At 37.6% G+C, this 72,089-nt stretch overlaps 2 protein-coding genes across 5 annotated transcripts; both read left to right on the top strand.

The window, feature by feature from the left end:
• The first annotated feature begins 19,430 nt into the window (after positions 1 to 19,430).
• Positions 19,431 to 39,117, top strand: rbm7 (RNA binding motif protein 7). Of its 4 annotated transcripts, none has more exons than XM_044118750.1 (6): positions 19,431 to 19,465; positions 20,895 to 21,130; positions 32,761 to 32,923; positions 33,988 to 34,060; positions 37,942 to 38,035; positions 38,123 to 39,117. In XM_044118750.1, the coding sequence occupies exons 2-6, from the start codon at positions 21,125 to 21,127 to the stop codon at positions 38,486 to 38,488; spliced, it is 702 nt and encodes a 233-aa protein (XP_043974685.1). In that variant the 5' UTR covers positions 19,431 to 19,465; positions 20,895 to 21,124; the 3' UTR covers positions 38,489 to 39,117. The 4 variants fall into 4 exon arrangements, with proteins under 4 accessions (XP_043974685.1, XP_043974686.1, XP_043974687.1 ...); XM_044118751.1 differs by having other exon boundaries at positions 19,443 to 19,465; positions 20,929 to 21,130; XM_044118752.1 differs by lacking the exon at positions 19,431 to 19,465 and adding an exon at positions 20,732 to 20,836 and having other exon boundaries at positions 20,929 to 21,130.
• A 2,286-nt stretch (positions 39,118 to 41,403) lies between these two features.
• On the top strand, positions 41,404 to 52,860 carry barx2 (BARX homeobox 2). The gene is made up of 4 exons (XM_044120281.1): positions 41,404 to 41,886; positions 47,558 to 47,873; positions 50,528 to 50,612; positions 51,365 to 52,860. The coding sequence occupies exons 1-4, from the start codon at positions 41,700 to 41,702 to the stop codon at positions 51,611 to 51,613; spliced, it is 837 nt and encodes a 278-aa protein (XP_043976216.1). The 5' UTR covers positions 41,404 to 41,699; the 3' UTR covers positions 51,614 to 52,860.
• The last annotated feature ends 19,229 nt before the right edge of the window (positions 52,861 to 72,089 follow it).

The raw sequence follows: 72,089 nt of genomic DNA, 5'->3' as shown, positions 1-72,089 counted from the left end.
TATCTTTCCCCAGAAATCCTCAGAATAAGCCAATTAAATAATTTTCATGACCAAATGGAAAGCTATGATAGTGTTATAAGTTAATGTGTACCAATCAATGACACTTAACATTTAACTGTTAATGTTTTTGCAATTTTGTGAATATATTTGAGAGGAAAGAAGCGGGATTGTAGATAACAATAAAGACTGAAATATTTAATATGAAATAGATTTTTTTTTTATGTTTTGTCATATTATAAATAAAAGTAATATGAAATAAAATCAGTTGGATTTATACTGACATTACATTTAAGCACAGGCAACCAAAAACTTTATTGGTTTCTTTCATGATGTGAACAAACAGCATCATGAGGACCAAGATACCCAGCATAGAGGTCAATGAGGACAATGCTGTGGAGAAGTTTAAAGCAGTTGATTAAGAAAAATTTCTGACTTTCAATTTACTTTGGCTGTAACTCCCAGCAGATTTAGGAAACTCAATTCACCCGTTAGACGGAGAGCTGGTAGCACATCTCCCCTCTCAGAAGAGGAAGAAGAGAGTGAGAGAGAGAGAGAAGGGGGTGGGAGGGTGTTGCAACAATGACAATATGCAAAGCTGATAGACATGCCCCAAAAGGGTTACAGTTCTTACTCCAGTGAAAGTTCAGCAATGTATTAACGTGTTGCATTACACAACCCTCACTGTTTTTAATTTTTAAAAATGAAAAGCCATGCAAAATCGTCCTTTCACTTCATAAATCTCAAGAAGTTTGAAGGGTGTGACTACTTTTGCATAGGTCAACAAAATACTAAAATCAACAGTCCCTCCTTTAGCATTTAAGCAGTGATCAAAATTTATCATCCTGCAAATGAAGCGATGTATCTGTGGAGATGCAGCATCCTCTCTCTGCAGCATCACCACTTTCTTCCATGTACATCAATCATGCTTATGTCCCATAATGCAATCACAGACCTAATGGCAAACACAGCACAGCAGCCTAATGCTGATGCAGAGCATTTTTCTTGCTGGCATAAGTGAACACGTAAATAAGTGAGTTAGGGTAATCAGTTAGTAGAGATGCTCCCGGCGTTGTGGAGGTGTGTGTGCTCTGTGTGTGTGTATCTGTCCACAATGTCAGCCTAATATTGATCACCTTCATAGATATGCAGCCATTTTGGAAATCCTGCTCGGTGGTTTGACAGGTGTCCTTGAATGTGTAGCTTTACTTCAACTCCTTGAACAAGAATAATAAGCCAAAATTCATATAGAAAGTAAAAGGCTTGACAGCTGTTGTTACCACTAAGGGTCCCCCAACCAGTTATTAGGGAGCACTTACTTTTTCACATGATCGCATGATAATTGGGATATGTTTTTCCCTTTTAATAAATAAATAATTAAAAAAATATATGTTTTTAATATAGTTACTCAAATTAACATAGTCTGATATTACAATTTGTTTGAAGCTCAAGTAGTGACAAAATAGTTTTTTGTAAGTTTAACAAAAAAGCAAATACTGAAGAACTTCATTATGAACTATTAATGTGATATTTATCAAAAAAATCTTTAGATGGAAAACTAAAGTAATTTAGTTCATCAGTAATTATAATTATGAGATTAAGTGAAGGTCAGGGTTTAAACATGTGTTGGGGTGTGTGTGGGAGTGTGGCGTGAGTGTGTGTGTATAATCCTTGAAGTGGCCATGTGACACAAGAAAGGAAAGGTAATCACTATTCACAAAGCAAACACTCTTTATTATAGGGATATCTGCAATGATGCAAGCCAGTCTTGCATGAAATTGAAGAAGCGACTACTGTGTTTCCCTCTCTTTTTTTTATTTGTCAGCTCTGCACACTTCAATAACAAGTTCAGTCCGTCACTCACTAAAGTTGACTGACAATGTGCTATTGTATTCTATTTTTGGTCAGCCTTAACTTTTTTTGTTTTTATTTATTTTATTTTTTTTGGGGGGGGGGGCATCCAATAAAAGCATACTTTGATGACACCTGAAAACCTGTGTCTGTATCTGGAGGGTTGAATCCTTGTGATTGAGCGAGAGAGACCTTGCTTTGACATGCGACAAAAATACATCCAGGAGAATGGGTGATAAAGGGGTTTTTTGGGAGAGAGGCTGTCAGCAAAAATGAATTTCTGCACGAGAGGAGACGACATTGGCGACGGTCCACTGGTTTGATGCATCCTGGTGGTTATTCACAGTGACAACTTTTCAAACATTGCTTTGCGTGACTTTATCTCCAAAATACTGTATTAATCTGAACCAATAAAGTCTACCAGTGATGGGGTAAGTGTAATTCTGACTTGAATTAAGTAAAAAAAATATATATATATATTATAGGTCTAGCATATAAATTATTGCAATGCACTTCACATTCTTCTGTTTTGTCTCTGCTTATTATAAAAACACTACATGTACTTCTCTTCAGACTCTGTCTTAACTCCTGATGTAAAAAAAAAAAATACTGTCTTGTTTTTAAATATTTTAACTGACACTCACTTTCAGCACTAGTGTAAGAAGTTTGAAGAGATTATATTTGGTTATATAAAAATGTTCTTTGGTCATGAATTTGACTTTTGTTCTCTGCTGCCAAAAGTTCTGACCAAGTTTATTGGCAGGGCTCTTAAGGATCAACTACTTTGTTCCTTAATACTTAAAGAAAAGTTTGTGGGGAAAAAAAAAAAGAAGATCTTTCTTGCTGTCACTAGCTGGCTTGGAAGAGATGAACATGGAGGTGTTATTGATTTGACAGACTCCATCCTGAAGTGTGTGCTTGAAGTCTCTGCATCCTTACTGACCTGCAGTGTTGCCTTCCAGGTTTTTGCTGTTAAAAGAAATTATTTTTATGGTGTAAAGAAAGAACTGCCCTTTGGCAATTTTTGGTGAAGCAGTTAATCAGATTAATTGTAATGAATAAATTATTGAAATAATTGTCATCTAATTTAATAATTGATTAATTATTAACTGGAACACAGACTCAAAAAAATGTGATTTGCTAAAATAACTAAATACTCTGAGCAATAGAGATGTTGATGTTGGTCTTCATTTCTGACCATTTAATAAGTAAAGCACAAAGAGTAGCAGGTGAACCAGAAACAGCATTGAACCAAACAGAAGAATAACAGAATACAGAAATAAACTAGACAAATAAAAGCCCCAAGCAGCACATTTCACAATTCCTTTCCTGTTTCAAAATAAATGTTATTTCTGCTAGTTTAAATGATATATTTCAATAAGTTCTAAATAAGTCAGTCTTGTAATTTGCATAAATTAGTAATTTAATTATTTCCTATGAAATGTACTGTTCTATCCCTAGATATTATAGAACAATGCTTCCTTCAATTGGAAAGTTCAAGCATGTTCTGTTATTTCAATTAAGGCAATTAAATGGTTTTCTTTTTGACTTACTTAAAGGATTTGAATTCTTTGCTTATTTATATTTTTAATAAATTTCTGACATACTGTGAAATAGGTTTACTGTAAGTGACTTAATGAAAAATCAGCAAAATGTACCAATGCTTAAGAAGTGTAAAACACTTTTATGGCCATACAAGTTTGAAAAATCTCAAACTTTAAAAGGATTACATTTATTACATGATGTGAGGGACATAAAGTAGTGAAACATAAAAGTTTTTTGGTGTAAAAATTCAACAGTTACTGGCACCCATAACAATTCAAAAATAAATAAATTAATTAATAAAAAAATAACAGATTTTTTTTTTATCTTCCACTTTTCCTTTTTCACTGTATTTATAAGATAGGACCAGAGAGGCCAATTAATTTCAAACAACCTTGAAAATTGAAAGGACAACCAAGCATGTTATTCAAGTAGGGCTTGCTGATTTTCATAACTCGGGAAAAGAAAAATGCTACTTGCCTTATTTTTTTCATACTTGCAGCAAGTGCAATAAAAAAAATATTTTAAACCAACTGGAACCTGGTAAGAGAGCTAGGCATAATGCATCTAAATTTCAGATAGACATAAATGTGTTTGGAGGAACACTCAAGGATCCCTTTCTCTGAACTTCCCAACTTTGTAAAATGGCATAGAAGATTAAGTATTGGAAGGTAATGTGTTCCAAAATACTAAAGGCAGAGATACCAACAACTGTGCCACATTTGTTTTGCTAAAAAAAACAATTCTACCAAGACCCCCTTGTAAATAACATGTTTTCCAAAGAATGTATATTGAGGTAATGCTACTACTGCGACAAAAGTTCACTGTATTCAAACCTTTTCAGATTTTTTTTTTTACTCATGGTGTAATCAAATGTCAAGGTTTCGAAAATATATCTCAATGCACCTCTTTACTTCAGGCTAGATATAATTCAACAAGCAGGGTTAAAAGTCTGAACGAACACAAACCATGATCATACAGAATTAACAGAACTCCAACATTCTCCTGAATGACAAATGAAGTAGAAAAACAGTTTTCTCATACAGATTTAATAATCCGATAGTTGTATAGTTTACTTAATTGATGCCTCCTCTGCCTTCTGATGTGTACTATTACTTTTTTGTTGATTGGCAGTTATTATACTGAGGGTTCTTTTTTTTTATTTTTATAAAACAGTGGATTTTTCTTCACCCAGTTTTATGGTATTTGTAAATAATATATGGGCTTCAAATCATTCTCTCACTTTTATAATTCTTTTGTTCTGTTTTCTGTCATACTCTCACTTGCTCTCCCTCATCCCACTAGAGCCCCTGTCCTCACACTACACTCTCTACAATGCATCTGACCAGCTTCCTGAAACACTTTCTTCCCTCTAGCTAAGCCCATTCTTCTGTTGTGTGCCCTACTTTCATAAAATTGCTGATCCCCAAGGTTTACCATTAGATGTTTTTGATGTTCTCACCCCTTTTTATATTTATGTCCTATTTTATAGCTAACAAGTACAAAATAGAACATTTTGTTTTCAAACAGTGAGACTATTGATCTTTGGAGTGTACAAAAGAATGATGGATTAGAGCAATGTTAGGTTTTCATTATATTCTAATCCTTTTCATCCCAAAGCAGGAACAAAGGACACAATATGGTGACAGCACAGGGAAAAGGATTCAATTCACTGACTCAGTAACAGTTAAAAGAAAACATGAATGTGAGGGGTTTATTCTACAAAAGAACTTGATAATTTGTCCTACTTTAAATATTCAATAAACATTAGAAACAGATCTGACCTACATATGTCACAGCTTTCAACAGAAAATGCTTTTTTGTTGGGATTGTACACTTCTGGTGATTGTTACCATGAGTGTCACACTGAGCAAGGAACTGTAAAATATCAACTGCGGTGCATTATTACAGACTACAGGGGGTCCATTTGGTGATGATGGATTATGATGACAATCTGTCTATATTTGTGTTCTTACAGCTCTGTAGAGCTAATTTTGCGTTCAATTCCAATGGTTTCTAACTATACAGGATCGTATACTTAAGTTTAAAGCTGACTTTTAAGAATTTTAAGAGATGTCAATATGATGTTAAAAAGCTGTTAATTTTTTAAAACTCATTTCTGTTTGAGTGATTATCAAATCAAAGTGGTTTGATTGTCACTTTCCAAGGCTCATACTGCTAAAATTATTTTCTGACTATTAATCTAAAAGGGTACTACTTCTCTATTAAACACATTGGCTATATTTGCCTTCGTCCTCTAAAGCATGAAGGCAAATACTTTAGAGCATGAATTAAGAATGATCCTTAAATGATCATTCTTTTACGATGATCATTTAAAGAGATTTCTTTAAGAGATTTCTGCAGAATTATTTATGTCTTTACAACCATAAAAAGTGGATAATAATGTTTATTTTAACATAAGGTGTCATACTTACCATTGATTCTATCAAAAAAACATTTTCTCATAATAAATCCACAATATTAACCAAAAAGCATAGAAACAGCTACCTAATGAGCAAACAGAACAAATGGCCCAGCATTACTTGTGGCTTATAGTGAGAGGTAGAAATTGGGTGTGTATGAAAAGCTCTAACAGCGTTACCATTGACTGTCTGTGTGTGCGAGATGCGATGTGACAGCTGAGCGAGGTTGTGAGGGCAGTGATGAATTCACAAATGCTAGCCCTAGGGATTGGTGGGTTAGGGGGGAAGGTGGTGGGAAGGAGTGGGTGGGTGACGGTGTACGGCTGGGGAGGCAGAGAGAGTGAGCTGGAAGGTTATCAAGGGCTGGAGAGGGCAAACTATCTGCAGTGCAGCCAGAATTTTTTCTCCTCTATTCACCCCTGTATTGGACAAAATCATTCTTTGCTTTCAACAAATCCCTTTTTATCCAATGACCGTAGTGAAAGTCATTGCAAATGCAAAAAGCATCTAGAATGCACAAGAACCTACTTAGGCTAACAAAAGCGTGTAAACAAAAAATGTCAGTCAGTCTTTCTCATCTCAGATTAATGGACCAATCAGCTAACCCTTCTAACAACTTCCCAGAAATGTGTAAGGTGGGACAGCTTAAATCAAACCACACTTTGTTAACTCCTAAAGAAATTCAAAGAATGAGGCAAAGTATTAGTTTTTTTATGATTAATCTTTTACAGATATGATGAACAACAAGCATAAGCAAGGAGGATTAAAACAATACATTGAAAAGATGTCTACCACACTTTAAATATCCAATCACGCTTAGAAATTATGACAGTCCATCATTAAGGAATCCATACATTTAAGGGTGATTTTTTTTAACCTAGTGGGTGTATTTGTGTAGACCCATATCCATTAAAAGCACTGATATATACAAAGTAATAATAACTTAAAAGACTAAACAAATATGAATATAAAACTATTTTTGATAGATATGCTGTGACAGCATAAATCACTGCTTTCACCTGACAATATTTTTAATGTTATGTCTGATTGCTGTATTATTTACTCCATAAGAATCATTTGACAGGCCATATGTTTCTCAGAAAGCCACATTAGCTTTTGCTCAATTCCGTCTTCAGCTCACACAAAAAGCATTAAGTGTCCATGGCCTCTTACAACTTACAAAGTGGTGTTTGCATGTATTGTGTTGAAATATGTGCTTGCTCCATGGCAACAGCAACAATGAAAGGTCACCACAACCTTTTTGATTTCCATGGCGCTGACACACAATTTCTATGTATTACATGTTTGCACCTTGTGTAACAATGTTACTAAGGGGTGTTCCTTTCATGAATTTCTATGAAACCACTTCCTCCTAGTCCATGGAATCAAGCATGTAGCATATATTTAGATGTGTCACTATTCCAGCACACATTCACTTCTCAGCATTTATCAGGTTAAGGAGAAGCCTGACAAAGACTCACTGGCAAATTTATAAATCTATTGATAGTATATAAATGCGTCAAAATTGTGTGTGGCACATTTTCTAATTGTTACATTAAATGCAAAGCCAAATCTGCTTCTAAAATACGCTTACCAAGAAACTGAGGATTCCTTACTAACCCAGTTCTTAATTGCTTTAGCACTGCATTATGTAAACGTAGTTGAAAGTCTCTGACTGTTTAAATTACACAGATTACAAAAAACTGTCAGCTGAAAGATTGATGTAATTTTGGTAGAGGAGATGAGAAGGGAATAAAGTGACCTGATGTGCTACTTCTGGGTTTACTAAAACTAGGCTGGGGAAGTCATAGACAGAATAATGTATCCTCTTTGCCTAATATTTTAGCAACAATTTCCATCTGTAATAAATTATTTTTTCATTCAGAATGTTAACCTAAAGATCCTGCATGATTTGTTTTTTTTTCACTTGAAAAAAAAATAGAATCTATTGCTTTTTTTCACAGATATTTTCATGCATGTCTACCATTTTTCTTCTCTAAATCAATCTATTTAGCTACAGATTACTTTTAAACTGAGTATATTATTTTAATATTGGCACAGTACTACTTTTATCTTGTAAATTCAGCTCTTGTGAACAACCTCTTAATCTTATTTATTTATGTTTTATTATTTTTTATTGTTGCCCAAATAAGCATTTTCCCACTGACCTCAACTTGCTGCTGTGAATTTCCAATTGTGGGATAGTAAAGGGTATTTTTATTGTATTTACATTATGGGAATAATAAATAAATTAACTCTGTCATAAAGAGATTAATCTGTCTTGTACAAAGTGGCTGAGGCTCACTGAGGCATCTCTGCCTGATCAGGCAGGCCACAAATGAAACCAAACACTCTTTATATTTATGAAATGAAATTAATTGGATGCAACAAATCAAGATTTTTGTGCCCTCATAGAATTTAATGTTAGTGAAGTGCATTATATGGGCCTTGCATACGTTTTACAAAATTGATACATTTTTACCTTCAAACATTTTCATATAAATTAATTAAATGGATGCGGCATTTACAATATGCAGAAACAGTTATTTAGAAATATTTTTGTCATCTTTCAGGGTAACTTCCTGACCCACATGCAGAAACATAAGCAGTACTCAGAATAAATAAGCAAAGCTGTTCACTCACAACAACAAATAATGTGCAAAATAGGAGACTTTGGTATCTGAGTTCAGCTGGCGAAAGAAAGAAGTTGTTGGAAAAAATGGAGATGAACTGAGATAAATTTGAACCAGAGAGAATGGTTCCTGAGTAATAAGCTAATGTTGGAGGAGAGAGGAGATCTTGACAGAGGGTGTAGGAAGGTTCTGGGTTGGTGTGAAAATCAACAAGGGAACTTTAATATGGGAGGCACAGCGAGCACCCAACATTGACTGGGCCCAAGTAACAGGAAGCGTATTAACTCTTTATAAAGAAAGAAAAGGAAAGATACTCAAGGAGCAAGAACACATATGCTTTACTCCATCCAGTAAGGCTGATCATCAGGCAAAAGAAAGGCAGCATCACAGCTCTTTAAATCCACAGCACACAATGAGATAATTGCAGAGTTGTAGAAAGTTTCATCAAGTAAAGATCTGAGACTTTCTGTTAATTAAAGTATTTATAAAGCAAAACATTTTTCTCTCTTTGATCGCTCCCAGCTACAGAGAACTGCAACTTGTCATAAAAGTAACAAATTACTTCTATCTACTGGACTTCATGTGCATTTTAGCATCTGAATATATTTAGTAAAACTGGCTTTGGGAATGTGGTTAAGAAATTATGTAAGCACTTGTCTCTTTTTAATTAAGAAAAATATAACAAATCTCTGAGCTTTAAGATGAGCGTAAATATTTCTCATTATAATGTCTCCTTTTCTATCCAGATAGAAAAACTGAACATTTGTTATCCAAGTGACAGCATTTGGCACTTTACAAATTGATGTTATACTTTTCTATGTTTTGTTGTAATCTCACATTTATGTATTTTAAGTTAACCAAAACCAAAGAACATGAATGATGAAGAGTTGGTTTCACATAGCATAAGAATAAACTCCAAGCATTGGGGAGCTAGTAGACTCCAGAAAGTTGTTCAAATATAAATTCTAATATCACAAATTCATAAGTAGATAAATAAATCAAACATTTAGCATTTTAAATGACCTCGCCATCTCCAGCTCAGCCAATCAACCCTACCAATTAAACCAACTTACTCCAGTGAAGCTAAAATAAAATGTTGTATTCCCTTGTTGGAGATGTCTGACTGATAAATCAGTAGATGGAAGCTATAGATACGGCCCCTGGCCTCTTGAGGCTGTACATGCTCCTTTTTCTTTTGTTAAGCAGGATCAGCTGTGACAACACTTATTCTGATTGGTTGCCTGGAAGCTGCAGGAGACACACACCCTTGGATCAGCAGATCGTGGCCAGCCAATCAGATGCTGATGAGCCTCACCTGTACCTTTAAAAGGCTCCTGGAACAGTCCTTCGTGGGGACAGCTAGTAGGAAGAGGTTCTGTAAAGCTGTTCCCCTACTTTTTGTTTGATGCTGCTTTGTAGAGCACTTGGAACTTTGTTTGCTACTGCTAAAGCAGTTTGTGTGTGCTGCTACTAGCTTGTGCTAGGGAGGTTTGGTGTTCCCTTTGTGTCTTTTGATTTGGATTGTTTGAGTTACCTTTGGACTGATTTGTTTGAACTTTTGTAATTTAATTTGCACTGCTCAGTCTTACATTTGTTAGTCATTTTCTTTTGTTTCAATTGGGTTATGTTGTACTTTGTTTTGGTTCTGTGAAACCCTTTTTTGTAATAAATCACCTCTTTTATTTAATTCTTTTTCTCTGGACATTTTTATGTTACCGCCCCTGGACCCCTAGACCTTGGGGGCGTAACATAAGTGGGGGCTCGTCCGGGATCCTCGTTAAGAGGATTTCTTTGTCCAGAAAAAAAAAAGAAAAAAAAAAAAAAGAAAAAAAGGGGGAGACATTTTGGGTTGTCTGTATCCAGCAACCATGTCAGTTTCATTTAGTTTGGAGCACTTTTTAGCCAACCCCTCCCTTGAGCTTATTGATAGCTACCGCAAGTGTGAATTGCTGCAAATTGTGGAGCATTTTAAGCTGCAGGTCCCAAAACAGGTCCGTAAAAGTGACCTAAAGGCTTTAATAGTGGAGAAGTTGGTGGAGATTGGGGTGATCAAAGAGCCTGATCTGCCTGAGGCTACTTTAGTGCCATGCCAAAAAGCCTTGTTTGTGGAGGACCTCAGAGATAGACCTAAGGTGGAGGAAGCGGTGAGTGACCGGGGGAGGACACCTCGCACACTCCCTCGCTATGACCCACTGTCTTCTGGGAGTTCAGAAGGACGAGATGGAGCTCGTTTGAAGGTGAGGATGGCACGTCTCCAGATGGAGGCTGAGGAAAAAGCCCAGGACAGAAAAGCTCAATTGGAGCTTGAGATCAGGAGGCTGGAAATAGAGGCTGATAAAGCTATAAAGCTGCGTAAACTTGAGCTGGAGGCCCAGATTCAAGCACCTTCTGCCTCTATCACACCTGGTTCCACCACCATGTCTGCTATGCCGTTTGACATTAGTAAATGTATTTCCCTAGTACCTGCTTTCAGAGAATCTGAAGTGGACTCATACTTTGCAGCATTTGAACGCATTTCTGGTGCTTTGCAATGGCCTAGGGAAACCTGGCCTCTGTTGCTACAATGTAAGTTTTCTGGTAAAGCTCAAGAGGTGTTGGCAGCGCTCCCTTTAAAAGATAGTCTAGACTATGATCTCGTTAAAGCGGCTGTCTTGCAAGCCTATGAGTTGGTCCCAGAAGCTTATAGACAGAAGTTTCGCCAGCAGAAGAAAACTGCTGGACAAACTCATGTTGAGTTTGCCAGAGAGAAAGGCATTCTCTTTGATAAGTGGTGTGCTGCATCTAAGGTGAACAATTATGACGCTTTACGGGAGCTAATATTGTTGGAAGACTTTAAGAAGTGCATACCTGATCGGGTGGTGTTGTATTTGAATGAACAGAAAGTGACCACTTTAGCATCTGCTGCTGTTCTTGCCGATGAGTATGTGCTTACCCACAAGTCCTCCTTTGTTGTTAATGAGAAGTCACATGTTAACTCTGTACCACAGTCCCACATTGTTAAAACAACCATTCCAAAAGAAAGCCGTGAATGCTTTTACTGTCACAAACCTGGACATGTCATCGCTGATTGTTTAGCTTTAAAACGTAAAACACAGCCAAATTACCAACAAACAAAAGGTGTTGGTTTTGTAAGAAAAGAACCCCGTACTAAGAGCACTGATTGTGGTGACAAATTACCTGATCCCTGTTTTGAACCATTCATTTTTGATGGCTTGATCTCACTGACGGCTGAGCCCTCTGATTTAAAGCCAGTACGCATCCTGAGAGACACTGGAGGTTCTCAGTCAATTATTCTCGCTAATGTCTTACCTTTCTCACCTGAGAGTGCCTGTGGTTACAACTCTGTTCTGAGGGGAATAGAGATGGGCTACGCTCCAAGACCAGTCCACCGGGTTTATATAAAATCAAAACTTGTCACAGGGTTTTTCTCCGTTGCCATCTGCCCAGATTTACCCATAGACGGTGTGGCTATGCTAATGGGCAATGACATAGCAGGAGGTTTAGTACTTCCCAGTCTGGAGGTTTTAGAAAATCCATTAAATCAGCCAACCCCAGACTTTTCAGATCCTGGGCTGTACCCAGCCTGTGTGGTCACCCGTGCACAAGCACGCAAAGGCGCTGATATTTCAATCTCTGATTCTGTGTTGATGTCTCCATTTTCCAGTGAGGGGGATGCTGAGAATAACGGTAACAGCATGATGTTACTTCCAGATTTGGTGGAGCTGGAGGAGCCTGGTTCACTTTGGGAGAAAGCATCCATCCCCATGACCAGACAACACTTGTCATCTGCTCAGCAAGCTGATGAAACAATACAAAGATGTTTCAAGAATGTGGTAAGTGCTGATCAAGCCAATAAAGAGAAACAAGCTTACATTGTGGAACAAGGTGTTTTAATGCGTCAATGGTCTTCATCAGGTGCGGGAAGCTCAGACTGGGGTACTGTTAAACAGATTGTTATACCAAACACATACCGACAGAAAGTGCTATCTCTGGCTCATGAAAGCCAGTGGTCGGGTCACTTAGGTGTTACCAAAACATACCAACTTCTGTTAAAGCACTTCTTCTGGCCTGGAATGAAACGTGATGTTTCAAAGTTCTGTCGTAGTTGCCATGTGTGTCAAATTGCTGGTAAACCAAATCAGGTGATACCACCTGCTCCATTGTGTCCTATTCCGGTGATAGATCAACCATTTGACCATGTCATAGTAGACTGTGTTGGACCTTTACCCAGAACAAAGAGTGGAAATCAATATTTGCTCACAATTATGTGTGCTGCAACGCGATTCCCTGAAGCAATCCCTTTGAACAAGATTACAGCCAAATCTGTGGTTAAAGCTCTGACAAAGTTCTTTTCTATGTTTGGTTTACCTAGAACTCTTCAAACAGATCAAGGAACAAATTTTCAATCAAAATTGTTCAACCAGGTAGCTAAGACATTAAACATTAAGCATGTTGTTTCCTCTGCTTACCACCCAGAGTCCCAAGGTGCTTTAGAACGATGGCATCAGACCTTAAAGTCAATGCTGCGCAAATATTGTCTGGAAACTGATAAAAGTTGGGATGAGGGGGTCCCATTTGTATTGTTTGCTGCTAGAGAAGCTGTTCAGGAATCCCTGGGTTTCAGTCCAGCGGAACTAGTATTTGGTCACACACCCCGTGGCCCTTTAAGAGCTTTAAAAGAAACCTTCTTGGTTCCGGCAAACGGTTCTAAGAAAAGTCTCACTAAGTATGTGCAAGCCTTTCGGGAGCGTCTGTGTCAAGCTAATGATCTAGCTAAAAAGCATTTATCTGACTCTCAAAGGAAAATGAAGCAGCATTATGATAAAGCCTCTGTCAAAAGAGTTTTTCAGGTAGGAGATCAGGTTATTGCCCTTCTACCTATTCCTGGCTCAGCTTTGTCTGCCAAATTTGATGGCCCTTATAAAATCCTAGAGAAAATTGGGGAGAATGATTATGTCATTGGTACCCCGAACCGGCGGCGTAAAACTCGTGTTTGCCATGTGAACATGCTAAAGTTGTACCACTCTCGTCCTGTTTCAGAACCTAGTGGAGGGTGTTCTCCGGTTGCAGTCACAACTCAACTAGAAGTAGATGAGCTAAGTAATGCTGATGGCCTAAGAATGAATTATCCCATCTGTTCTAGTCCTCGCCTTACAAACTCAGAGATGCTAAAATCTCTACCGAGACAGCTTGAACATTTACCTCCTGAACATCAAAAGGACATAATGGTCCTCATTAATGAATACACATGTTTGTTCAATGATGTACCAAAACCTACAACAGTTCTAAAACATGACATAGATGTTCAAAATGCAAAACCCATCAAACAGCATCCTTATCGTGCTAATCCCACAAAACGCTCTTTAATGAAACAGGAAACTGAATATCTGCTGGAACATGGTCTAGCCAAACCTAGTCAAAGCCCCTGGAGCTCACCTTGTTTATTAGAAACCAAGTCAGATGGTTCACCACGTTTTATCACTGACTTTCGTAAGGTAAATTCTGTCACTGTACCTGACGCCTATCCGCTCCCCAGAATTGAGGACTGTGTGGACAATATTGGAGCTGCAAAGTATGTCACAAAGTTGGACCTTCTCAAAGGATATTGGCAAGTCCCTTTGACTGAAAGGGCTTCCAACATTTCAGCTTTTGTGACCCCGGATAACTTTTTGCAGTACACTGTCATGGCATTTGGTATGTGTAACGCTCCAGCTACTTTTCAGAGGCTGATAAATACAGTACTGTGTGGCGTCTCCAATTGTAGTGCTTATTTAGATGACCTGGTGGTATATACTGAAACCTGGCAGGAACACTTGCAAATACTATACCAAGTATTTCACAATTTGGCTCAAGCTTCCTTGACCCTTAACCTGGCAAAGTGTGAATTCGGCAAAGCTACGGTAACATATTTAGGCAAAGAGGTGGGGCAGGGCCAAGTCCGTCCCCTCAACGCTAAAGTGGCGGCAATTAATGATTACCCTACACCCAAAACCCGCCGTGAGCTGCGTAGATTTCTGGGTATGGTTGGCTATTACCGGAATTTTTGCAGAAATTTCTCCTCAGTAGTGCAACCGTTAACAAATCTACTTAGCCCAAAAACTGACTTTGTTTGGTCAGATGAGTGCCAGAATGCTTTTGCAAGTGCTAAGTTTCTTCTTTGTCACACCCCAGTATTAGCTGCACCGGATCTCACCAGACCATTTAAACTAGAGGTGGATGCCAGCGCTGTTGGAGCTGGAGCTGTGCTAATACAGGAAGATTTGCAGGGTTTAGACCATCCTGTTTGTTATTTCTCTCGCAAGTTCAACAAACATCAACTGAACTATTCCACCATTGAAAAAGAAACCTTGGCTCTATTATTGGCTCTTCAGCACTTCCACGTATACCTTGGTTCCAGTAGTTTACCTGTTGATGTGTTCACTGATCATAACCCCTTAGTTTTCCTTTCTCGCATGTACAACCACAATCAGCGACTTATGCGGTGGGCATTACTTCTACAGGAATACAATCTAAACATTCAACATAAAAAAGGAACAGAAAACGTTCTTGCAGATGGCCTTTCCAGGTTGTGAGTATGGTTTTTGTGTATATATATGTATGTGACACTTAGTAGTTTACAAAACTGGGTTTTGTAATTTAAGGGGGGGAGTGTTACGGCCCCTGGCCTCTTGAGGCTGTACATGCTCCTTTTTCTTTTGTTAAGCAGGATCAGCTGTGACAACACTTATTCTGATTGGTTGCCTGGAAGCTGCAGGAGACACACACCCTTGGATCAGCAGATCGTGGCCAGCCAATCAGATGCTGATGAGCCTCACCTGTACCTTTAAAAGGCTCCTGGAACAGTCCTTCGTGGGGACAGCTAGTAGGAAGAGGTTCTGTAAAGCTGTTCCCCTACTTTTTGTTTGATGCTGCTTTGTAGAGCACTTGGAACTTTGTTTGCTACTGCTAAAGCAGTTTGTGTGTGCTGCTACTAGCTTGTGCTAGGGAGGTTTGGTGTTCCCTTTGTCTTTTGATTTGGATTGTTTGAGTTACCTTTGGACTGATTTGTTTGAACTTTTGTAATTTAATTTGCACTGCTCAGTCTTACATTTGTTAGTCATTTTCTTTTGTTTCAATTGGGTTATGTTGTACTTTGTTTTGGTTCTGTGAAACCCTTTTTTGTAATAAATCACCTCTTTTATTTAATTCTTTTTCTCTGGACATTTTTATGTTACCGCCCCTGGACCCCTAGACCTTGGGGGCGTAACAAACCAACTTACTCCAGTGAAGCTAAAATAAAATGTTGTATTCCCTTGTTGGAGATGTCTGACTGATAAATCAGTAGATGGAAGCTATAGATCAAAATTGGACAAGGATGAGTTATGACAGGTAATAAGAGAAGTTATTGTTTAGAGCTTCACAAGTGCATTTCAGTCCTCCCTTCCTCTCTACTTCCACCTGCCCTCACTCTGACTCTGGCACAATCCTCAGCTTAAGAGGAAGACCAATAATGGTACATTTAGAGCTTAGTGCTGCTGATAGACTGAGAGTGGGTTGTCTTTACTGCTTGGAGTGTCTGTGTATTGAGTGCTAACTTGACACTTTGTGTTTTGTCTGTTTATGTAGCCATTGGTGAATGTGAAACCCATTTTACTTGGATTAATATTCTTTCCATGTCTTTGGTAACATGTGCTTTGATTTAATGTTTCTAATTTGAGAGCACGAAAGGAAGTAAAAAATGTGTGATGCATAATTCCAGGTTAAATGATCTTGAAAGTAGAAGCTAACAGCAAGTCTTAGAGGGATGGCAAGTTGGCAACAATAACATTCCTGCTTGTCCTAAGAACAGAGCATGAAACACATTTCCGGTCAGAGTAAGAATCTCATACCAAAAGAGAAACTGTAAAGTTATGAAGGATTATAAAACAATGACAGAAAAGAGGGGAGGAGATGGAGGTAATGCTTTACCAACTCCACATTCAGGACAGACGTGCAGTGAAATAAACGACACAGCACACAAGATGCTAATACCGAGGTAATTATCAGCCGCTGCCACTCTGCTGCCTGAGCCTCATAGCCCAGAGCATGACTTAGGCAGTGCTCACAGCTACTCTTCCATCAAAACTCTTCTCCCTTCCTGTCAGTGCTTTTGTCAGTTTCTCCTTGTCTGTATCATTATTGCACATACTGAAGAGGTCTGTCTTCCTTTCCACAGGATTCCAGATTATAACCATTAATTGCTAAGTTGATGATGTAACACCGTAATGGGTTTCTGCACTTGATTAAGCATAAAACAAATGTACAATCAAACTGGTTATTACTTAAAAACATGTTTCTTCTGGAATTCTACAAAAAGCATCTCACAAATGTTAGAGATCATCTCTTATACACTTTTCATCCCTTTGCTTTAACAAATGTATTTCAAACAGCAAACATTGGGTTCAGCCAGTTCCTCAAAAATTGAAATGCTTCATAATGACAGATTTATTCTAAAGCCTTGCTTGTGCCCTGGCTGTGACCTGAGCTAACAAAAATCACTCATAAATGCAGAGTTGCAGGGCATGAAGGAAGCTTGCTAATACATATGTTAAATTTTATGTCAGTGTTCACAAGCTTTCAGACTAACTGATCGCTACCCCTTAAGGAAGAATACTTATTACAATGAAACATAGTTCATTCAATGCTCATAAAACTGCCATGCTCGCTTATGAAAACCAAATTAAATTTGCTGAGTCAGCACGCAGTGACCACTATGCAATCAGTCGGGACAACTTTTTCAAAGCAGAAGGTTTTGGACACGTTAAAAATGGCTCTGTTACACCCACACTATGGGACATAAAATGTATTAAATGTTCTTGGATAAACAAAAAGACAAACTTTAATAAACTGCCATCATTTGATTATCAACTAAGTCAAATCGCAGAAAAAGTGTGTGAAAATCGAATGAAAATTTATTTAGTGTGTAAACCTAGAGCATTCAGTAGATTGTAGAATTGTTTTTACTGTCATAAGCTTGAAACAACCAGCTTCTTCAAACTGAAAAGCTGATATCAGTGCTTTTTTCCATTTTAGCACCAAATATGCTGGTTCTTGGGGCTCCTTCCTACTTGGTTCTGTAAAAACACTGCAAAGACTGAAATTACAGCCATGTAACTATGTCACCAAAATGTTTCTTCAAGTAAATCATTCCTTCCTCTGGTATATACTGAATTTATATACTGTTTTACCTCTTTAATGTGTTGAAAGATACGTTTATGGAGAAAAAAATTGTGTTTTTGCGTGGGCGTGTGTGTGTGTGTAAAGATGCTAGAGGCACACATTACTTTGTTGTCAACATGTTCAGTGTTGGTAATTCAAGGTAATTTTTACTTCTTTATATTATTTTGCTCGGTAGCATAAATTACAAATAAAATAAATGTAATCTTATTGTTGTGTAGGTGTCTTTCGAGGGGCACATATACTTTCTAAGCCAGGTTTTGTCCTGTTATTTACAACAAAGTGCTTTTGTAATTTGACTTTTACTTTAAGCAACTATTATTATTTGTAAAATTGTTATTTGTAAAATTAGTTTGCTCTGTCACCTGCAACACATTCTTGCTGTTGTAATTAACATACACTAATGCATCAATAGGAAAATCAATATAGAGAAACTGAAGTACAGACAAAAAGAGTTTACAAAAGCGCAATCATTGATTAAATGTTACATGAAGGATCTAATGGAGCAAATGCTGAGCTCATGGACAGCTGAATGCAGTTACAATAATTACATGGGGGACAAACATTATGATCTGCTTGGACAACTTATGAGATTGAATTTCCATGATAATCAGTGGACCAGTCTCATACCTCCTTCCAAATCCAACAGACGGCTAATTACACGATGAAACATGGCTCAACAACAAGCACACACACACACGCACACACACACACACCCTCACACAATCCAATGCCTTGAATGGAGCTGTGACACCTGCAGAGACCCTTAAAGCTAATTTGAGGGAACTCTTTTGAGTGAGACATTAACACAGCACAAGTGATATGGAAAAAAAAGTCAATTAACATTTAACCAAGTGATGAAACCCAACAATACAAACAAGTGTGCCTCTGGGTCCTCATTAGACAGATGGAAATTATTAAAATAAGATAATAAGAAGACCGCTTATAGAGCGAGGCTTTGCAGGGTGACAAAGTAAAAGATGTTGCCTTTCTACCAATATTCAGCATGTACAAAGGATATTCAAAGGGTGGAAAATTGGTTCTAGTTTATTATCATAAATTATACACATTGATACTACATGGTTCTGGTTTTCTGAAAGGGTTTCGGTTCAGTGTTTAGAATCCTTTGTTCCTTCTATTGTATTCAACTTTGTGGCTATGTAGAAGACTGCAATATTGATTTCAATGCAGGCAGTCTTTGACCTATGCAGCTAATTTATCTTGTCTGTTCATCAAAGTAGAATTAAAACCTTTGGAGCAAAGGTTATCACAAAAGAGAGTATTACTTCCAGAATGGTGATTCTGTCAACCTCTTGTATCACCCATATCACCAATTAATGAAGTCGTATGTCATCATAAGTGCTGCATTCTCTGCAAGTGTTATTTTAAAAATGTGATTTAGTCACCGCAGACCCCCATTTTGTCACTTTACTGATCCAATTGATGAAGAAAAATCTGATTTTGGATTTGCTTTACATCTTTAAATGTTTTTGACCTTAACTATTTGACAGTGTTCAATTTCAGTTTTACTCAGTAATATGCATATCATCTTAATTCCTCAACTACGGTGGCCGACAGGTGCAAATGCGCAGCAAAAGAGAAAACATGCAAACAAAAAAGACACGCGCACAAATTAAATGCGGCAAACAAAAAGCAAATAAAATGCAGCAAACAAAAAAGAAAACACCCCCGAATGAAATGCAGCAAACAAAAGTGTTGAAAACGGAAGTGCTCCAGACCACTAGGGGGAGTCAAAGAAAATAGTATTCATTTCTATGGGACCAGATGCAAGATTCAGAGAAAGAAATTTGAAAGAAAGTAAAGGTACGTATTACTATATTTCTTTTCAGATACGCCGTCTTTTATAATATTGGCTATAATATAGCCAATATTATAATATTAGCCCAGAACGGTATGACTGACACAAAGTCTATCACGCTACCCATAAATTATTCTGTTATTCTATAATATTATAAAAGACAAATTCTCTAAGGCAGGGGTGCCCAAAGTCGGTCCTCAAGGGCCGGCATCCTGCATGTTTTAGTTCTCTCCCTGGTGGCAGTAAAAACCTTTTCAGCATGTAAATGTTCTTCTTAGGCCTTCTAACAAGCCATCATTTGATTCAGGTGCGTTAAACCAGGGAGAGAACTAAAACATGCAAGATGCCGGCCTTCGAGGACCGACTTTGGGCGACCCTGCTCTAAGGGATTTAAATCAGGGAAGTTTGCTGCCCAACGAAGCACAGTGATACCAAGGTCATGGCAGTGTGGGCAGGTGTCAGGTACTGCTGGAAAATGAAACCAGCATCTCTATTAAGCTTGTAGCAGAGGAAAACATGCAGTGCTTGATGAAACACAGTGGGCCAACACCAGCAGATGACATACCTCCCTAAATCATCATCAGCCACTTTCATAGAACATCTTCATTGTAAACCAACAGAAATGAGTTGCGCGGAGCGAGTCTTTTTATACGATTCTTTCCAAAACAATAATGCCAGAAAAACTGAGTTCTGTAATCCTCTTGGTAGTTGAGTAAATGGTTCTTTTTTTAAAAGTCTTACATTTTGATTCTTCTCCTTGGAAATTATTCCTGTGTAATTTTTTTTTTTTCGGTGCAGAGTAGCACTGCTGCATTGGTCCTGTCACAAAAACACATAGAGATAACAAAAAAGTGCCTTTACACCAGCTTGATGTGTTCTGAGAGAACGGGCAAACTATAACATTCAATCTGATTGTTTATTGCCTGACCTGTGTCATCATCAGCTAAGGCCTATGCAAGAAATTTGAATTGTTAAAGGCCTGTAAAAACAGCGTGTGACAGCCAAAACAACAAAAACATTTTAAAGTTAGAAAAATAAAACAATTTTAACTATGCTTAAGCTCCAGCAGGCACTCTCATCTGACCTCTCATATCTGGTGGATATACCCCAGAACTAGAGAAAGGACCACCAAACAACTCAGATTTTTTTACATTTGGTAATGCAGGGCTTTATTTTATCGCTCCACTTTTTAGCTCCATCTTTCAATTTTATAGCTTGCTTTTCCTACTCCATCTTCTACTGTTAATGCAAACCTATTTAATGTTGGTTATAGTGTCAGTGACTGCCAGGAGAAATTACATGATGAGCTGGAGTCACTCTGCATCTCTCAGCTGGATGCAAGAGACAAATGGGGCGATTTAATTTATGTTGCACTGGTAGGACTAGTTACTCAAGTTACTGTTGAGTTTTTAATGAGGCTATTTGTTTTCGTAGGCTGTCCTTTATGAGACGACTTCTTTATTGTCAGCCTTCAGGACCTGTAGTGCTCGTTCACGTGTGAACAGGTCCACTCTGTCCTGAGATCTGCCTGACTGGAAAGGAGGAGAGATGGAGAAGGCATTTGGCAGAACAGCTTAACTCACCAGCCCCTAATCCACCTGCGCACCTGGGAAACCTCTGGTAGGCCGGTTTGCCAGTCCACCCCACAAGTGTCGACTGCACCAATGAAGGTATGCTAAGAGTTAAATCAGCAGTTTTCCCTGAAATATACAGGCTATAAACTGCTGTTTTTATTGTAAAGATCTGTTTTATTCATCTTATAAAACAGAAATATTTTCTGAGAGACTAAGTTTTGGGCTTTCATTAGCTGTAAACAATTTAATCTCTGTGCAATGAAAATATGTAATAAATAACTTTCATCTTTTGAACCGAATTACTGAAATAAAGTAGAAGAAACTTTATTCTACTGGAATATTTGGATATTCTGAGATCTCCTTATTAATTGGCATACATCTATACTCACCTACAGTATTTTGTAAAGCCATGGTCACAGTATCACTGTTTTAGATTTTCCTAATGCATAGGATTCTCATCTATACTCACAGCTGTAGTAACACTTGATGGCATGATTTCTGCACTTGCTGCAGGGATATATGCTCATAATTCATATACTTTCCAGACAGATTCTTAATAGAATGCACCAAACCAGCAAGTGCTGCACCACATCTAAGAGTGTGTGCAAGGTTGTCAATTTGATGATTTATGCAAAGTATAAAAATTGATTCTTGGCAACATCTTTTAGCATTTCTTTTTTTTTTCATTTTCATCCATTTTAACGTGGCATCATAAGTTTTAACTCTGCAAATTAGATGACAGTTTCCTTGTTCAGTGAAATATAAATTTGAATTTGGATATTCACTTTTTTTGCTTCAGTGCAGAGGCATGGATGGACAGGATTTTTCAACCTTTTCACAGTTTCTCGTTTAAATATCACGATGAGTGAGCTGGTGGGGATTGGGTTTCTGAGACAAGGACATTTCAATAGTATGAATATAAATTTGCCTTTCTGAACACTGAATAAATGACTGAAAAATGTTCTCTCAGACAAATAGGTCGTTCTTTTGACCATCATTGCAAAGTGACTGTCTTGTAATTTGTCCCCACATTACACTGTACATACACGGGTTATTAGCCAGTGCCGTCAATATGTTTTCTGCTATTCAGCATGCCATTAACATTATCTGCTCGTAATTGTACAGAGTGAACCTTTGCCTTTTGTTGCCAGAGGGGAGAGGGACTTGTTCCCACATCTAGGAACACCAGACAGCAAATATAAAATTTATATTTTATCATGCCCCAATGCTTGTCAGACAAATGTATGTGGACATCCTGTCAATAAAGGGTTGAAAGGCTGATGAAATATGATTTCTCTGGGTGGAACATAGAGCAGATGGAAGTTTGAATACTATTTTTGGAAGAATTTGTTGATTCTTTTAAGATTTGGGTCATCCAACATTGGCACATTGATATAGGCAATGCTGGTTTTGAAGGGCATAATGTCAAAGAACTTTTTTCAGTTTACAATTTGTAATATTCACAAAGTAGTTTATATGTGACTGTATGGAAATCATACATGGACATTTGCTTGTCTGTCTTGTTCTCAAATTCCCCATAATCTACTTCTAAGAAATCTTTACCAGGCATATGACCTCTATACGTCATTGCAGTTTGTCCAAATAAATTAGATCTTATCTCTGTGTTTACGTGTATGTGTATATTTATGGAGTTGTCATGTAAAACACAACAAAAGCTGTTTGTGTTGTGCAGTAACCATAAAAACAAATAAATGATCATTTTAACAGAGGAGAAAAGAGTGAAAAAGCAACCTACAAAACTGCTAGCTTTAAAAAAAAAAAAAAAAGCAGAAATATTAAGAACTGGGATGGAGTGAGGAACATATGCAAAGCAAGAATGGCATAAAGATGGAATGAACAAGAAAGTACAAGTATTTCTTTTTTGTTCTCACAATACATCACAAAATACACTGTACATATTTATGTGTCTTAAGCAGATATAACTAAAGGCAGGGTGACCAAATGATCCATTTTATCCTGACATGTCCACTTTTCCTGTTCTGTTCAGGGCATCCAAAGTATTTTATTGAGTAATGAAAATATTTGAGTTTCCATTGTTTTTAAGGGGACCAACAGGCATGTTTCAATTGTCTGGCGCAATCCATAGAATATAACAGCCCTTTTGTCTTTTGATGTGTGTTGCATCACTGTCGCTGTGACATGGCCAAACACAAACCTCGCCGCCAACCCTACACTTCCTGAAACTCATACACAATCTGCAACATGATAGAAATAAACATTGGTAGTTTGTATCAACCCAGTTTCACTAATCCAACTGATGATTATGTTAAAAAATAACTATCATTGACCTACACCATTGTCAATACTGATATATTGTGCATCCCCAATAATAATTTCCATTATTTATTTACAAACATTTGTAAATAAATAAGACGGTCAAAATAGATAATTGGAGGAAAAATAGTTATTTAAAATATTTACTTTTCTCATTCATTTGTGTAGTCCACATGGATAATTATGAATGAAATGCATTCATTGGTAAAATGTAAAAGGCAAATAAATACATTTCTGCATAAAATGATTGTATGCATTTTTTTTATCACACCCTGCTTTCAAAATCCAAAATAAATTATCTGTCATGATAAGTAATAATCCACACTCATCCACAACATCGGCATTTAAGTGACTGTTAGATAGAGATATTATCTCACAGAGACCCACACAAAACCTGTCCTTCAAGATCTGCTGTTGCAGCTTCACAGTTCGTCTCCAATTCCCTGACATTCTAAATAAACAGACTGCATGTCAAGGCAAATGCTGCACATTTCTGTACAGAGAAACCCACAAGCCAAGGATAGAGCGACCACACGATATTAGTTGTGACAACAACAGACCCAAATGCCTGGAACAGCCTTCAGTGAATTTGACATGGTCCCATCTTGCCGGATGTGCCAAACTCCTCTTGAACTTTTCTTCCTCTTATTTTGTGCTGAGGAACACAGTGAGCCTCAAGCAGCTCCTGCATGAGTTTGAAGTAATATGCTTTGCCCTGACAGTGACGATAACGGGCCTAAGCTGGGGGCGAAGGAGGAAAAAAATAAACAACAACTCTAAGCTCTCAAAAGAGCCTACTGTGTGCATGAAGGTTGGCTGTGTGCCTTTTTCCCAATAGGACAGGCGATGGACTGAAATGGCTATTGTAAAAATTTAGACTGAGAAATTACTTTTTACAGCTCTCCTCAGACAACTTCTTCAATAAATGACCAATTTGAATAGAAATTACAGTTCTTTGCAGCGTATTCACAGACTTTGAAATTTTCAGTTTCTCAAGATTCAACAAAACACTTCATCCATCCATTTTCTATTTCTATATCCCTTTGTCCCTAATGGGGTCAGGAGGGTTGCTGGTGCCTATCCCCAGCTAACGTTCCGGGCGAGAGGCAGGGTACACCCTGGACAGGTCGCCAGTCTGTCGCAGGGCAACACAGAAAACAGACAGGACACACAACCATTCACACACACACTCACACCTAGGGATAATTTACAGAGACCAATTAACCTGACAGTCATGTTTTTGAACTGTGGGAGGAAGCCGGAGAACCCGGAGAGAACCCACACATGCACAGGGAGAACATGCAAACTCCATGCAGAAAGACCCCGGGCCGGGAATCAAACCCAGGACCTTCTTGCTGCAAGGCAACAGCTCTACCAACTGCGCCACTGTGCAGCCCCAACAAAACACTTTAATGAATTTAATTGGAATATTTTGTGATTTTGCAAAGTAGTGCATAATAAAAATGTAAATCTGGTTTTGATATTGCCGCAGGTCTTTGGGGCTATACCCTTACCAGCTTTATCCATTCAGAGAAGCAACATTTTTGCCCAGTCGGATGGAGAGTATTTGTGAGAATTAGTTCCAAGTCTTAAAACAAATTCTCCATTGGATTCAGAAGTGAAAGTATTCTATTGCCAAGCTGTGATTGTATGTTTAAAGCTCTCGTCATGCTGGAAAGGGAAGTTTTTTACTGCCCATAACATTTTCTCTCTTCATTTGGCTTGTACCACCCTTCCCTGTTCTGGCAAAAAATAACTCTCCTCATACCTGATGAGAGCACGTTTGCTTTAAAAATGTCCATACATTTAAAGACTTAAACTTCAAATCATTGTAGGACTATTTTTTTCCTAATGTGACTACTACATTTAGTGATCAGGCTATTCGAGTAAATCTTCATCTAACTGTAATTTCCTCTCTGCAATAAATGATCAATGGTAAATTTCCTCTCTGCAATAAGCTATTGATGGCAGTCAGACTCCAAGCAAAAACTCAAGAACAAATTAAACTTTTAATCCAGAGGTTTTGCATGTAAATCAAATATTTGCATAACAAGAAGTTGGCATAACACCCTCTGATCAGCTGATTACCATAGTGATGAGAATCTTCAAAGGGAAAACTTTTTCTTTCTGGGGTGGAGCTTAGAGTTATAGGTTATAAACTGCAATATTGACTGTCTCTGAGGGCATGTTCTGCTCAGTAGCAAAGAATATGGGACACTCTGCTGTTGATTATAATGAAGAGGAGAAGAAGGCAAAAGCTTACTTTTGGAGCTGGAGGTATGGGGGAGCAAAAAGGAGCAGTCTCTTTGTGCTTCTTGACAGAGCTCATTATCTTTTCCAAAAGGTGTTGGAGGCTTTAAAAAGCAGCAGGAGGTAAGGAAGAAAAAAAAAGACCTGCACAGAATATATTTAGAGAAGTTAGATATTTTTGCTGCAAAGAACTTTACAGTTAAAATCCATTTCTTAATTACTCCTCCAGGACAATTATTCCCTCTCGATTCCCAATGCAATAAAACACTCACCATATGGCACCTTTGGCAAAGGGCATTAGCCCTCACCTCAACAGGCAGGCATAAAGTGAGCCTATAGCTGTCTGAAATGTGCTGACACCTCACTTCTTGCAGCAGCCACAGGGGTAGGGGTAATGGGAGCAGTGGTAGAGTGGGGGTAGAGTGATTACTGGATAAAAAACAAGCATAGCCTATTTTCATTTGCTGCAACAGATGCTCATTTTATGCACTTATTAATAACTTCAAATATTTCAGCTAATGCTCTTATTATGGTCTGTTGAGTAATAAGATGGTTGATTTTTAAGTTTTTGGCCTCCTGCGGTCCATTTTTTGCGGTTTGGGGTCCTTGCCAGATATCTCTCTCTCTTTCCCTCTCCCTTTTTCTTATAGTGCTACTCAGCACTGCAGCACTACAGCAGCAGGGTAGTTTGTTCTCCTAATATGTGATTGTGTGTGTTTGATACATTGCAAGGACCATTTTCCTAACACATACTATATTGTGGGGACCAACTACTACTTATCACAGCCAAAACCTGTGCCCCATAGGAATAAGTGCTGTTTTTGAGTTAGGTTAGGTTTAGGGTTAGGCATGCACTGATAATTGGTTAGGATCAAGAATAGACTACAGTAATGAATGAAAAATAAATGGAAGTGAATACAAAATCATTGTGAAGATAGAAAAGCCTACTGTACGTGCGTGTGTGTGTGGGGGGGGCGTGTGCGTGCGTGTGCGTGTGTGTGTTTGTGTGAGAGGGACGCAGTCACAGCATATTAGGGCAGCACTAACATGCAATGACGATACTTGGATAAAAGGCGTGTTGCGAGAAGAAAATGGAAAGTGGTGCAGAAAAGAAGTGCATGGGCACCTTTCATTAGATTATTGAATCTATTTGCCTTGAGTGGGTGGTGAAACGGTGTGGCATCATGCCAGTGATGAGCTGTTCTCTGCATACAGTGCTGTGAAAAATTAGCTGCCCTTTTTACTCATGTCGTGACCAGTGATGGCATAGTTAGCTTTAAAAAGCAACATGATTTTTGATTGCTGACTACTCCTTCCACTAACAATGACATTCATTAGATATAACTGTAATACTGGGTCATTGTTAATTTTGAAAAGCATTTTTTTTTTCCATTAATAAATAAAGTTAGCATTTGAAAACTACTCATATTATCTATGACACAAAATTAATTTGATCATGCAAAAATTTAAGAGTGACAGTGAAGCAAAACTAGAAGAAATCTGTAAGATGCTGAATACTTTTTAGAAATACCTGTTTGTGTGTCCTCCAAACCCCAACTGGGATATTTTCTCCAAATCCCAATTTAAGTTTGATTGCAAAGTGAAAACTAACTGTAATTTATTGCTTTTCTCTGTAGAATAGGATGGGCAACACTTGTTTGTGTTTGTAAATGTAAGCAGTAACTTTTCTTCTGCAGCAATATACAAAGTGTTATTTCATTTTCTTTCAAAGAAAACTGAAATGCACCTGGTAAAGCCTAACACTTCTGTGGCAATCTGATCCATATGCCAGCAGCCATCTAAACCACAGCCTATAGGCTATATATAAGGCCATAGTCCTAAATAATAAATGACATCCATCACAAAAGTGGCTCTCCTGCTGCACTAAATTAAGCATGATTGATCCCCATATTGGAACTGGAACAATATAAGCCACTCAAATGCCATCCGTGTCAATTGGTTCTATCAAATATCAACTCAAGAGGTGTAAAATAAGATTGTGCATGTAGGTGGGGCAGTGACTGCCTGGTGAGCCCAGAGTAGCACTTTAGAAGGCACAGACCATTAAGCTGTGCTGGATGCAGTGAATGGGAAGCTGCTATGATGACATCACGCTGCCAAAGAGGGATGGCTTAATTAAACTTTCATCCGACAAATATTCATGCGCATTTAATGATCCCAATTCACTTCATTCCACATGAATTATGAATATTAATGAAAAGGAGGAGAAGGCAGTGGGGTTTTTATGTATATGATGGAGCCAGAAGGAAAGATTGGGGTTAACGAAGAGCCACCAGTGGGTTGGCTTTGCAGTTCGACCAAACACCCGTAGGCTGGAGGTCATAATTGGAAGTGTGTACATGCAAAGTATATGTACAAATGTGTGTGTGTTGAGCCTGACTATTCTCGTCTTGTGTGGCTAAGTAACCATAAAATGTCACCCATATTATACCAGCCAATAGGAAACTGGTTTGGCCTAATTTGGGGGTTCGTCACTGTTTTCCCCATGGCAAGTTCAACAGTTTAATCTTGCAAACTCAAGCTGGCACACTTATTTCTGTGTCACTAAATCTATGTGCCTGAAAATTTAAGTGCAGCAGGTATGTTAAATGTAAATTAGAACAATGGTTTTGTTCATATACAATAGTCAATAGATTCAAATGGATTCAAAGGTGTAAGAGTGCTTGTCAGTGCTTTGGCTCTTAAGATAGAGCTAGGCAATTCCCTGCATTTCTATAACACATTGAGCTTCAAAGGCTGGATGTATCTGCTGTATGAAATAATGAGATTTAAAATAATTTTAATGACATACATAATGTGACTCATTGATCAACCGCAGCTTAGGTGCTGTTATATCGCCCCTTCTATTCCGCATAAAAAGTAGCAATGAGAATAAGGAATTAAATCTTGTAGATATTTCCACCGAGGCACAACAGTTGTGTGGTGTAAAAAAAAATTTCTTAGCCCTGCTTCTTTTCATTAGATGTTGCTAGAAAAATTCAGGTCTATTCTGGATACAAACAGTTATTTAAATAATGGGAGTGATGCTATTTCTAAAACTGTTTGTTTACAACATCTAAGACATGACAGTGGGTGATACGCAGAGGGAGAAAATTCATAAGCATTTCAGTTTCTATTCATAAGCGGATGGATGGATGGATGGATGGATGGATGGATGGATGGATGGATGAATGAATGAATGAATGAATGAATGAATGAATGAATGAATGAATGGATGGATGGATGGATGGATGGATGGATGGATGGATGGATGGATGGATGGATGGATGGATGGATGGATCTCACAGAAAAAGAATCTCACAGAAAAAGCCTGTGCTGCCTGAACTGTTCAATTTTTCAGCGGATCAATGCTACCCCCTACTGGTAATCCTTTGAACTACACGCTGCTCTCACAGTATGAGAGAACAATTACATGTTTGCATGCTTAATGTCGCTGCCTGCTTCGTCCTCCATTTTACTCTCTCTTTCAGCTCCCATGAAACCTGCCTTGTAGTTGTAAATCGAGGATAATAATGACCTAAGGGAATTGTTTGGAGTAATAACCATATAGGAACTAAAAATAGATTCAAGGGTGTTCATTGCAGAACTACACAGGTGTGAATTTTATGGTTGAGTTTTACTGCTTCCCTTTGATAATATTAAATTAAAAGAATCTTGTTGCTTTGGAGCTTTACATGCAGAGCATGTGTTAACAACTAAGCCCACCATTTACACTGCGGAGTTTACTGCCATATGAAAAATGCAATCAAAACTCTGCCTTGCATGTAAAACACATGTCATAAGCCAGATTCTTAGTGTGTATGTCTGTTGCATCCCCCTCACTTTGATGTTTCATATTAAATTAAACCAGAAAATATGGAAATGAGCCACAGTTCTGACTGTGGCCTAATTTGCATCAACTATTACCTTACGCACCGCTACTCCAATACCACCTAACCATGGCAGAATCCGTGAAGATGTTTCTCAGGCATGAAGGAGAAATTCATTACCAGACAAATTGATCTAATTAACATGGAGTACCGAGCACGAGAATCCATCTGATAACAATGAGAGCAAAGCCTCTAAAATTGCTCGCTCGACCTCCACAGTCAGACACATCACGGACATTAGAGGCACTTGGTTCCGGACAATTTAAGGCACTGACCCAATCAGAATAAACTAAAAAGTAAGAAAAAAATAATAATGTGACAGCTAGATGGACGGATAGGAAAGTGGTTAAAACAGGGTTAAAAAATGCATTCAACATGTAAAGAGAGTACATTAAAAATTATTAAAACAGCACAAAACAATTAGCAATTTAAAGTCTCAGTGTGAATCCGTATTCATCTATAACCTTTGTCAGTCTTGTAACAATTTCTGGAAATTAAAATGTCCTTTTCAATTAGAGAAGAGGGATAAGCAGCGTGAATAGGGCAAATTAATGTTGCAAACCTCTTTGGAATGATTGAATGATATAAATCATCATGTAGTGTGAAAAGCTCCTTTAATTCACCTTTTACTCTCATTATACATGTCTACAGTGACAAACAATACATACTAATCCTGAATAATTGCTTTTTTTTTTATCAGCCAAATGGCAATCTACCTTACACAATAAACTTTTCATTTACAGTTTAAATGTACAGTTCACACTATGTTGTTCCTAATTTCACGAAACATATGAATTTAGGTGTCTAATGCAAAGTCTTACATCTTAATTCAAAACTCAAAAGCTGTCAAGAAAATACAGTTAGTCACAGTTGACATGGATGAATGAATGGACAGATAAAGAAACACTAAAATCCTTCAGTGAAAAACACCAAATCAAAGTCATTAAAAATAGTTGGGCAACCATGTCAGAAGGGTTAAACAGAGAAATTGCTTTCTTGAAATAATGCTTACTTAAAAATAAAATTTTGCTTTAATATGAAAGCTTTAGATACATGTGATATTTATATTCTTTTTACAGGTGATGGCTGAAAAAGAGAGAATAACCACTTGACTCAGTCAAGTTAGACTCAGTTGTCATAGCATATCTACTTCTAAAGCCCATTTCCTCTTTTTTAGTTGCCACCTTTAAGCCACCACGGTTCCTTGATTTCATTCAGACAGCAGAAGACAACCTCTAAATTTCATGGTCCAATTTCTGGGAATCCCCCGCTCAGCTCATTCAGACAAGCAGCAGCAGCAAACACATTGTGGAACTGCTATTACGCTGAGCTCATCACACAAGCAACTTCTTGGTGAAATGCTGGTAAAAATATTGTGAAAGGATTATTGGAGAAAAGTTGCTGTGATGACATGTTAAAGGCAGAGAATCGGAAAGAGCAAGAGCTTCTTTAGTTGATAGAAGTCCAATTTCAGGGCGTAAAATTGTGAAGTCAAACTTCGTTTAAGTCATGTTTGATATATAGAGCTTTTTTTAATAGCAACTGAAAGCAACATTACTTTTGCTATAAACCTGACACTATGTCTGTGGAAAATACATAATACTGCCCCTTTAAAACATTGTGTGTTGACACACAGGTTTTAGATTACACACTCCAGTGCACTAAGCAGTGTTATGCATGTTGGTTTGCTTTAGGCTCAAGGGGTAGTATAGGGAAGGATTATGCTGCTTTCTAGTTGTATTCAGACTGGGAAATTCCAACTTCCTAGTCAGAAAAAATATTAAAACAGTTCAGAATACCCACATTTATTAAGTGGAAGGCTGATTTTGCTTTCAAAATCAGCCTTCCACTTAATAAATAATAAATTTAATAATAACTGATTTGTTTTGGTTTTAAATAGGTGTGGCAGTCTCTCATATATCTAATTGTATTGAGTACAATTAGAAGGTGTGTCCAAAGTTTTGGTCTGTGCTGTATGCCTGCATCTGTGGAGTAAGTAAAGTCTATGGGAGCCATGGATTTAAGATTTGTTCTGAATATCTGGGAGAGTCCTCCCTCAGATGCTGATTATGGATTATGCTGCTTTCTATTTGTACTCAGAACTGGGGAATTTCAACTTCCCAGACAGAAAAATGAAGTTGGATTTCCCACTGAAAAAATTAAAACAGTTCAGAATACCCACATTTATTAAGTGGAAGGCTGATTTTTGTTTTCAAATTGGCAACTTCTCACATCAACATCTTTCCATGTTGATGTGGAAAGATGTTGATGGAAAGATGTGGTGGAAACATGTTTATTTTAAACTACATGTAAGAGTGCGTCTAAAATCAGTTTTAACAACACTTGAAACTCGAAACTGAACAAAAAAAAAAAAAGCAATGCTTAAAATATGAATAATACATAAATGACATTATAATATATTTTATTTTATTTTTGTCATGTTGTCCACAAGGATGCACAGTGGCACAGTTGGTAGAGCTGTTGCCTTGCAACAAGAAGGTCCTGGGTTCGATTCCCGGCCCGGGGTCTTTCTGCATGGAGTTTGCATGTTCTCCCTGTGCATGCGTGGGTTCTGTCCGGGTTCTCCGGCTTCCTCCCACCACTGTCGGGTTAATTGGTCTCTCTAAATTCTCCCTAGGTGTGAGTGTGTGTGTGAATGGTTGTTTGTCCTGTATGTCTCTGTGTTGCCCTGCGACAGACTGGCGAGCTGTCCAGGGTGAACTCCGCCTCCCGCCCGGAACGTAGCTGGAGATCGGCACCAGCAACCCTCCCGGACAAGGGTGAACAGAAAATGGATGGATGTTGTCCACACTCCTTACCAGTTGGTGGCAGTAATGCTTCCGTAATGAAGAAGACTCAGAAAGAAGAAAACAGAGGTGCTTACTTTTGAATGCCTCGGTGTTTTTCATGCTAGTGTCGGTGTTTGTTTGTTTTACTAAAAAGTTTCACTTGCACCTCTAATACGATGGGTATAGAAGACGAAGCGGATCGCACTCTCTTCATAAGAAATTTAGATACCCGAGTTACGGAGGAACTCCTGTTCGAGCTGTTTTTACAGGTGCTGTTGTTGTTAGCCACAAGCTAGCAGATGTCCTGTTTGTTTGTAACGGCAGGCTAATGCTAATCCCGAGAAAATGGTTGACAGACATGCCAGAGTTGTAATTTACGAACATGATATTATCTTAAGCTTTCTTTAAATTTTCTTCTTTATTAACATTTTTGTTTTGTACACTAAAGTTATTCTGTTAGCGTGTAATTTCTAAGGTTTCGTAACGTTGTTTGTGTTTGCAGGCTGGACCGCTTATCCGAACTAAAATCCCTAAAGATTCGGATGGGAAACAGAAAACATTTGGCTTTGCAGTTTATAAACATGAGGTGTCGGTGCCTTATGCCATGCAACTTCTAAATGGGACATCGCTGTATGGAAAAACCATCCAAGTCCAGTTCAGAACGGGTGAGAAATCAGTTGTTTTTAAGCGATTCGTTTAACATCTCAGTCATTGTAAATAATGTGACCACAAATTAGAGTTAATCTATCGATATTTGCATTAAATTATCAATAGATGGAGTTCAAACAATTTACTTAGTAAATAATATTACATTTTAAATTAGTTCATAAAAATTGCAAATAGTTACATTTCAATATCAGATATGTAAGGATACATGGAATGTTACAAAATTACCAGAACATATGTCTGTCTGTATGAATAAAAATATGTACATTCATGTAAATTCACACAGTAACAATGCTTTTATTCTCGCTGTCTGAAATAAACTTGTCCTGTTTTAGATCAATTAGTATTATTTCTATTTGCTAAATTGGAGAAGAAACATCAGTTTAATTTATTGTAGAAATAAAAATACTTAATTCAATGTAACATTTTTAATTATTCAATATATCATACACTCATGGAGAAAATTGCTGCTACCCATTTATTAGTTAATAAATGAAAACCCACAAAGGTCCATGAAATGAATAGAAACTAGCAGGCAGAAGTGCTAATATTTTGTCATATATAGATATATTTTAGGCTTGTCAATCTGAGTGCGTTTATACATATGATTAATCTGAAATTTTTAGTGTGTTAATATTCCATAACACAGATTAATCTCTTAATTTTGGCCTAAAAGCCTCTCTCCTGAGGAGACTTTTATGCCTCCTAACATGTGGGAAATTAAAGTTTGGCTAGGAATGCTTGAAACGATGTTCACAAATTGCATCAATGCTACTACTGAATAAGCAGTAGTAATATGCAGATTTTCACTGCATGGTAAGAAGTAATGCTCTGTAAATAAAACTTTTTTCTCAAATTAATAATCAAAGTTTAGCAAAATTTAATATTTTGTTGGTACTGGCAAGCTTAAACATATTTAAAAATATATATATAGACAGAAGGTTGTACAGATTATTTTCTCTGTTACTTAAGTATAAAGCAGCACAAAACACTTTGGAATAAATCTAAAATATAAACCTAGAATGTAACATTTCATTTTTTTTAAAATCACTTTTTTTCATAGGTAGCAGTCATAGCAGTCCAGGAAACTCCCAGAATTCTAGTCCTGCAAATACTCCAAATCCTCATGGCCAAAGGTAAGAATACATAAGTGCCCTATATATTATGCCCCCAACCTCTTATTAAAATAAAACTAATACAGGGAATTAATACATTGGTTGTTAAATTATCAGCAAGTACTCCTGATTTAAAAATGGAGGCGAGAATGTTTAAGAGGATCACTGGGGACTGTGGTGTCTCCTCCTGCAGAGTAAAGTTTAGACTGGGCCTAAAGAATCTGACCAGGCCCACGCTCATAGATATTGTGTCCGAGCTTCATCCAACCCTACTAATTGACTTCAGTTAGAGGTTCCATCCCAAAGTAAACCTGACATAGGAGAGAAAAGCAACACACTTGTTGCAGTCAGAGAGGCCAGTGCATGTCTTGTAGAGATCAACAACCAGTTTAAAATACTTCCAGGCCTCTGACTTTGCATTTTTTTGGTTTAGTCGTGTAACTTCTCTCATTTTTAGCTTTTGTTTGACATTTTCCAGCTCCATTTTGTCACATGTTGTAACTACAGGGCGTGTCAGTAGCAAAACTTCTGGGATGAGTGATTGATGGGAGCAGTGCTGGGCAGGGCCAGTGCGCTGTGCTTGTTTCAGTCTAATTAACTTCTGCACCTTACATTCTTCCTTTCTTCATCAAGGTAAACTACCTTCTCATCTAGGCCTGTCGCAATAAGCAAAAAATAAATTAATCGCACAATAAATTAAAACTATTGACCTCATTTTAATTATCGGCTCTATTGTTTCTTCCGGCCTTTTTTTTTCTGTTGATGACACTTAATGAAAAAAGTCTTAACTCCGGTGCTCTCTACTCACCCTCCCTTCCTTATTTTCTTATTGTAATGTCCAGCGCACACTACACGATCTTAGAGCTGTCTGCCGATTGTCGGCCCATTTTTAAAACCTGAGAGATCAAACATTAGCCAACAGAAATCCTAGGTATGACAGTTTGATCGCGTTTGATTGTGCCGTGTGGTGTCCAACAATGGGCACAAAATAATGGCTACAAGTTCAGTTAACTAATTTTAAAACCAGGCATTAATCAGTGCTTTACTGCAACCTACCTGCAACGCATGTGGCTCTAGTGTCAGTTCTGACTGAATGAAAATCATTACAACCTATTTATGTCATGTTAATGAAGAACAGCTAAAAAGTTACTGGGTTTATCAACTGCGGTAGCAATTTTGCTCCAACTCCTCCCCTTGTCATTTCTGTATTTCTGCATAAAATGTTGAATAAACATTAATGTTGTTTCCATATATCATCTCCAATTTTCCCGCCATAATTTTCCCTCAGAAAGCACAGAGGGAAATGTGCTCTTTCTGATTGTCTACTTGTCACATTCAGCAGGCTGCGTTAATGCTCCCAGTCGGGGGAAACCCCTGATTTAGATTGGAGCGGATTTACCGTAACACACCACACACTACAGGATCATCGGTTACAAAATCGTTAGCGACAATCTTAGGACAATCTAGGATTGTCATAAAGGGAAAATTGGGGCAAAAAATTGTGTAGTGTTAACTATTACATCAGGTAGTTGGATGTGCCCATCTTCTCTATTTAAACCTAATGATTACTGAAGGGCAATATAGTATGCAGACTTCATAATCTGCACTCTTTTGGTTGAAGCAGCATTTATTTCCACTTTGGCTTTATGTTGTTTAGATTTTATTCAAGTATATTTTTTGTTAATGGAGACAGAGAATCCATTTTATTTTAATTTTTGTTTATCAGTTCCAATGTTAAGTGTTCTTTTGAAAATAAAGTGTATCTATCTTTGGCAGGAAATCGCATGCGTTATTACGCCATTCCAATTAAATCAGTGTAAAAAGGTCTTCAAACAACATTATCGTTTATTGCAATAATTTTTGAGACAATTAATTGCTCAACAAAATTTGTTATGGTGACAGGCCTATACTCATCTATTTAGACTTTAATAAATAGATTAATAGAATAATGAGGACTACATGCATTCTTATTTTAAGTATACACTGTGCTTTATGTATTGTAGGCTTATTAAAAATGCACCCGAACATCAAGGATACGGTTTTGACAAGTTTCAGCCCGAATATTTGGTTGACCTCAGGCTGTAAATCTAAACTCTACTGCAGTCGTTTGAATAAAACAAAATGTAGTTATGAAAACAGTTTGCTCTTCACATGAACATCAAATTATCAGTTTGATCTGGTGAAACTTGTAGAAACTCTGCTTTTAATTTTTTTTTTTTTTTTTATTAATTGACTGCATAGATGCTTTGAGTTTTGATATCTACTGAGAAACATCCTAAAATGTTTTGTAAGAAATTTATGGTGGACTAAAGAAACAGTAACTTTCTGCACTCACTTTCGCCTTTTATTTCTGGTGGTTATGCTGTGCAATGTGTGATATCTTTCTGGATTAAGTCCAGTGACTCGATATAATAGCCAAAAAAGAACATATCCAGGGCCATTGATCATACTTGCTCTTTTTGCGCTCTTAAGAGTGGAACAGTAACTGAGCCAACCCTGCTGATGTGTCATAAGTACATGAGTACATAGACAAGTATGCATGTTGAGCAGTTTCTTCCTTCCTCTTTGTGTTCAGTCGCTTGCATCTATTACCTGTGTTGTACCTTTGATAAAGACTGGCTAGAATTTTACTTTATTTTTTTTATAGCTCATTTATGTGCTTACAGTAAAAAAAAGACCACTCTTATCTATTTATTACCAAGGAAGAAATCACTGGTAATAATTTACCAGGTTGTTGGTCTGCAACAGCTGATTAACATCAATACTCGTAATCAATACTTAACACTGCCATGTTATTTGCAGTTTTATGTAATAATATGTAGGTAAAACCAGACATTCACATTCACTGTTAACCATATTATTAACTTTGCTGTCAATTTGAATGGTAAGTCATGAAATTGACCTTTTTTAAATATGTTGTACTGCAAAAATGCATGTAAATTTAGTGGCTGTGCTTCTAACTGAAAAATACCAATGTAACCAGTACCCTGTACTTGGCAGTGTGTACAGTTAGTTTAAGTAACTAAATAGCTTTAGTTACTCCAGTTAGTCCAGTTACAAGTTTATTTGTTCCAACTTATTCTGTTTTTCAGCAATAATTCTGGAAGTATTTGCAATAAAAAAAATAAAAAACACAGCAGGCTAAAATAATAAATGTCCTCTTTTTCTGCTATTTATACCATTTACTTTCTTTTATTGGGGAAAATATGTGCACGGGTTTTAAATTTTTCTCAGTAAATATCAACAGACATTATACATCAAGTATGGATTCATTAGGAAGTTTTCCCTTGATTTTTTTTATTTTATTTTGTATTTTTTCCTGATCACTTGTCGATGTGTTTCTTTCCCCCGTTAACCAAATTCTTAGAAACAGCATGGTCATTGGTGGATTTCTTAAAAGTTAGGCACATGTTCTGTGATTCATAAATGGTAATATTTGAATTTTTTAATTTTCACTTTCATTCAAAACCACTATCTCTAGCACAGAACTTGCAGGAAATAAGTTTGTTGTTTGCTACAAAAGTCCAATGACAACAGAATCAGTGTACAGACATAACTTGGCATGTTGTGTAAATTGTGAAGCTTTCATCCTTTGTATTGATTAGTTTAAAGGAATAACGCATTGAAGATGTAAGTGTGGACCAAACTGAACTTCAGCCATACAAATGTGCAAACACTCACCAAGATCTTGCTCTTAAGAGAAAATTTTGTTCTTTTCTGTATAAAGAAGCTAAAGTTTGTTTGAAATATCTTTCATGTAAATCTTGGATGTGTGCTCTACTGAAATCTTTTTTTGTTTAAGAGTGGTGGTGTTGTAAATGAAAATATGAGAAGCAAGGGTTTTGGTACAAACTTTTTAATAAATGTAACATTTTCCAATTTATGTTTTTATTCCCCTACAGGATGCCAATCCAGTTTAGTTCTCCTCCATACACGCCTCCACACCAAATGCAGAGGTCATTTTCATCGCCTGACAATCTCCCGAAGCATGTCATGGTAACACTATTTCTCGGCCTACAAAGTAAAAACTCAAAAAACAAAAAAACTCACGCCTCTCTTACCAGTCTTTTTCTACATCCACAGAGGAACAACCTATGGCAGCTCCATATGCAGCAGCTCGAGCAGCTTAACGGCACTTTTGCCAAGTCTTTCCACCGGCAGTCGCCCGCTCCTGGAAATTCTGGCAGAGGGGAGTTGAGGCACCAGGACGGCGATCACTACAGGCATGATCGAACCCAAATGAACAGCGGCGGCAGAAGCCAGCGCCACGGGGATGAGTATGGCTCTGGTCGTCATCAGCAGCACAGCCACAGCCGGGAGAACTACCACCACCAGAATGACAGGAGTGGTGGTAATCGACACCACGACAGCCGAGGTGGAAACAGTCGTGATGAACGGGCTGCCAATCGTGGCCTCAAAGAGTACGCTCACAGATGGCGACGTTACTGAGTTACATATTTGTTGGGAAAAAAAATAAGTTCTTCACATTTTTTGTGGACATTTCTTTTAAGAAAATCTGAATTAGGTTAAAAATCATTGTGTATATACTCAGGTCGTTTGTAAATGATCTCACCAATTTGAGGATTTAATAACTCATGCCTTTAAGGCCTCTTTTTAAAGGTCTTTTTAAATTTGAACATTTTTCTTTGATGTCACAGTTTTGTCCTCAGCTGTTCTGGATATTCTGAAAGTGATTGTAATGTTGCAGAAGCAGATACAACATGACTGGCAGTGAATCTTGAATGGCAAAAAAGATAAAAAAAAAAAAAAAAGACTTCAAAAATGTATGATACTTACCAGATTTATGTTATGCAATTGTGCTTAAATGGTGCTCCTAACAATGTAAACAAATTTTCAGGTATGTATGCTGAAAAGAACATCAACTTATAAAACTATAAATTCCACCAGCAACATTGAAACAAACACAGGGCACCAACTTTTTTAATTTTTAGACCAACCTTGCTCTTTCCAGCAAAAGGGGCTTTATTTTACTTTTCTGTGGGTTTTATTTTTTAAACTCTAATCTGTAAAACATGTTTTAAAGTGAACATTTTCTCTATAAAGCTCTTTTCACTTGACTGCTGTATTGTTATTCATCTGGCTTCAACACATGCCTTTGAGTCTTTGTTGTTGTTCATAAAAGCTATTTACAGCTCATGGTGTATAAAGAGGATATTGTATGTTGACGCTTACACGCTGTAATGCACGCACACATGGCTTTATCTGCACCTATAAATGGACCAAGTGTAACTAATATGCTTGTACAGCGGGTTCTGAAGTAATCTACAGGTGGCGCCACACACATCCATTTATTGAATCAATTAAGAAGTTAAATATAACCAAGCTACATGATCAGCTCCAACGTTTGACCTTTCTATTTATGATGCTTTCAAGTCTTAACGTGAATCAGACTCCCATTCTTTCAACTTGACAACACGGAGTTAGTGCCAGGTTTATTTCTTTCTAAGCAGTGTCCCATCCACTTTTCTCAACACGCTTTAAAAAATGGCGCAGGTTTTGGGCGTTTACGGATGGGGTAAATGTTTGGCTTCACTCCCATCCCAAATTTAGCAACACTTGGAAACATGGGGCTTCATGTTGCAATCTGCCTTTTGCCTCAGATCTGTTGCTTAAAACTAACAATCAAACCTGGACCAAGTCTGCCCGACAGTTTTCATTTTACCCTCTCAATATTAAAACCTTTTTTTTTTAATACGCTTTCAACACTCCAAAGGGGTGTGTATTTTTTTCACCCTTTGAACCAAGCTCTCTACCTTCCTTCTAATCTGCTCTAGTATCCGATTGCATCCTGATACTCCCAAATCGCTCCAATAGAGAGTATCCTCTCTCCGGTGTCGGTAGGCCTACCAGGAAGATCCATATTACGCTTCTGACTGTGGCATAACTCTTCTAATTGGTTGATCTAGATGGCGTCTCCAGCCCTGGAAAGGCTGAATAAGATTAGGGGGCCACTCGGCAGCCGCTGCTGTTCGGACCTGAATAGAAGCGTGGCTCCTGAAATGATCCCACTTCTAAACACCCCGGGAAAGCTATCCGCTCACTGCCTTTGCAGGAGCCCCGCAACGCAGATAACAAGTGACAGGATTCCTTCAAACAGTGCTTCCTGTTCCAAGGGGTTAATGCATTGTCACAGATAATTTAGCTTGAATTACTGACCAAAATACTCGAGGAAAAAACCCACAAAAACTGCCGTATTTTTTAATTCCACTTTTTTCCCAGCATGCTTTTAAATTTGCATTGTTTTTTATTTCTCTTTATCTTAAGTACTCGTGCTATTAATTATGTATTAAGTTGTTTATATCAAGTAATATTTTGTCCTCTCAAGACTATTTCGCGAAGTCTACAAGCAACTTTACCGGTAATTTGAGGGAGAAATGTTTCTCCTTTCGGACAGCCTCTTTCAAGTCTAGACACATTTTTAGGCTTAGGCATAAAATGATTACGATGACGAAATTATTATTATTATTATTATTATTATTATTATTATTATTATTATTATTATTATTATTATTATTATTATTATTATTATTATTATTATTATATTTCTACCATTGTTATAGTTATTGTTGTTGTTAATATAAGAAGAGTAATAGATATTTCACTTCGGGTTATTTTGTATAGTCTACTTCAAAAGAAAAAAAAGGAAATGGAAAATATTTTAAAGATTTAACAAAGATAAGTTCGGGTTCGTTCAGATGCGCGCGCAATTACTGATTGGTAATAAATTACACTTGCCGCAATTTCCGTGGTGAGATCATTGGGAAGAAGGTTTAAAGTGGTAGTAAATCAAGTGGCAATTATAAAAACAACACGAACAGTAATAATAACAATAATGTAATTCTTATTTTATCTTTATTATTGGCTAACATTATTTTTCAACAAATTATTTTAATAATTGCACAATTACAGGGAACGAAAGAAAGAAAGAATTAGTTAAATTAAATAAACACAGGTAAACAGTCAAAAAGAAATAATATTTTATCACATGTGGATACTTGAAAACTGGCCTGATTTATAAATTATATATTCCATTATTAAAAAAATAGACTCATTAATTATTTCTGTTATATATTCAGACTTGGAATAAGACAAACAACGCTTTTATTAGAAGTGGCAGATTTCTGGAAACTCACGTTTATTGAAAATACCTTACAGTTCCTTCACCTTTGAATGTTTTATTTTCGATCACGTTGTCAAAAATATTAGTTTATAGGACATATTATTTGTGCTTAAGTTATAATGCACTCGATATTGTTTAGTGTATGTGTATAGAGGGAGGTGGAAGTGTTTGGGATGTGTCCTTGTATATGCATGTGTAAGAGAGAGAGAGAGAAAAAAAGAGAGAGAGAGAATAAGAGCATTGAGATGAGTACACGGATGGTTTATATAGCAGAGGGTGTGAGCGCAGCGCATTACCACTGAGGCGCCCTGCGCAGCTCAAATTGAAAGCTGCGGATCTTCGCCGCCACACATTCAGGGAAGAAGAGCAAAAGCCGCATTTTCAGACATAGATAATGACTTCTCTAAACGCATGAACTTCTGTACTCGTATTTGTTCCTGACGTTTAAACCTACAGGCTCAAACATACTTAGACAGATTAAGTTGCGTACCAGCAAATAGAGCGCACAGGGGACACACCATGCACTGTCAAGCCGAGTTGAGGCTCTCCTCCCCCGGGCAGCTGAAGGCGGCCAGGAGGCGCTACAAGACTTTCATGATTGACGAGATCCTCTCCAGAGAAACTTGTGATTACTTTGAGAAACTTTCTCTGTACTCCATGTGTCCTTCTCTCATCGTTCGACCAAAGCCTCTTCATTCATGTTCAGGTAAACCTACTTAAATGCAATAATTGCTCGACTGCAAATGTTTTCTTTAAGCATGGAAACTCATATCTTGAATTTTTATAGTTGCAGTTTATTGCAAACTAAAGTTATACAATTTGTACCTTGGGTGGATTGTCTCGTTCAATTTTGTCCGAATGAGACAGGTGAAACAGGATCAAAATGCAATAAAGTAGGTGTTGGTGATTGTACCGCTGGCCTATTTAAATTAATTGAGGTGTTTTGATTTCATAATTATTTTTTTCACTAATCTTTGTGCGCGTACGGCTGTGTCTACAAATTCAATTTTAATTTCAATTAACAGATTATATGCATCATTTACTAAATTCATTATTTCACCATTATGCGCTTGCATAATTGTTTTATTGCAGAACTAACAATTTTCACGGATAATTTATTGTTTTTTCTTAAACTCTTCCCCAGAGATTTCCTCACTCCCCGCTTATCTCCACAAAGCGTTCAACGCAGTAAATCAAAGACAAACGGTAGAGTCAGACAGCGTCAGTGATGCTTGAGGGCTTTTGTTGAGAGCAAATGATAGATGGCCCAACTGATAAGCGGCGCAGCTGAAAAAAAAGTCACCTAAGAAGGCAATGAGACAGAAACGCAGAGCGCAGGTCAAGTAAAAAAAAAAAAATCTTAACCACAACGCTGTAACCTTTGATCTACCGGATTGTGTTTGCTTTGGTTAGTATGACTGTTGTGTCAAGCTCAAAGGCCTTCCGTAATGAGTTTTGGACATTTTACGCATAGATGGGTGGTCTGCTGTTGGACGCTGATATGTTGCGTACGTGACTCGGTGCAAAGATGTTCGCAGGAAACGTGCAAGTCAGTGTGAGAAGCACCTGCAGGACACTGACACTTGAATGAAATCAGATAAAATTCTTTGTTACTCTTATGTTGTTGTTCTTGTTTTTCGTCTGATAATGTATCCTTTAAAAATAAATTCAGATAGATAGATAGATAGATAGATAGATAGATAGATAGATAGATAGATAGATAGATAGATAGATAGATAGATAGATAGATAGATAGATAGATAGATAGAATTTTATTGGTTGGACATTGTTTAGAAAATGCAAACAAACTCAGCCTTTTTTCTACTATTCATTAACATAATTGCTCTAAAGTCTGAAATAATAGCCCCAGCAATCTGATGATGACAGCGCTGTCGCTGTATATAAATAGGGAGCAGTAATTCCTTCATCCGTCTGATATAGCTTGGTAATGCTTGAGGGCACTGTGACTGACTGGGCTTCGGCACCCCCTCTCTTCAGATGTATAAAGTAACCCGCCGCCACATATCAGAACACTCTGCGCACCGCTTATTTGTAGCTGCAGGGGCGTGTGAGGCACAGTATAGTCCCTAGCATCAATGGCTTCTAATGCTCGATATAGAAGCTCGTAACCTTTTTAGAACCCTTTGGGACTAAAGAGAGGTGAATGGCCTCTGCATGTCAGGAAAAGTTGACTTCTTCATTAAAAAAAAAAAAAAGATGTTATTTCATCCTACTGCCAGGGGAGGCCGCTGAAAGACAGTCATGCCAGTAACGCTGTCCACAGAAGTTGATAACAAGATAAGTTTTGCGTCGTCCATAATGTGTTTCTCACCTATCAATCTAGCGATCTTTTGTGAGGTACAGTATCTTTCTTTCATCGTCCTTGTCTCTTAACACACACAGGCCTACTTTATAAGCAAAAACATTTGCTTACAAAGTCACCCATGGGCTTCACTTGTGTTGCCTACTGTTACACCTGAATTTCCCTCCTGTGTGACAATGAATGTTATTTTGGTTCTTCTATTCTGTTCTATTCATAAAACCTGACTGCGATCTACTCAAAGCTAAAATGCCTCTAAGCCCACTTTTGTATTCTCCGTGCCAAACCCACTTTGAAATAAATCGACTATTTAAAAGCAATATATTTTGCCTGATCGCATTACTTCATCACTTCATAACATAAAAACTCATTGGACTGACTAGCACAGGACTAAAATAATCAGGCAAGAAACTCTTTATTTTCCTCTCAATTTTTTCTGCATAAGCTTATAATGAATTCAAGAAAAGTTATTTATTTTTATTTGTTTTCAAGCTATTGACACAGCAGCAGAAATGCTTAAATTATCTTGAAACACATGTGGCAGACTTGCTTTCAAAATCTGTGCAAATCATGTTACGTGCGGTTTGTCCTAAATGAAACAACCTAGCAGTTTTTAAATTTGTTTTTCTCTTCATTTTTAATTATTTAACTGAAAATACACTCCCATTTAAATCAAACTCAAAAACTATAGGTGGCATTAGTTAGCCTATTGTGCTTGTTCTCTATTTGTTTCATTCTTAATTATTCATCAGAGGGTTTTATTTGTAATTTACACTGCCACAAAAATCTCTGATATGTATGTTGAGAACACCACATATATTTGCAGATTATATATGTAATGCAAACTTTGACTGCTTGTGAAAGGTAATTCAAAGTAAGTTATAAATTACCACATAAAGAACGATGTGTATTGTAGAAAGAGGACGAAAGAGTGAACACTTGGAACTTGACAACTTTGAGTGCTTACCGCGCATTACACTGGATGTGAAGAGATCCAGCAGAACACAGAGTGAAATCAATCAAATACAGAACCTCTTAAAGGAATGTAAACAAATTGGTACCAAAATTGTTAAAGCTGATTATTATTCCTTTTACAATTTGCATCCACATTAACATTCATAATGGCTGAGTACATTTTTGGATCACAGATAAGATACAAAGCTTGTAGCTGGAATGTTTCCCCTGACTGATGTTCATCATATCTTATCTAAATTGTATTGCTAAGAAAAAAGGTCAGTGAGACAGGATGAAAATGCTTCAGAATCTGTTCCGGAATCTCGCATACTATTTACTTAAGTCAATGAACTCAGGTTTTTTTTGTGTGTGGATACCAGGTTTTTACTTCTATTTTTGCCATCTGGTGACAGTAGTTTTGATTTGTTTTTGCACTATTCTTTAAATTATTGTATTTTTGTGAAAAAAAAATTCTCTGGCTCTTTTGATGGCAATTGTATTTGCTCATACTACTTCAAGTTAGATCTCTGTCAATGTAATTTTCTCCTTCTATGTGTACATTTGTCAACCTGTTGCATGGTTCCAAGTTCTCTTGGAGACCCCAGTGCCCTAAGCCCCAAAGTTCTCCTCTAGCTGCCTATGAATCAGAGACAGTAAGGCCTGACCTGGAGCCTTAACAGCAAACAATCTATTGGCACTTTATGATATTTCATTTAGAGGCCCATCTATCAGCACGACCCAGGGCAGAGAGTGCTTAGTGGTGTTTTCTGGCAGAGGTGAGAGAGCTTAAGATCAACTGTGTGTAATCTCACCTGACAGCATAATGACAAATATACATAAAGAGCAGGAGTGCACAGAGCACAGTGCATAGCTGGCTTGGACAGAGCTTACACGGAGCCCAAAAGAGCAGAAAAGAAGTTTCATCCCATCTTAAGGCTTAATCCGCCACAGACAATAAACCCACCCATTAGGGATAAAGTTGACTCGAGGAGGCCGATAACGCCCATGTCAACATGTAGGCGAGTATGCGCTCACACACACAAAGACACACTCTTCCATCTTCAGTTGAGGATAATGTTTGACAGGTTGTCAGCTCCCTGCCATTAAACCATTTATTGTTGCCATCAACTCTTTCCCTGCCTAAAAGAAATTGAGCAATTAATCAGATCTGAAAGTGGTTTATGCTACAGGCTGATTTCTGTTTGACCTGTGTGCACAACGTGTTGAAGAAAGAACCATCTTTAGTTGAGCAACCTATCCTTTTCATATCATTGCTAACCACTAGATCTTCTGAATAACAACATTGCAAGCAATTTTTTAAATGAAGAAACACCTGGCTTTCATAGTAATGCTTAACTAGCTGCTCTTCTTAAGCTATTATTAGCAGCATTCTGTAATGGTTACTATAAGCACTTGTTCCATTTCTTGCATTCCAACTGTGATTATCAGAAGGATCCATGTGCCTTTGCAGGGGGCTGAGTTGCGTTCCTGCAGCTCCTCAAACAGTTTATTTGTAGACTATTGACAGGACACCAACGCTTGTCAGCAGCATGTCACTGAGCTGGCCTTGCCGCCAGTGGAAAGTCACCACGAGGACTGACATTTCTTCCTGTGTTCTCAGTGTTCTTGTGATGGGGTGGGTGGGAACAGGGTGGGGTGGGGTAGTCCAGAGGCATCCTCGAGCTCTTTACTGACAGGAGATTTCTTCCAAAGTGTGAGGACAAAAAAAAGAAAAAAAAAAGAAAAAGAACACGAAGCGCAGCTCTTCCTCCAGGTAGACATGAGTCAACGTGGAGCCTTCCATTCTATGAATTACAGTTCGCTAAATGTCAATGTAAAAATTTTCTCCTTTACAAATGAGTGCAAACGTTTTAGTCAGATGATTTATTAGTAACATAAACATGGATTTGACTTATGGAGAGAGAAAGAGTGACAACATAAATGGGAAGGCAGAAACGCAATGCAAGAACAGACAAGGCGTGAAAAGGCAGCTTCTTGTTCAGGCTTGTTGCAAACCAGCAATCTAACATTGAAGGGTTAGTGGTGACCTCAGCGCTTTACCATGATGTCATGATGAGCCGAAGGCAGTGTCTGATGTGTGTGTGCGTGTGTGTGTGTGTGTGTGTTTCTCTGTAAGCAGGGTAACTGTGGCTACCTGCATGCAGTCATTTTCTTTCTCATTACTGATAAGTACCTTAAGTAGAATTAAGTCTGAATTTCCGAAACAAATGATGGGGACAAACCTCTGCGCTCACTGATCACTGCTTAAGAAATGTTTTTTATTTTGTTTTTCTTAAAAGAGTTTTGTTTCTCTGAGTTGAGAGATAATACTTTTTAGAAGCACTGCAAGTGAGAAAAACCAACGATAGAACACAAAGTCCAGGTCTTCAACAGACACTGGGTGTCAAGCGAAATCAAACATCCAACTTTTATGTTTTATGTAGTACTCTATATTTTTTTTAGATTTCCTAGTTTGTCCTATGTGAGTTCATGCCACAAAAATATGAAAAGCCTAAAGCGAATTTTACCCTGCAACCTTCAGGTCTCCATCTCTTCTGCCTTGGCTGCAGACAAATGTTACTATTATTGATTCTAATGTCTGCAGTTCATATGGTCTCATTTATAGAGCTATAGGTTAATTGTATGGAACTTTGTACAGAGCTGGAAATAATGCAAAACAGAGGAAAATGTAAATACATGAAAGCTTTTATTTAAAATCATATTTTAGATCTTACAACAAACGTATAGTATTCTGTAAATGTGTTCATTTTGTGCTTAGGAAACTATTTCATTTTTAACAGCCTTTGAAAAACTATCCTTACGGTTCAAAGGTTCATTGAGTGAGTGTAAAACAGCGCCTGCGTCATGGGATCGCGGCCCTCTACATACAAGAGGTCAATTCCAAAGTACTTTTTGCAGTGACACAATGAAGCTGTCTGAAAAATTACAGCCAGTCAATATTGCCGCTATCAAAAGGTGACTGGGGGTGGGGGGGGTCTGAAAATTTACAATTATCCACAAGGATGTTTCATGTAATTGCTGAACTTGAAATTCACGTTTTCCCACGTGTTTTTGAACTCCCTCAATGTCTGTGCCATTCCAGGTTCGTCGACACTGCGTTCCTACCCGCTGCTCTCGGTGATCACGCGGCAGCCGCCCAATGTGCAGCCCCACCTGCCACAACCGTCCTCCCCGGGCACAGTATCCTCGCACCTGCCCCTGATGTCCCCGCAGCTCCCACGAGCGTCTGAACCCTCACCCAGCCAGACGCCCCTCAGCATCAGCAGCGAATCAGAGACAGAGAGCTGCACGCCCCGCCTGAAGAAGCCCCGTCGCAGCCGCACCATCTTCACTGAGCTGCAGTTGATGGGACTCGAGAAGAAGTTCCAGAAGCAGAAATACTTGTCCACACCTGATAGGTTTGCAAAGTTTCTCACATAAATTGTCAGATTAGTGTTGATGTATAGTACCATTTTTTTTTATAATTATCTAACAGCCTGGAAATTATTTATTAGACTACACCTCATAGCTACCAAAAAGATTGTTTGCCCAAAGATGGGAAGAAAGGACTCAGCTAAAAGGGCAATTTGAAAGTGATCTACAGGTATTAAACAAGCCTAATGTGCTTGATACCAAAGCTATATAAATATCACTCAGTGCAAAGATTTTGACAACCTGTGTACTTTATTTGATCGAGAGCGCATTTTCAAAAGTTCTCAACAGGCACGCTTGCTCAAAACATTCACAAAGCCGTAAATGCACTTATCAAGCTGTAGTTAACTTAACAACATAATTTGTGATTTGTCCTGTGGGGGTTGTCTCATTTAATATGAATCCACTGGAGCCAGAGCATTACCTCAGTATTCTAGTTGAGACAAGAGTTAACGTTTTAACCCTGAGCACCTTAACAGCAAGAAAGCTCCACTTCCTTGTTCGCAAAAAGGAGGAACAGCGGCCAACACAAGCAAACAATGATGTTTTACACAGATTTACTGCCAATCATTTAACTTGTGCAGGTGTACATTAAGGGTATTTAGTTTTGCACATAGAGGTGAAGTAATCTATATGTTAATATGTATGTCTTTTGTTCCATACTGTGGAACATAAGACTGACATTAGGTTAGAGCATATTTTCCAGTCACATTATGCACTTAACATTTATATTTAGCCTGCAGGCTGCTTTTCCATTTTAATCACGAATGGGATTAAGCCATAAATGTTGTAAAAAGCTTTCCTGCACCTGCACAGAAAGAATTTCAAGCCATTTTAGTGCACCCCAGATCCAACAATTTTATTTATTTCACATACATGGTTCTAATCAGTGGTTCATAAAAGCAAATAAAAATGTAAAAAGCTGATGTGACACTAAATAGTCATGTGCATTAATATGCAAAGAGAATGTTAACAGCAATGTAGCTCTGTTCAGGCAGGGATCGCAAGTTATTTTCAATGATGTGGCGGACCACATCCTTTTCAAAAACAGATTTACATATTTTGGAAATAGCAAGTATACTATTTGTTTTTCCGCACACATCCTCTCCTGCAATGTATTATTGAATATATCACACTGACTTGCCTGTAGCTGCTGGAAGGACGCCATCTTAAAGCAGAAACCCCGAGGCAGAGCACAGCTCAGTGATCAAACCAACCATCCGTATGAATGGCCATGCCAAACTTTAAAGTTCTGTCAAGATATCTGACTCTAACACAGTGTTAGGAGTTAATTAAATACCCAGATGAAGCAAAAACATCATCAGAGAAAATCCCCCTTTTAAAATGCCGCATCAAAGGTGTGGCATGCTCCATGCTTGGGTTTATTGTGATCTAAAGATACATTCGCTTTTTTCCTGTTTTCTTGGCATGGAGCCTCTGCGGTCGTAAGCTCAAGCTATGTGTGAGGGCAAGTGTAACCAAAATCCAAAATATTCCTTAAAAGACTTAATCACTTGTCATTGCACCCTTCATGATTTTACGAATCATTAGATTATATTAATTAGGGTTTTGCTCATCAACCCTGTCATCATTTCCAATGTCAATATTTTTATTAATATATTTTGCAAAGCACTTTGTGAAAATTGTGCAAATGGAACAAAACCAAATCCTTGAAGTTGCCTGAAAGGAGTAACTAACATCATTTCTGAGTGCATGGTTTCAGTCCTTCTATAACTAACTCTGAAGAAATATTTTCCTTCATCTTCTATTGCTTGTACTTTACCTCCAATTATTGACATGCTGTACATTGGTTTATGTTTGAAAACCATGTTTGATAGACATTCTTTATGTATGGTTTAATCCAAATAGTTTAATGAATTTAAAAAGTTTTCTTTTCTTCCTTTGGTGCTGTTTTTTAAATTATGCTAGCTCTTTATTTCATGACTTGGTTTCCACTTTCACCATCAAGTGAAAGTTGGGTGGCTTCCCTGAGAGTATCGAAAAACCTTTCATCTGACTGTCAGATGTCTTTTTGAGGAACAGGAAAGAGGAAATCCCACTTAAAAATTGATAACCTTTCTTCTCCTGTAACACAGGGTCTCCTTGTTAACTATATCTGTCCCTTCCTGAGGTTTTGCGTTACACATTGCAATTTGTCATGCATCACCACATGTGGTGGATGAATTTTGAACAGCCCTAATCATACGTATGAATGGAATTCTACTCTCAGTACAAGCATTAAGACATATGTTTTGTTTGTAGTGTGTACTGTGTTGGATAACTGAAGATTTTTATACTCAAGACAAAAAAAAAAAAAAGTGTTAGTGTGAGCTTTTATACTCTACAGTCTATATGGAGTAATCCAACAAAACAGGAGGTTAAATTTGGGCCAAGGAAAAAAAACCCAGCAATATTTCTTTGGCTTACAAAAAATGCAACTTTTATATATACTGAAATATTTAACCATACCAATATGATGTAAAGCAGTTTTTTCCGAAATCTACCTTTTTATTTGCCCAGCTTATCAGAATTTGTTTTAGCTTATTTTTTTCTGCCTAAGAAGTCCAAAAAGTACAACAAATATCAGCCTGATGTGCATTTCATTTTGTTTTAATTGTTTTTTTGTTTTTTTTTTTTTCAGATTGGATCTGGCTCAGTCCCTGGGGCTCACACAGCTTCAAGTGAAAACATGGTACCAAAACAGACGTATGAAATGGAAGAAAATGGTAAGACTTGCATATCCAAGCACAATCATTGAACATTTAGAATTTTTTCCCAGTAGACTGCTAAAATAATTGTGATTCAACAAATATTTATTTTCAAATTGGATCTAATGTCATTATACTGCTATTCTGAATATACCTAACAATGCTGAAAGTAATTTTGATTGTGCATCAGGATGATTAATGTATAAGTTTTCTCAGCCATTGCATAAGGACAGCATATGTTTCTTTTGACATGTTGTCACTGTCTGATATTATTTTATTTTGATATTTATTAATCTTAAAAAAAATCAGATGTGCTGGAAACAACTTTGGAGCGTTATTGACCTAAGCTACAACAGAAACACAGCTCAAATTTTCAATAATGTGATATGAAATCCAATTAGACATAAATATAGATATTAATAAAGTGGATCATTTGCTCTTAGGAATTGCATCTATTTTTAGTATAACTATGGCCATTTTAATAATGTGAGCAACATGTCATGGGTAGCCATATGGCAGGAAAAGAAGGTGTGGAAAGGCTAAGCCTTGACTGATGATGATTGTGGTAAGAGCAAACACTTTTGTAGAAGGGTCAACAACACAGGGAACAAAAAAAGACCTGAAATCGTTAAAGATGAATGAGTGCACAAGGCCAAGCAAGCGGCAATATGTCTTCTCTTAATTACTATAATAGCAAGCATTGCCTTTGACTCCTGCTGCCATTTATTACCGGAGCCCTCCACTAATGTTGTCTGTGTGTTTTTTTCTAGGTGCTCAAAGGAGGTCACGAGGCCCCGACCAAGCCCAAGGGAAGACCAAAGAAGAACTCCATTCCTACCACGGAGGAAATAGAGGCTGAAGAGCGAAGACTGAAGATGGAGGAAGAGGAACAGATGAGGAGGGCATCTGACGAACCTCAGGATCTCAGTTCAGAAACTCACAGTCCGAGCAGAGCAATCGAGGGATTGGAGAAGGAGCAGCAGCCGCTCCTAATGTCAGAAACTCACTTAGCCAGCTAAGCGAGAATAAACCAACCAAAGACTAATGCCAACCTGAAAACAAATAGTGCCTCAGGATCAGTGTACAAAGCTTGTTTGGTGTATAGAGTCGTTTGCTTTAGCAGGATGACTGGATGCACTTTGATCATGCCCAGTCAGTACCAATGCACCCATGTATGTTTTAGTGTACTGGAAAAAGTATTTGAGAACATCATAACACTAATACACACTGATTGGACTGATAATCTTACAGATGTTTTGGTCCATATTATAAAGGAGGGTCATTTTGTCAAACCCAAAACAGGTCAGTCAAGCTTTTATCGCAACATGATTACTATATCAAATGCTCAACTAGCTTGCACACACCTCTCAGCTTACAAAGCTGTCAGACATCCAACACTGCCTTACCATACTAAGTCTATGTGTCTTTGTATTAATAACCAACTGCCAAAATCTGTTAACATGTGCCTTGTTGGTTTCAGATGAAAGCTTTTATTTGTTGGTAATATAGCCATCAAAGACAGTATATTTTTTGAATCAAGTGCCAAAACTTGGAAACAGATTTTTACAGGTAAGCAAGTGAAACCTCAGCCTGCAGGTTTAAGTTATACTGTACAGCTTTGAGCCTCAAATGTTTATTAACTGCCAGTAAAGTTTTCATTTATATTTTTATTTTACAGCTAAAAAAAAATACAATTTATGTACGTATGTAAACCAAATTTTTTATCTGCTGCTTGAATTGGATTAATATACTTATTATGTATAAATGTTTCAGTCAGCCCCTGAACTATTCTTTTTCTAAGAAAGTCAGGATGATTTTCAGTTACGAGGGCACTAAGACTCTTAAGCTGTCATGATTCATTGAGGGAATAAATCACAGCCTGAGCCATAAATACACAGCAAATGTTGAACATTTAAAATCTCAGAGACATTTTCAGCCTGCAGGCTTTGCATGAGTACCCCAATCGGTATGTTAGACCTGCATTAACATAACACTGTCTTCAGTTGCCCCTTAGTGACTTCTCTGTATCCATCAATCTCTCTCTTGTCGAATACTCACTATTTTATGGAGTCACTATTTGAAATACAGGAGTTTATTTTTTATTTGTCTTTGTTCATATGAAAAGTGCAGTATTTTCAGATGTAAATTATGCTTGTCTGGTAAGATGTGTTGTTGATTTTTTTAGGTCTCCATAAAATTATTTTTGGTATATGCAAGTGTGTGTTTATGTATTTAAATGCACTGAATAAAACAGCTGTCATTTAAATTCGACTTGTTGTCATTGTGCTCCAGTTAACGGCCGTTTCAAGCTTTCTTTTTTATTTATTTTTCAGTTATCCGTACAAGGAAATGCATCTTTGAGTTGCCTCACTCTTTTAAGAGCTACTCGGCTGCATATTAACTTTTTATCACTTAGAAACTGGATCTGCCTGTTTGTTTTTGGTGTGTCAATGAAAACAGTTTGGTTATGAATGTACTTATAAGTTCTTTTGAAATGACTTTCTAAATGTGCTGTCATGTAGAGCAAATATAAATCAAACAAATGCAGTAGCTCTGACAAGTTCTAGACAGGTTAGTAACAAATGGAGTTTTTGAAGATCTATGATCAATAGCAAAAAAATACTGTAAATCATATTCGAGAGATCATATTTCAGAAAAACAGGCTATTAAGCACTTCATGGTGTGATGTTTATTTATTTATTTTTATTTAACATGCACAATTTGCAACATAGCACACCAAGGGGCTCCATGGTTTCCTTGGGTATGTGATGAACAGGCTCAGGTGTATTTTTAGTCCTGATACCGGACACGGATGATTTCTAAAGCAAACATTGTGGGTTAACATTGAGTAATGCATATTGTGCGTCGACACCTTGAGCAAACATTCTGAGGATGTTTTGTGAGTACTCGCCGGCAGAACCCTCCAAGCTTTGCTGAAGTATTTCAAATATTTTATGTTCCCAGTATATAAGCAACCAACTCCACCACTCTCCAGTAACTTTAACATTTCAGGCTTCATATATATTCATCAGCCGTGAGTATCAGAGATAGTGAGAGTCTATATAACTGGATGATTATATTATAACTACTATAACAGCCCATGAACCGTTGCTTCCAAGCAGTCTTAAGAAGTGACTAGTATGATGACCGAGATTCAAATTTTTCTGCTCTGAAAAAAACAAATGGCACCTTTTATGGGCAGCTACATAATTTTTCTTCCTAAAACCAATAAGGATAATGTGCTTAATCAAAAATTAAAAATAAAGTGCACTGCTTCAATTAATAATCCAATGCATCTAGGAAAGGAATTTTCATGTTTGTCCAACCAAGTCACTAGCTCCTCCCTTGACCAATAATTTAAACTCAGCTTATTGACCACAATCCCCTCATAGATATTTACTTTTCACTATAACTTTCACTAAGAGAGTGATGATATGCTGCTAAACATACGATATGTAACTGTATATGCAGGAGAAGAAAAAAACTAAAGAACAGAAGAGAAAGAATAAAGTGTACGGACAGTAACAGACTAATTATTAATTTTCTGTACGGGCCTGTTGGTCCAGAATGTGCATGCACCAAAGGAACTCTATGTTCTGCACAACTTTGAAAAGGTAGCACATGAAGGCACACCATTGCAGAGTATGGAGAATGCAGAACTTGAGGAACTCCCCACTATCGTGGCATACAAGAATAAAATGTTAAAACTTGTTTGTGAGAGAGCAACTGCATCATGTTGGTATTTTAGAAAAGATTCCTGAAGAATAGACACGTCTGTTAGCTATACTGTGATCAATTTATAAGTTGGTAAGTTAATAAATATCATTTTAAAAGTCGACATGTAATCCAGCAGGCATGAAGACAAGTCTAGATAGAACTACTTTTTGCAAGTCTCTGCATGTTTGATGCTCCTTTGGGCTAATTGTTGTGCGGCTAGATAACCTTCCAGAAACCGGCCTGTACACAGATGCCAACGGCCTAATTGGACAACTTGTTAGTTTCTCACCAGTCCAAGTTCAGTTGTAGGTCACTCAAGTTTAGTGGTCTCAACCTATCCCAGTCCCTCTCAATCAACAAAGAGACATTGACTGTGTACCTTTACTTGTCAGCTTAGCATACGCTCAGGTAATTAGCAGTTTTTGGAGCGAGGCAGGGGAGAGGTCATCACTCAGTGTTTCAGCTGTTTTGGGGAAATGACAGCAGATGTTATCTCTAAATGCAGAGTGCATGAAAAACAAGACTTCAGTCGTTAAAGGCGGATGTCCTCTACAACAATCATCTCCATTGTGTTCTTCAGCCCTTTATTTGTAATGGAGGAAGATTATGTTATCTTTAGGAACACACTGTCTCGTTCCTGGGCTGTGATTGTCATTTTTCTGAGTCACAACGGATGGTTGCTACCACAAATAATTTTGAATAAAAAAATTAAACCAGCATATTTTTTGCTTAATTTGTAAAGTTTATTTTGAAGCCTGAAATTCCAATTTTATTTAATGAGATTTACATATTCTGATTAACACTAAATGTAACCCAACACCACCTTGAGTACTTTTGTCACAGTTTGAGAAATAAAAGATTTGAACATTATGATTTAAGTATTTTCTTAAGCAGTAAGGTCATCACTGACACTATTTAAAACTGGGATACCACAAAGGATTTTAATTGCTATGCTTTCACAGCTGAAAAAACAAACAAACAATAGATGACATCCAAATGTTTTGACAGCTATTGGATTCCTTTCATTTACAGGGATTTGAAAATCTAAATGAATTTTTTAACTAAGCTATAGCCCAATGAAAATCCATTTTCTTGTCAGGATCATATGAATGAAATTTTTCTGGATCACTTCCAGCTTTTGCACAATCACACTTAACAGAGATGGTTTATGATTAAGTGTTTCAAATAAATCTAATTGCATCCATTGTTAGTCTACTAGGGGATTTCTCTGTAATGTACTTAGTGTCAGACATTAGTTACAGCGCTGCCCACCTCCCTGTGGTCTTTTTAACTCTCATCCTCTGGTCAACATGTCTGGTGAAGGTGGTTCTCTCCACCACCTGGCTTTGAAGCTCATAAATCTTCCTTTGAGATTGTGTATTTATGTGTGTGTGTGCGCCTAAATATATGTTTTTTTTGCTACAAGGATATTGTGAGGCTTGTTAAAGAGGCCATAAAAACTGGCTGAAGGGTGTATATCTGCCTGCCGTGGTGAAGAGTTATAGACCTGTCAGTTTTACCCAAGAGTTCATGTCCACATCACCAAAACCAGACTACCCTGAAACTCTACAGACCTCCACGAAGATTCACATCAGTAAAAAAATGTCAGAGTGACTATTCATTTATGAAAAAAATTACAGCTCTTTAGAAAAAGGTGATTGTTTCACCTATATTTGCACAGGATAGTCAATGTCATATCAATGTCAATGTCATGATGATCTGTAGATCAGTGTACGGAATTATTATAAAATACATAGTTACAGTATTTATTGTACATAAGCCAGCAGCTACGTACAATAGCTTGATTTTTAACATACTCACCCAGCCCAATAACTCTAGTGAGTTGAGAGTTATTTAGTGAGTCCAGAGTTTCTTGCTTGATGTCCTTTTTCCATGGTGACTCATTGCTGTCGTCAAAGCAACATTTTCAGCAACACCAATATTAAAAACAAAACAATAATCAAATACACTCACTAAAATAGTTTTCTGTTTATGGCAAGAATTGACGAACAACTAATAAAACACTACTTTTGAAACAATGGTGTTAATGCTTGTTTGTGTGGTTTCTTACTCTTAAGCCTTTTAACAAATTGTCATGTTACAACCTAATATTGCTGGATATTTTGGGGAAATTGTATGTGATAAACCTCCACAGAGAAGAGCATAATTGTGAAGTGGAAGAGGATTAATATATGTTTCTCTATATATTCAAACAAAATCAGAAAAAGTATGGTATTAATTTGTGATCAAGCCCTCCTGCTGTGAAATCTCCAAATAAAATGCAATCCAAATCCTTCTGAATTTATGCAATTATGAATAGTTTGTAACTGAGTGTATTTAAATGTCAATGAATAACCAGCATCATAAAGATCATGAAACACAACTGACAGGTCAGGGACAAATTTGTGGGGAAGTTAGCTAGGTAAATATAGGGCAGTGGTAGAAGAAAACCTGTAGCAAACCAGGGTGGATGTTTCCCTTTTAACAGAAAAGTAACCACAGACAATACTTGGATCACAATTAAAATACCTCATGCATATTGAAAGCTGTTCTTTGGTTTATTTCTGTTCTTTCAGTTTTTAAAATCTGAAAAGCTGTTGAGCACATTAAAATGGGGATAGCAATCATAAACTACAAGTCCTTTCTCCTGCTGTACATGATCGACTCCTTTTTATAACTCATTAAAAATACAAGCAAACAGGAATAACAGATAAGTGAATCTAACAATTTAGTAAGGCTATGTGGGTGGTGGGTACAGTCAGAGTTTCTCACTGTGACCATAACTCATTTTCAGGCACAGCTGAGAAGCCTGGATTCATCCATACCAAATTCAGAAAAGCCTGCTGTTTTTCCTTCTCTGCTGTGACCTGGTTTAACCTTTGACTATTTTCACACTCCAATTATCTAATGTATATCACTGTTGTATCATATTTATTTTAACTTCAGACTAATGAATTAAAATGTTGATCTAGAAGTTTAAATGTTTCAGCAAGTCTTTTGATACTAATCTTTAAGCATCTGAATATTGTACAAGGACCTTGATTTATTCCTGATGTAAATGCATTTCCACTGCAGGAACCTTTTCCAGGAAGGTTCCTGGAAAAGGTTGCCCCAGAGAGTAGTTTTCTGGGGCAATTCTTCTACCAGGGTAAAATCTACTATGGAAAATCCCCCTACTTAAGATGCAACTCCTTTTGGATGAAACATGTCACTGTGCCATGGGGGCCATGGCTTCCTTCCTCATTGAATATTCCCAACTTTCTGCTTCACTTATTTTCTAGTGTATATTGCTTGAATTTAAATTAAATTAATCAAATTAATTAACTGAACCGTCAGCTTCAGAAACTGGCAAGGAAAAGAGAACAAATTATTTCCTGGAAATCCCCTAAAAAAGTAATTTCTCTCCCACAGGTGTGTTTATGAAGAGATTTTAAGTTTTTAAGAGGCAGATATGCTACAGCTCTGTGTGTTTTCTATGCTTCTCTGAGATGCACTGAGCAGACTCTAAGTACACAAAATTAACTGTGGATTATCACAAAATTACCCTGGGTTACAAGAGACTTTACAAGCCAATTTATGCTCAACATTAAGAACCATTGTGCATCCAGATGAAGCCTTCTGCATTCCTTTCATGCGTATTCTTGTTGATCATCAGGGAGCTTACAGATATGTATCCCAGCGTGGTTCACAAGGCAGTGGCAATAGTAGTCGTGTGGGACAGTATGGTTCATGTGGGATCAGAAAAACAAGTAAAGCAAAAGCAATGACAGAACAGGTTGAAATTCTCCATCCACATTCTGTAATGTATTTAATGCCTGCACAAAAATTTGTTACAGTTACATCTTCTTAAATGATTTGGAGTGAGTTTTCATAACTTGTAATGCTTATTATGCTTATAATGCATGTTTACTTTGACATTTGTTATCATTCCATCACTAAAAAAATCACAATCAGTGCCCTGTATGCAGAGAGTGTAAGTCTTCAAAGCCACAGTTTAGGTTTCTAGGCCCAATGTTGGGACTTTTGTTGCATGTCTTATTCTTCTCTGTCCGTGTCCTATACACTTTCATAGGACAAAAACATGCAAAATACAATAATGTTGGTGAATGTTGGAGTGACAGCTACAGCATAGTAATAAAACAATTTAGCAGTTTTTTTTCTTTTTCCAAACATCTATATGCCTTTCTAAAACATTTTCTGCTTCATCACAGAAGGTTACCGGCAAAAGAGCCTCAATGCATGACACTTATAGTATAATTAATAATGCAGTTAATGACATTGCATGAAGGCCACTAATGCTATAAGGTAATATATCGTTTATGATGGACAGTAGAAAAGGAGGTATAAGATAATTGAATACATGTATTAAAATAATCATATTTGATCTTAACATAAAATAAGTCAAGGCTTCACTTGTAAGTTATTCATTTAATTATTTGTGCACTCAATAAACTGAGTGATGTCTGTATTAATTAAATGTTTTTGATACAGGTTAATAAAAAATAAGCAAGATAGAAATATTTATTTGAGAAACAATGTATTTGTTAGATGGCAACTCTATTGATTTGCATTCCACTTTGGGATTCTTAACCTCTCCGTCTTAAACAATACGTTTCTTTTTTTCTGTAATTCTTTGGCTCATGATTTTCCCTGATGGTCTAATGTTTTCAGTTTAGGCGACATGCAGTATGCTTGTAATTCCCATTTTACTCGAGTTTTAAAAAGATGCACTTTTAAAGCCAAGGAAATGTCAGAGGGAGTCGCGCATAAAGAGAAGCTATGCTGGCTTTGTGGCTGTGGGATCAGCCGGGTGGCTGAATGACTGAGCAATTACGTATTTGTTGAAAGCTCGTTTCATAGGTCCATAACAAACTGATATGAAGTGAACTGTCTGTGCTTTCTTGTTGTGTGTGTGCGTGTGTTTGTGTGTGTGTGTATTTACTTAGACTAGAGTTTTAAATTCCCCACGAGAGCCGTGCTCTCAGTTGACATCCACATTCTGTGTGATGATTTTTTCTTTTTACACAGCACAAAATAAACTTCCCTTTCAAACTTATCTTTAGTTAAGGCTTTGTTTTGACACAAATCCATGCTGGGATGCCTTCCTGTGCTGACAGAATAAATTTCTTTTTTTTTTTCTCTCAGAGAGAAGCCTCACATTACTCCTACCTTCAGAAACATATATGTGTTTGGAAAAGGACTTAGTGTCAGTTAAAGCATGTTGTTTTGGCCCAGCAGGCAAAACAGGTGAATGACCTACTGTCCGTTCAAATATTTCCACTTGGGAAATAAAAATAATAAAAAACATGAAGGATAGATTGTGTTGATTGGCATGATGTGAGGATCCTCTGTTTTCACAGCATGTTTAGCTTCTCCTCTGTCAGCTTGTCTGACAGTGGAGCATTTCAGTGCACCTGTGAAGGGGGCTCTCTGCCTTTCTGACTTGGCTGATGTCATAGAGCAGACAGAGGTCAGCTGTCAACTCAAGGTGCAGTGTTAAAAGGTGATGGAGCATCTGGGATCTACTAAACTACATGGGGATCAATGGATGAATTTAAAATATGAAATCTAAATTGTCATTAGTACTATGACATATTAGACCACTGTAATTACATTAAAGTTATGAAACAACATCAGATGTGTGAAAACATTTCCATGTTTGTGGCTTATTCAAGTTGCTACATGTGAAGCAGATGTGATTGTGACACACCTGTGGATTAATTAGGGGAAATACGTTGCTCCATGTTTCATTCAGGTTGGATGATCATAAACAATAAGTGGGAGCTACAAATAATAATAAAAAAAAGCTTAAAAAAAGCTTCATAATAACAGAGATTCCATTAAGTTAAAGTGCTTCAGCAGAGTCTGTAAAGTGAGAACAAGAGGGTATAAATGAAAATCATAATGGTGTAACAACTCCAGAAAGGTTCAATTTGTTTTACAAGATGCGGTTTTAAAAATAAAAACAAGCCTGAAGCCATATAGTAACAGATTAAATCATAATGCACTTGTTTTTCTCTCTTTTTTGGCAAATTATACCTCATAACAAAAGACCATGTATCCCAGGCTGTGTAAACTCCTAGTTGCTTTTTTTTAGTACAGCTGACAAAGCTGTCTTTATATGTGAAATGCTCAACTGGTTCAGTTCCTCGTAAGTTGTTGTCATAAGGCATCAAAACCCACAGCTCCAACCTGCCAAAGGTTCATCCCTCTCCACCTGTTGTGGCACTGGTTGCTATAAACATTCAAGTAATTTCAATTGAGTACGCAGTGTTGTAATGCTTCCCTTAAGATGTTATCTCCGTGCATCTGGCAGGGGGCCATTAGCTTGGCGTGCACATGCACAAGTTGAAGCACATTCGCACTTAGTCTCACACACATACAACACACGCACACATACAACACACGCACACATGCCAACATGCACAGAGATATAAAAGGAAGTATTCATAAGTTAGAAATAGAAAAATGCAAATGGAACTATAAAACAGGGCCAGTATGGAAAATATGTAAGTCTGTGAGGATTTTTTGGTCCAAGTTAGGTGAGTTCTTTTTTACCTTAATGGACTGAATGCACAATGACATTGCTGAGTGGTGAAGCAAAAGGAAAAATGCTTTGAGCCATCATAGAATGAAGATAATTTCATAAGCACTTAAAGGTGATGAAATACATGGGCAAGGCAGAAGGAAGAGCATGTTTTATGTACTAGTGCACATGGATTTTTGCACATTAACTAACAAGAAGATACTTTATCATGGTGTCTGTTGGAGCCAGCAGCAGATGCCGTCTTTTTGGATGCATCATATATCTCTAAAAACATTATCTGTCAGAATGACTAGACTTTGCATTACAGTATAGTTCACATTATTAGTCCTTCATTTGTCTTTGTTCTATTCATCCAAGGTGGAGGGCTGAGATATGGATCACTGACCAAAATGGACCAAGACTGAATAGTTGCAGACAGCTTAGTCTCTGCCGCTGACCTACAGAGGAGCAGATAGTTGCTCTTCAGGCAACACCCAAGAACTGCATTGGAACGTTTTCATAAGTGGTTAATTGTCAGCCAGATGTTTATGCAAAAGTATCTAAATATTTATCTTGTGATGTTTGTTATGTTATGTCAGTAAGAAATGTGTTTACATAATGATTTACAGTTCACTTTTGTAACCGTGGGTTATCTTCCTTATACATTCTAATTTCAACTCAGAACCTCTTGGTGGTGGAGCAATGTTCTGACATTTTGTGTTAAAATGAATGATTTGGACTCAATAAGCAGTAGAGTGCATTTGAATAGATGTAACAAAAAAAGAAAGTAAAGTGACTACAAGAAGATGAATTTGCATTGATTTCAGATGTGGATATTGGTTAGATTCCTTCTCTCAATTAATACAATAGTAAAATAATACAAAAAATAAACACATGAAGAATATAGATGTATAATAGTGAAACACAAACTTCCACCACACTACATGCTGCCATCACATGGTTTCACTGAGTCTTCAGTGTGTGCCAAACATCACATTTTGCATATAAGTGGCAGGGTTTGAGACAATACCATTGACTTGTCTTGTGTGTCGCTTGGCTTAAATGCTGCTGTTCTTTTACTAATGTTCTCAAGCAAACACCAATGCCTCAGAAAAGCTGTATTAATACTTAAACATTGATGGACTGGGCATTAAGGAGTGAATGTATGTGGCATGGTCACATAGATAAATCCTTTTGCAGATTTAGTGTGACAACATGTGAATCAGTTTAAGGGACATACTTACTTTTTATCTTTTTTGCAAAACACTACTCATGATTATTCTTGTGAGTCTTAATGTTGTGTCTCTACATCTGTTGTGGAGAAGATGATTATCTGGAACATTTCCTTGTTGACTATCAAAATTCATCGAGAACATGAACTTGTTGAAAAGGTCAAACGACACGCCAGCTTGTTAAAGGAAGATCAAAGAATTATCATTAAACCCTCGCTTTTTAAAGTGCCCTCTGACTACTACTAGAAATGAACTGTGCAGAATACATTAGGCAATGAGGATGTTTTTCTTTCCTGTGGTGTGGGTGGTAATGATTCAATTTCCATGATAAATATGGACTATTGCTTCCTGATTAGTGGCCAAACTACTTAGAGGAGTGCAGAGGGAGGGCAAGGAGGTGAAAGAAAATATGGAAATGGCTTCCATGTTATGTTGGGAGTAATGAAGAAAAGGAAGAGCCAAGCTTGTTGATCACAAATAAGAGAACATGATAGAAACATTTTTTTTTCCCTTAACAGCCTCAGGGGGAAGTTTGACTTGCAGCCAGGGGGCTTATTAGAATCCGATCTGCTGTTGATTGAAATAAATTGGTCCATCACAACTGCTCATAACACAATCCTGGGCACAGATGGGCGAGTCATCTGAGAGGACACTCACTATAATCCAGTCTTCTCATGAGCTGTGGCATTCAGGGCTGGCGAAAAGCAAAATAAATAAATAAATAAATAAATAAATAAATAAATAAATAAATAAATAAATAAATAAATAAAAATAGACCTTAGATGTCAGTGAACCTTTTCCGAACACACAAATCTTCAACCAGGAGGTGCCTGATAGCTCTGGGAAATCTGATTTCATGCTGGACAACACAAAGAGAGATCAAAACCAACATGGAGGTGTGGAGGAGAATGTTTTCTTAGTCTTACTTCTCATCCAGCCTTTGGAGTGACAGGGAGCTGGAGTCAGAGGTCAGCTTGTCACAAGTAGTTATATAAGCGTGACTTTGACCCCTGCTCACTGTGGAGAGTAGAATTTCAGTGAGCTTAAGAAAAAAAATGCTTTGCTGAATGTTTTGTTGCAAAGTTCATATAATCCAAAATTAAATCAAGTCCAAAGGTTCATGCAGTAATCTCTGTTTTTCAGTTTCTTGTTGTTTTGCATGCAGCTTCAAACTTGCAAAAAGATGAGGCATAAAATTAATCCTATTTAATCCCATTCACACAGTACTTTGCCAAAAAATTAAAATTCTAATTTTGAAGAGTGCTCACATGTTGGTCCCAACCATTCAACATTTGTTTATTCTATAATTACAGATCTCATGACTCATATAATTTCTCATTCAGTGAGTGTGTAAAGCAGTGTTGCAATTCGTTTAAACAAATTTAGCATAAAATCCAGTCAGCAGTTATGCATCACTTAGCTGGCATTCAGGTTGAGTGAGTGGAAGAGGAGACACAAAGGGGACTATTGTTTGAGAATGGCCTTGGATACAAACTTATGGTTGCTATTTCTATCAACAACTACTCACAACACATCTGTTGAATTTTTGTTGCTTGAGAGGCTGTACACAAAGATAGTCAGTGTTGTGTGTTGGCTGACAAAATCTGTGGAGCACAAATGATTTATTCGGTCTTTGATATCGGGGAGGGCCACCATGGTGCAATAAACAGGAGAGTTAATAAACTTCTGTTGTCAAAACTGTGTAGCATGGTGACATATTTCCAGTGAATGAGCATGTTTGCAGGTTGATGGATGTTGATTGCTGAAAAATGAAGGTACACAAAAACTACCAATTGTGTATCCAAGCTACACTCTCAACATGTTTCAAAAACATCTGAAATGTCACTTATTCACATTTACTTTAGTGTACATATTAAAAAGGTAACAGAAATCTATACCAGTGTAAATATTAAAGAGATTCCCACATTTTCATAAAATAGGTAATAAAAGGTAATGCAATCTGTCACACTTAGGTGTACTTTACATTTTGTCCAACCATGTGCACAATTTTGTACATATCTACCTCCCATTAATTATTGTTCTTTTTCCTCTCTCTCTCTCTCGATTAAAATAATATTAGAGGTACTTTTCCACCTCATCTTTTCCTTTCTCGGAACTAAAAGACTTTAGGCATACCAACTTGAAGTGACAAACACTACAAGCTGTGTCTGAAATGATACATTGTGGGTATCAAGGGTGTTGTGGCAGAAAGAGGGAAAAAAAAACAAAACGCTTTTCCATCCATCCATTCATCCATTTTCTTCCGATTATCCGGGGTCGGGTCTCGGGGGTAGCATTTTCAGAAGGAAGGCTTAGACTTCCCTCTCCCCAGCCACTTGTTCCAGCTCCTCCGAGGGAATCCCAAGGCATTCCCAGGCCAGCCGAGAGACATAGTCCCTCCAGGTTGTCCTGGGTTTTCCCCAGGGCCTCCTCCCGATGGAGCGTGCACGGAACACCCATTTCGGCTGCTTGTATCTACGATCGCGTTCTTTCGGTCATGACCCAAAGCTCATGTTCATAGATGAGGGTGGGAACGTAGAAAATCAAGAGCTTTGCCCGCTTGACAGCAAACGCTGCGCCAATCCGCCAGTCAATGTCCCGCTCCCTTCTTCCCCCATTCGTGAACAAGATCCCGAGAAACTTGAACTCCTCCACTTGGGGCAGGACACCCCCCCGACCTGGAGAAGGCACTCTACCCTTTTCCGGCTCAAGACCATGGCCTCGGATTTGGAGGCACTGATTGCCATCCCAGCTGCTTCACACTTGGCTGCGAACCGCTCTAGCGAGAGCCGCAGATCACGGCCTGATGAAGCCAATAGGACCACATCATCCGCAAAAAGCAGAGATGTGATCCTAAGGCCACCAAAACAGATCCCCTCAACACCTTGGCTGCACCTAGAAATTCTGTCCATAAAAGTAATGACCAGAATCGGTGACAAAGGGCAGCCCTGGCGGAGTCCAACCCTTACCGGAAACGTGCCCAATTTACTGATGGCAATGTGGACCAGACTCTGACACCGGTCATACAGGGACCCGACAGCCCATATGCGACTCCCCTATAATTGGGGCACACCCTCCAGTTCCCCATTTTGAACAGGGGGACCACCACCCCAGTCTGCCAATCCAGCAGAACTGCCCTCCTGCCCGACGCCTCTCACCCTGGGCAACTCCAGAGTGGAAGTATGTCCAGCCCCTCTCAAGGAGACTGGTTCCAGAAGCAGAGCCATGCGTCGAGGTGAGATCGACTATTTCTAGCTGGAACCTCTTAACCTCACCCACTAGCTCCGGCTCCTTCCCCACCAGAGAAATGACATTCCACGTCCCAAGAGCCAGCTTCTGCAACCGAGGATCGGATCGCCAGGGTCCCCTCCCTTGATTGCCTCTTGCACAACACGACTTGACCTATGTTCTCTTTTTGAAATTCCAAGTTCACTTGTAACTTGAGTTGTCTGACAACCGCGGGAACGTGATTGACCCAGGCTGCTGGTAAAAAGGAAATACATGAATGGCTGCTGCTCAAAGAAAAAATGATTAGTTATTTATTTTTAGGAAGCTGTAGGCTTAAAATGAGTTTTTATAAGATAGGATTGTGCCTCAACAACTAGACAACTAGCGCCTGACAAGCAAAGAAGTGTAAAAAAGGATTAAAACATTTGTTGGTTTGTTGAAAATATCAGCAAGTGTTTCCTTGCTAGTAGGAGAACGTTGTCACTTTTGAATATTATTGATGTATTTGTCAGGGATGGTGTACATTAACTATCATTTCTGTGAGTGCTCCAGCATTAGAAAGATTATCCATTTTTCATGTGTTGTCCTTGGACAAATGGAAAATTTGTTCTTGCAATCACACAGAAATTGTTGCAAAACAAAGACAGTGGACATGCAGCATAAACATAAAATCCCCTGTTGTCCACCAATTGAGTAGTTTATGTTACAGTTATAAACATCCCTTTCAGTTGTTAAGACATTATCCTGCTTGCAATATTTATTTAAAGTCTATATTATATTATTTGAGTTTTTTGAATTGATATAAATCAACAAATATATTCACAGCTGTCTGACTACCCATCAGTCCTCTAAGAAAGATTGCCCAATTTGCCAATAATTCACTAGATGATATGTTTTATACAAAAAAGACAAGTATTACTAATTACACTTTCAAATATTTCTTTAACACTGAACAAAACCTAACAGAATCAACCAATTAAATCTACAAGCAATTTTAGAGTAGAAGCTTTTTTACTATATTATATATGCATATATTTCTATATAAATATATTGATTTTTAAATACATATATTTCATCTATATTGATGCATATGAATACAATATGCATTCATGTGGCAGTACAGATCCCCTGAACAGTGTCTTTGTCAGACGTAGTTCTAATGTAACCTGATGATCGCAAGATAATAGAGCAAGGTGTGTTTCTAAAGAACTGACAGTATGCCAGTATAAAAAGATCTTATGGTTTTATGGATCCTATTTTTAAAAGCAACATTAAGTTTAGTTAATGACAACAAAGATCTGCTGACTCTATTGACTCAATCAAGACATAAATTATTCTTCTCTTAATAAGATTACAACCTCACAGTGAGTTTGGAGACCACCCACATCCAATAAGCTGCACCATTGTAGATTTCCATCTCTTAAGGTCTTTGGTTTCTCAATTGAAACCAAAGACACTGTGAGGTGTCTTGGACAAGATACCTCACTGCAAATTCTTTGTTTTATTGAGAGAATAAATATATTATTGCCACAAGAGAGAAAGAAAAAAGAGCTTTCTATTTTCTTTCTTTTCGTGTGTAATTCTTTTTACCATAAATAAACACATAATATTTTCCCCATCGTTAAAATTTTTTTCTACGCTTCCTTTCCTCCCCTTCCTTTTGTCCCCAGGAGAAAGGAAATTGTTGGCACACGAATGTGGATTGTTCAGTTAGCCACGATGTACTAACCTCGCTGACAGTAATCCTCACTGAACTGTGTGTGGGCGCGTGCACGCGTATGTGCGAGTGTAGGTGAGAGACGTTTGCGGTGCATGTGTTTGTTTTTATGAGCTTAGCTGAGGCACACGTGTGCTGACAGCAACCTGCTGGGTGAGCTTAGTGTTCACTGAGAGTTAAGCGAATGACATTGTGACACATATCACCAGAAAACATCCTCTTCATTCAGCATTCATTTTGTAACTATTTACTGGCACACACTCAGGAAGTGAAACATACCACAGAGATTTGTTGCTCTTTCACTGCAAGGAAATTTGTACCTTGTTGAAGAGACAACATAAGCACGTTTTTGCTTTATCTTTGGCTAGAATTTCATGCTGCTAGTTAAATATAAAATACAAATGCATGTTCAAGACTTGAATTTATTGCAAGTGCTGCACCCCATGTCATGAATTTGGACTATGCGGTATTTAGGATATTTTGCTTCCTAAATACATCGACCATAAATGCCGTCATATTTGGCGTAATAATCAAGCTAGGTTGGTCTTTCTTCACTTGGACATGAGATAGTCATTTAAATGTGCTTATCCAAACACTTAAATCATTTGTGGATTAATTTTTAAGTAACAATTCATGCAATTTAAATAATTCATACCACCTGAGTTTAAGGTGATTGCAAGTCCAATCAAAGATTAGCAAACTAATCTGATAAGAATTTAACACAGGGTGAGGCCTGTGCAGTTTCTCCAGTAGTTAGTGCTGTTGCTTCACTGGTAGAAAGTTGCCAGTTCATGATGCATGTGTTTTGTTCTGGAGTGATCTCTCACACACAATGCCATTCATGCTAACCACCACTGTCAGTCGGCAGTGCTTCTGGACAATACCTTCTTAATTGCTTCATATTTATTTTTCTTTTGTCACTTGTACCAATAAGAACATTGCTGTCCTAAGCAACTTACAGCTCATACAAGTCCAATCTAAATGCATTTGTTACTATGTTAGAACTAAATAAATGAAAAATAAAAAACATACTGAAGATGTGAATGTTCGAACAGTAGCAGGATTAGAACAGCAGTTGTTTTTCTAGCTAAAGCCCCAAATCTGAATTCTGGACATAGATCAGAAAGCAAAGACAGACATGAATGAAAATACAAACAAACTGGTGCCTTCATGTAGGGCCAATTTAGATGCACCCAGCTCCCACACACCAGTAAAGGTTTCCACTTGCTCATCTGAAGAACCCAATCCACCCTGAATTACAGGGAGATTAGGGCCGGATTACACTGGCTCTGAGAATCTCAGCCAGAGAGCAGCTATTATATCCATCAGAGGAGACAGTGGGCCGCACCTGTCGCCCTACAGCCTTGTGAAAGGGGACAGTTCTGACCCACTGTAGAATATTTAGGGAGCTTTGAAGAAGAAAATTAAACTTCAGAATTTATATAATAAAGGTATACATTGTTCTAGCTTTAACTATATCCTCAAGTGGAGCAATTTCCTTTTAATGCATGTTAAGTGAAACATGTTTTGAATTTTACAACATTACTTCATACTCTGGCAAGAGATGTCTCCTAGAGAATGTGAGCATGTGTATGGCCTAAGAGGTTCTTTATTGTCCCTGCAAGCTCTTTACAACCAGCTGTGCAGGCAGTAACTCACTTGAATGTAATTATCCTGAAAAACTGGGTCATAAAAAAGGCAATTTCAAGAAAATGGTGTCAAGAAAAGTTAATAAAAATAGAAGTTATTTACATGGATAGCCCTACAAATGACTGCTAATACCTTGGTAATGAAAGGGAGGAGGGAGTGGACACTTTAAGTTAAATGGCTTTCTCAATAGTGCTGCGGACTTATGATTTCAACACATGAGCAAAAGCGCCTTTTGAGAAATAGGAATAGACCTCAGTGGGATCTACTCATCATTGTGCTTCTCTACGTTAAATAAGAAGCAACATCCTAAATAGGCATTTTATGTTGTGATTTTCTCTGAAAAACAAACAAAAAAAATCTGTTGCTTGAGGGGCTGCACTAAACCTCACATTTGCCATCCATTTAGATTTTTCTTTTCACTATTTATTATTGGTCAGTCTGTGACTTCATTAAGCCTCAAAAAGTACATTGACATGTAACTTTTTATCTATCTATTTGTGTTGGTAAAAAGTAAAGTTAATGTGGACAGCTTTTCTCAAATGTATTCTCACATTATTTAAACAGAAGGCATTATTGTTCTGTAACCTATTTCCTAAAATTTGAGCAGAGCCGAGGTATTTGGCATACTTTTACTTTTCCCTCTCACTGGCTGTAATTAGAAGTATGAATGTCTTAAGCCAGTTCTAGAAATTGGATCTGGAATAATTGGTATTTCTCAGTGAATCTCATTTTCCAATATCAACTGTTGCCTCACTCTCCATGGTTTTATCAGCTGCATCCCCACTGAGATCTGCAGCTGTTTTACGTGGCCAGTTTATAACAACCATGGCCTATTTTGTGTACATGACTTGTAAAACTGCATTGCAGTTCATGCAGTTTGATTTATTTATTGAATCTAGGTTTTCCGCTTCAGTTATACACCATTTTCATCCTTTATAATGACATTCACAGTGGAGAAGCTTTCTGTCTGACTTTGTAATGTGACCTGAGGTGACAGCTATATTCTGGGAGCTGTATATAAAAACAGCTCCCAGAGAGGCAGAGAGAGTTACGCTCAACAAGGTTCAAATCTTAGTAATTAAACTTCAAGCAAAGAGTTAAGTATCTGAAGCAGGAGAACAGGAAAAGGAAATTCAGGCATCAGAGCCACAAATAAAGGTAAGTGAGAGCTTGCATATTCACATAAAAAGTAAAAAAATAAAATAAACAAATAAGAATAAGAGACTGTACAGCGAGGCCAAATTTACAACATACAAATAATTATAAACATTGTTTGAAGCTATGAAGCAGATATTTAAAAGCATATTCAGATCAAAAGAATGTGCAGGTGAGCACGGTAATTTAAAGAAAATAAATTACAAGATGTACATGTATACATCCTGTGTGTAAATTACTAGCCATTTGAATGCCCTAAGAACAAAAGCTTTGTGGTACCTGCCCCACCACCAGAACAGGAATTACCCAAATTTTTTTCTCACTCAGTAGTAGAAAATTAATCCTCACAAAGACCACAGATTTAAAGTGGGATTAAAATAAGGAAACATAAACTACAATGAATTAAATATAACTATATAAAGTACCAGAACTATGAGTAATCCTATAAACTGCTGTTAGAATACATCTTTGGGGTGTGCTGTGGTGGCGCAGGGGGTTAGCACGCCCCATGTTTGGAGGCCTTAGACCTCGACGCGGACGTTGTGGGTTCGACACCCGGTCCCGACAACCTTTCCCACATGTCTTCCACCCTCTCCTCGCCCTCCTTCCTGTCTGCCTACTGTTGCAAAAATATGAGCCACTAATGCGGCAAAAACTCTTCGAAGAAAAAAAAAAAGAATATGTCTTTGCTTAAAATGTGTGACAACTGTGAATTTAAAGTCATTACTGAAAGTACTACAATAATCATCTTCTCTTCACTTAATAATGTACACATTCTTGTTAAAACATTTTTATTTTTGATTAATGGGTTACTAGCATTATTTTAAATATATTGCAAGTACTTCCAATACTTTACCCTGCAAAAAATACTCAACAGAGGAAACTGGTTCATTGGTCTAAACAGTAGAAAAAAATTGTTTTAAAAAATCAAAGGTGATAAATCATCTTCACAAAACTTTTTTTTTTTTTTTTTTTTTTTTTTTTTTTTTGATGTGTTGGAAAGTTGTTGGGCTTGTTTTAATGGGCTAACCAAGTCATATTGCCAACATCTTTGCATAGCTCATATGATGACAGCAAATATTTCTATGCATTTATTTAGGTAAAATAAAGATTAAGATTAGCCTATTTGAGACAGTCATAAAATGTTGTTGTCCAGTATCTGTATGGTGGAACATTGTTTGACAGTGAATGCTATTTTTGCACACATAGAGAAACATTATTTGATGTTTTCTTAGAATGAGCTAAAATGAATTAAGGAATCATTTATGAGACAATAAAGCTATTAAGGAATGACAAGGAACAATCATTCAACACTCCTCTCTGCCTCCTGTACAGGTTGACCACACCTAATTGTATAAAAGAAACTGAGCTTTACAAAGAAGTATTTGTAAGGACAATGACATCCCTTTAGGCATGCCAGAGTAGATTGTGCAAGCATGTAATGATTTAACATCATTGCACTGTGGTTCAATGAAACCAGCCATTTGTCAATCAGAGTAAATCTGTTCTTTATTTTAATGTTTTGATAAGAAGAAATAAAAAGACCTGACATGGGTATTTTGTTTTAAAGCTTATAAAACGAGGCATATGTTACCTGAAATAGAGCAATTACCCCAATTCAAACAAGAGCTATGACAGAAGTGCATCTGTTTTATGTGCACAGTGCTCGGAATCAGTGCTTTGAACTATCTGCATCTGGTGACCTGAGTGCAGGATGACGAATAACGTATTCTTCATCAGAATGTAACCCGTTCTGCTGTTTGCACATTTAAGATATTGGGCCATAAATAAGATGAGACAAACTGACTTGCTTGTCCGGAGTCAAACAGGACAGGTAACAGTACATAAGAAAAACAACTTGTCGTTGCTAAGCGACGGGCAAACAAACAGTACACAGTGAAGAAAAAGGAAAAAAAGTTGTTGGGTGTAAATCACCCTGAAGGGACAAGGCCCAGTCACTGCTGCAGTGAGCCAGTTTCACAAGAAAAGCCCAGCCAAGTATCATACAGGATGAAAGACCAGCAACTAATTGTTTACCTTTTGTTCTCTTTTGCTCTCTCCTCTTCTGTCTCCATGTTGTTATCCACTAATCTGTCTTTTTCTCTTCTAAATCTGCACAGCAAGAGGAAACTGCTTTTGAGATGCTAGTTTTGTAGTGTGATTGCTTGCAGCACTTGCTTCCATTCTGTTTAAAGGGTGTAAACTTTCAGATTTCAACAACTGTGGAAACTTCTCTGGGGCCAGAGATGAGAGAATCAACTTTCCTTTCA

This window comes from Gambusia affinis, linkage group LG06, assembly GCF_019740435.1.
Source record: "Gambusia affinis linkage group LG06, SWU_Gaff_1.0, whole genome shotgun sequence".
Classification (NCBI taxonomy): domain Eukaryota; kingdom Metazoa; phylum Chordata; class Actinopteri; order Cyprinodontiformes; family Poeciliidae; genus Gambusia; species Gambusia affinis.
This window is presented reverse-complemented; position numbering and strand designations above follow the sequence as displayed.

Coding starts and splice junctions, on each gene's coding strand:
- rbm7 (XM_044118749.1), top strand. CDS start 32,435: ATGGGTATAGAAGACGAAGCGGATCGCACTCTCTTCATAAGAAATTTA. Junction 32,924..33,987: donor CCAAGTCCAGTTCAGAACGG/GTGAGAAATCAG, acceptor TTTTTTTCATAG/GTAGCAGTCATAGCAGTCCA. Junction 34,061..37,941: donor CCAAATCCTCATGGCCAAAG/GTAAGAATACAT, acceptor ATTCCCCTACAG/GATGCCAATCCAGTTTAGTT.
- barx2 (XM_044120281.1), top strand. CDS start 41,700: ATGCACTGTCAAGCCGAGTTGAGGCTCTCCTCCCCCGGGCAGCTGAAG. Junction 47,874..50,527: donor TACTTGTCCACACCTGATAG/GTTTGCAAAGTT, acceptor TTTTTTTTTCAG/ATTGGATCTGGCTCAGTCCC. Junction 50,613..51,364: donor GTATGAAATGGAAGAAAATG/GTAAGACTTGCA, acceptor GTTTTTTTCTAG/GTGCTCAAAGGAGGTCACGA.